Source organism: Miscanthus floridulus, chromosome 5, assembly GCF_019320115.1.
Source record: "Miscanthus floridulus cultivar M001 chromosome 5, ASM1932011v1, whole genome shotgun sequence".
Classification (NCBI taxonomy): domain Eukaryota; kingdom Viridiplantae; phylum Streptophyta; class Magnoliopsida; order Poales; family Poaceae; genus Miscanthus; species Miscanthus floridulus.
This window is the reverse complement of record NC_089584.1, coordinates 20,255,765-20,326,366: the sequence shown is the minus strand read 5'-3', so window position 1 is coordinate 20,326,366 and position 70,602 is coordinate 20,255,765. Positions and strand designations below refer to the sequence as shown.

At 50.7% G+C, this 70,602-nt stretch overlaps 3 protein-coding genes and 1 long non-coding RNA gene across 8 annotated transcripts in view; 1 reads left to right on the top strand and 3 right to left on the bottom strand.

Annotated features, from left to right (window-relative positions):
* Window positions 1–20,957: 20,957 nt before the first annotated feature.
* Window positions 20,958–26,679, bottom strand: LOC136449636 (uncharacterized). Of its 2 annotated transcripts, none has more exons than XM_066449746.1 (10): window positions 25,988–26,679; window positions 25,491–25,628; window positions 24,222–24,407; window positions 23,013–23,150; window positions 22,785–22,906; window positions 22,519–22,645; window positions 22,307–22,436; window positions 22,120–22,199; window positions 21,902–22,033; window positions 20,958–21,564 (listed from the first exon to the last, which is right to left on the bottom strand). In XM_066449746.1, the coding sequence occupies exons 1-10, from the start codon at window positions 26,426–26,428 to the stop codon at window positions 21,328–21,330; spliced, it is 1,731 nt and encodes a 576-aa protein (XP_066305843.1). In that variant the 5' UTR covers window positions 26,429–26,679; the 3' UTR covers window positions 20,958–21,327. The 2 variants fall into 2 exon arrangements, with proteins under 2 accessions (XP_066305843.1, XP_066305842.1); XM_066449745.1 differs by having other exon boundaries at window positions 22,513–22,645; window positions 25,988–26,678.
* Window positions 26,680–27,707: 1,028 nt separating this feature from the next.
* LOC136451710 (uncharacterized) lies at window positions 27,708–29,460 on the bottom strand. Its single transcript, XR_010758631.1, has 3 exons — window positions 28,679–29,460; window positions 28,245–28,359; window positions 27,708–27,901 (listed from the first exon to the last, which is right to left on the bottom strand). It is a non-coding gene; the product is annotated as an uncharacterized lncRNA (long non-coding RNA).
* A 14,257-nt stretch (window positions 29,461–43,717) lies between these two features.
* On the bottom strand, window positions 43,718–44,468 carry LOC136451709 (uncharacterized). The gene is made up of 2 exons (XM_066452394.1): window positions 44,278–44,468; window positions 43,718–44,188 (listed from the first exon to the last, which is right to left on the bottom strand). Exons 1-2 carry the CDS (start codon window positions 44,314–44,316, stop codon window positions 43,766–43,768), a joined length of 462 nt encoding a protein of 153 aa, XP_066308491.1. The 5' UTR covers window positions 44,317–44,468; the 3' UTR covers window positions 43,718–43,765.
* A 22,835-nt stretch (window positions 44,469–67,303) lies between these two features.
* LOC136449635 (uncharacterized) overlaps window positions 67,304–70,602 on the top strand; it is an 8,323-nt gene continuing 5,024 nt past the window's right edge. The window contains exons 1-6 of one of the 4 annotated variants that reach the window (XM_066449743.1): window positions 67,304–67,747; window positions 68,668–69,035; window positions 69,381–69,455; window positions 69,537–69,644; window positions 70,428–70,460; window positions 70,536–70,602. The exon at window positions 70,536–70,602 is cut by the window's right edge and continues 50 nt beyond it. In XM_066449743.1, coding sequence (XP_066305840.1) covers window positions 68,847–69,035; window positions 69,381–69,455; window positions 69,537–69,644; window positions 70,428–70,460; window positions 70,536–70,602 — 472 coding nt within the window. In that variant the 5' untranslated portion in view covers window positions 67,304–67,747; window positions 68,668–68,846. Of the gene's footprint in view, window positions 67,862–68,659; window positions 69,036–69,380; window positions 69,456–69,536; window positions 69,645–70,427; window positions 70,461–70,535 lie in introns of all 4 variants that reach the window. The other 3 variants (XM_066449741.1, XM_066449742.1, XM_066449744.1) reach the window with 3 other exon arrangements.

Below are 70,602 nucleotides of genomic sequence, written 5' to 3'. Positions count from 1 at the left end.
CATTAACAAATATGGGCATATTGTGACCATGCTACACCAAGGTGATCTTTCCACCGCTACACTGACACAAATCTTGGGAAAGATCAATGCTCATGAGATGTACATGCACATCACACCACAAGATGGCTCATCCTCTACCAAGAAGAAAGAGAAGGACTTAACATTCAAAGCTAGCCAAGACAAGGGCAAAGCAAGACTTGAGTATGAGAGCTCAAGTGATGAAGAAGATGAAGATGAAAACCTTGCTCTCATGGTGAAGAAAGCCACCAAGATGCTAAAGAAGCTAAACAAGAGTGGCATCAAGTTTGACGGCAAGAAGAAGTTCTTCACAAGCTCTAGAAGAAAGCCAATCTCTGAAATGGATTGCTTCAATTGTGGTGAACTTGGTCATCTAGCACATCAATGCCCCAAGCCCAAGAAAGATAAGTTCAAGAACAAGAACAAGGGCAAGAAAGATGACTCAAGTAATGAAGATGAAGATGAGAAGAAGAAGAACAAGCCATACAAGAAGAGAGATGGCAAAAAGAGGGACTTCCACAAGAAGAAGAAGAAGAGTGGAAAGGCCTACATCGTCGGTGATTGACTCACGGACATTGATTCATCTAGTGGATCATCCGATGATGATAGTGACAATGAGAAGGTGGCCGCCATTGCTATTGATCTTCCATCTTCACCGCCACCATCGCCATCATTCTCTACACACCTATGCCTTATGGCCAAGGGTGAACGCAAGGTAACTAATAATGATGATAGTAGTGATGATGAGCAAGCTAGCGATGATGATAGTGATAGCGATGATGATGATTCACCTTCATATGATGATCTTGTCAAAATACTAAGAAAATACACTAAGATCATTAGAAAGAGTAGAGCTAAAAATGAGAAGCTTGATGCTAAAAATGATTCACTCTTAGCAAAGTACGATACATTGGAAAAGGCTAATGTTGAGCTTAGAGAAACTAATGATGCTATATCATCCAAACTCAAGGAGCTCAAATCTTCTAAGAAAGAGCTTAAAGATAAATATGATAAACTTGAGTGGGTGCACAATGAGCTCATCATGAGCCACAACAAGCTAAAAGATGAGTATACAACTCGTAAGATCAATCATGATACTCTTGTTATTGCTCAAGAATTTTTACCAAATGAGCCACATGATGCTACTAACCATGTTGTTAAGATTGATATAGCTACATCATGTGATGATTTGATTGATGAGAGCATTGAGCAAGGATCTAGTGGCAAAGGCAAGCAAGTGGTTAAGTGCAATGACTATGATGAATATGTCAAGCTCAAGAACACAAATGAAAAGCTCATGAAAGATCTTGAAGAAATGAAAAGCCACAACACCATTGTGCTAGAAACTCTTGATCATGACAAAGAGTTGATCCTTGAGAATAAGAAGCTCAAAGAAGAAAATAAGAAGCTCAAGGAAGAGAAGAAAGATGATGCTCTAAAGGAAGAAAATAAGAAGCTCAAGTTGGAGAAAGAGCATATCAAGATTGGGTTGAGCAAGTTTGCTAGAGGCAAGCACCTCCAAAGTGAGCTACTCATGAACACCATCATGAAGATGGATAGAAGTGGCATTGGATATGTGGTAAGTGTAGAGAAGAAGAAGGCTCAAGTTCAATAACAACAATCAAAGTCAAAGCCAAAGCCAAAGAAATGTTTTGAGTGTGGACAAGAAGACCACTTTGCTCATGAGTGCCAAACTCCACCGCCACAACTCTTGCCCAAGCATGCTAGACCCTTTGCCTTCAATGCTCACTACATGCTTAGAAAGGACTCTAGTGGGAAGATGAAAGTCATGTTCTTAGGTCCCCCTAACAAGAATAGGCCTAAGAAGATTTGGGTGGCTAAGTCACTTGTTGAGAAGGCGAAGGGCCCTCAACAAGTTTGGATTCCTAAAGCTTGAATCTCTTGTGTGTAGGTGAAGTACAAGACTGGTGGAAGTCATTGGGTTATTGATAGTGGTTGCACTCAACATATGACTGGTGATCCTCATATGTTCACCTTACTAGATGAAGAGGTAGATGGAAAGAGAAAATAACATTTGGAGATAATTCAAAGGGCAAGGTTAAAGGATTGGGCAAAGTGGTAATATCAAATGATCATTCCATCTCCAATGTGCTATATGTTGCCTCATTGAGCTTCAACTTGTTATCCATTGGACAATTGTGTGATCTCAGCTTCCAATGCTTATTCACTGAGAAGGAGGTTGTTGTATCCAAGGTTGATGACAATCAAGTGATATTCAATGGATTTAGATACAACAACTTATATCTAGTAGACTTCACCTCTGAAGATGCAAATTTGAAGACTTGCCTATTCACCAAAACAACAATTGGGTGGCTATGGCATAGAAGACTTGCTCATGTTGGGATGAGCTCACTCAAGAAGCTTATGAAGAATGATTTGGTGAGAGGGTTGAAGGATGTGAAGTTTAAAAAGGACAAGCTTTGTAGTGCATGTCAAGCCGGCAAGCAAGTTGTAAATACTCATCCAACCAAAGCTTTCATGTCAACCACAAGAGTGCTAGAACTCCTTCACATGGATTTATTTGGACCAACAACATACAAGAGTTTGGGAGGAAATCTTTATTGTCTTGTGATTGTTAATGACTATTCAAGGTATATATGGGTATTCTTCCTTCATGATAAATCCGAAGTTGCATCTTGCTTCAAGAAGTTTGCCAAGAGAGCCCAAAATGAATTTGAAGTGAAGCTCAAGAAGATAAGAAGTGACAATGGAAAAGAATTTGACAACACAAACATTGAAGCTTATTGTGATGAAGTTGGGATCAAGCATGAAGTCTCCGCAACTTATACAACTCAACAAAATGGTGTAGTTAAGAGGAAGAACCAGACTTTGATCACTCTTGCAAGAACTATGCTTGATGAATACAACACACCTAAAGCTCTATGGGCGGAAGCAATCAACACCGCATGTTATGCATCCAACAGCCTATTCCTTCAAAAGTTCCTTGGCAAGACACCTTATGAGTTGCTCAATGGGAAGAAGCCAGACATCTCCTTCTTTAGGGTGTTTGGTTGCAAATGCTACATCTACAAGAAGCAGCAACACCTAGGGAAGTTCTAAAGATGTTGTGATATTGGTTTTCTTGTTGGTTACTCATCAAAGTCCAAAGCATATAGAGTATTTAATCATGTCACCGGCTTGGTTGAAGAAACATATGATGTGGAATTTGATGAATCTAACGGCTCCTAAGGAGCACATGAGAATCTTGATGATATAGGTGATGAACCATTGAGGGAGGCCATGAAGAACATTCCCGTGGGAGACATCAAGCCAAAAGATGATGAAGATGATGTACAAATCATTGATCAACCTTCTTCATCAAGTGTGCCACAAGATGGTGAAAAAGATGGGAGAGTAGAAAATGAAGATACTCATATCTCCCATGAGCAAATAGTGGTACAAGCACAAGATATTGATGCTCCACAACCTCCTCCTCAAGTGACTAATAGAAGAAATACACCTTTCCTATAAGATCATCCACAAGATCTCATCATAGGGAGTCCATCAAAGGGTGTAATGACTCGATCTCAAAAACTTACTTCATTTATTGCTCATCACTCTTTTGTCTCTTGCTATGAGCCTACCAAGGTAGAAGAAGCTCTTAAAGATCCGAATTGGATCAATGCCATGCATGAAGAGTTAAATAACTTCACTCGCAATGAAGTTTAGACTCTTAAAGAGCGACCAAAAGGTGCAAGAGTCAATGGAACAAAGTGGGTGTTCCGCAACAAGCAAGATGATCAAGGTGTTGTTGTGAGGAACAAGGCAAGACTAGTTGCAAAGGGGTTCTCCCAAGTTGAAGGTTTGGATTTTGGAGAGACCTTTGCACCGGTTGCAAGATTAGAAGCCATCCGTATCCTACTTGCATATGCATCACATCATGAAATGAAACTATATCAAATGGATATGAAAACTGCATTTTTAAATGGCTTTCTTAATGAACTAGTCTATGTTGATCAACCTCCCGGGTTTGAAGACCCTAGATATCCTAATCATGTTTATAGGTTGTCTAAGGCACTATATGGGCTTAAGCAAGCTCCAAGAGCTTGGTATGAGCGCCTTTGGGACTTCCTCATTAACAAGGGCTTCACCATTGGGAAGGTCGACACCACACTATTCACCAAGAAGCTTGATGGGCATATCTTCATTTGTCAAGTATATGTTGATGATATCATCTTTGGATCATCAAATGAAGACTCATGCAAAGAATTTGGTGAATTGATGTTGAAGGAGTTTGAGATATCCATGATTGATGAGCTTACATTCTTTCTTGGTTTTCAAGTCAAGCAAATGAAAGAAGGCATCTTCATCTCTCAAGAGAAATACACAAAAGATCTTCTCAAGAGATTCAAGATGGATGAATGTAAGCCAATCAAGACACCAATGTCTACCAGTGGACATCTTGACCTAGATAAGAGAGGTAACCCGATTGATCAAACTCTCTACCATTCTATGATTGATAGCTTGTTATATTTAACCGCATCTAGGCCCGACATCATGTTTAGTGTGTGTATGTGTGCTAGATTTCAAGCTAATCCTAAGGAAACACATTTAATTGCCGTAAAAAGAATCCTTAGGTACCTTAAGCACACATCAAGCATTGGCCTTTGGTATCCCAAAGGAGCTATATTTGAATTAGTCGGCTATTCCGATTCGGATTATGCCGGTTGCAAAGTTGATAGAAAGAGCACATCCAGAGGGTGCCATTTGCTTCATAGATCACTTGTGTCTTGGTCCTCCGAGAAACAAAATAGTGTGGCTTTGTCCACCACCGAAGCGGAATACATTGTTGCGGGTGCTTGTTGTGCACAAATTTTATACATGAAACAAACTTTGCTAGACTATGGTGTAGTTCTAAAAAAGGTACCTCTTTTGTGCGACAATGAAAGTGCGATAAAACTTGCAAATAATCCGGTTCAACACTCTCGCACCAAGCACATAAATATCCACCATCACTTTCTAAGAGATCATATTGCTAAAAATGATATATCACTAGAAGGTGTAAGAACCGAAGATCAATTAGCGGATATCTTCACTAAACCACTAAATGAGGCTACATTTTGTAGATTGAGGAATGAGCTCAATGTACTTGATTTTAGTAACTTCACTAAAAATTGAGCTTGTGTTGTCCCTTGCATTCATTGTAATATACAACATGTTTGATTTTTGGTAATGCATATAGAGCTTGTCTAACATGGTTAAGATAACCACCGAAAAGCATGTGAAGAAGCTTAACCTTGGATCAAACTTGACAAGCAACTAGATTTACTTACAAGTATTGCTTATGCATGGATGTTGTTTTTGTTGTTTTGTTCCATTTGCCCTCTTATTGCCTATTTTCTTAAAAAGAATTATAGCCTAAGGCAAAATATTTCGAAAAATATGAGGATTTGAGAGATGTCACTCACATCAGTCCCAATTGGTGTTTATTTGGATCTTATTCAAGTTGGGACTTGATTGGGAACAGGCAGCGCGAAGGAACTTTGAAGATTTGCTGGAAAAGGGTGATCGAACGCTGCACCAGACGTTGTTGTCTAGCATCCAGTCAGTTCATAGGAGGTGAACAGAAGCTGAAGGAGTGACCGGACGCTGCGTTTGTGTGTCTGGTCAGGAAGGGATCCAGCGTCCGGTCGATCTACATGGAGTTCAAGGCAACTGACCGGACCCTGCCTACGTTCGGTCATGGACCACCGGACGCGTCCGGTCATGATTCCAGAGGAATTGGACCTCTCTGGAATCGACCGGACGCTGGGTGGTAGCGTCCGGTCGCTACCACCAAAGCGTTCGGTCAGTAGATCTCGTGCGGCATCAGGACTCTTCTTCCATTTCCTATTCTATCGCGTTGGGGGACCAATATAACCGCTAGTGTCGTACCTTGCCCCGCATCCGCCGTGACTTAGCCCTAGCCAGCACCGCCACAGCTCCTCCACGCCAGTCGCCGGAGTGTAGCCCACGCCTGCTCCACGACCATGCGCCCCTATAGCCGTGCGCCACTATAGTCACTCGCCACCGTCCACCCTGCTCTTGCCCGCGCCAAGCACCTCGCCATGCCATCTTCTATCGCCCACGCGCGCCGCCGTCTGCTCCCAAGCACCGAGCGCCATCCAAGCCCGCACCTACCATGCCCTAGCCCTACCTCCTCCGGTAAGGCCATAGCATCCTCTTTGCTTGATCTTGATCCCTTCAATTTTCAATACATTGACCTAAATCATCTAGGGCCACCGATTCATCGAAGTGCTTCACAAACCCTAACCCTAGCCGGTTCCACGGTTTCCCGCGTCACGTCTCTTCTTTTCTCGGATCACCGGTTCGTCAGGTAGAAAGCCCGTCGCCTCAATTTTGTACATATATTGCTGCTTCCTAGGGTTTTTGCATCTATTAGATATATCGTATTTACTTGTATATCCATCTATTCCATCGTGCAGTGAGTCGGTGCCGTTGAGGTTCTTGTGGCAGTTGTCAGTCAACTCGGAGCCAAGCTCATGAGTACGGATCGAGGCCAAGCCTCGAGAGTGTCAGTTTGACAGTTGATCTTCATTAGTGGTAGTTCATCTTCTTGTCAGATCAGATGGCTCGCATGAAGAATGTTGGGGGTGGTCCAGGAGATGACGATCGGAGGCCCTCGCCTCGCTTGCCTGCAGGAACCAAAGGTAAGGCAATGAAGCAGGTTACATCTAAGAAGCGCAAGTACCCCGACACAAAGACAGCAAGAGCAGTAGCAGTCGTTGAGGCCGCAGAGCGTGCCAAGAGAGGCGGTGCTCGCAGTGGTGTTGTCATTGTAGATCCATAGCTTACACCAGCACAGAGGGCAGCAGTTGAGGAGGCTAAGCATCGTCATGGTGGTCCACCTGGGACTGTCATGATGGCAGGACGTTGACTGGCTATTGAGGAGCCTTGACCTCAGGGGGAGTCCTAGCAGGAGCCACAGCAGGAGCCCCCACCAGTAGAGCCTCAGCTAGCTCAAGAGACTCAGGAGGGCTAGCAGGTCAAGGAGACCGAGCAGGCACCCTAGCTACACCGCTCTGGTCGTACCAGTGCTATAGTTCCACCAAGGCCAGCTACACAGCATAGGGGTTCACGCCCACCGCCTAGACCACAGGGTCCACCTCTAGTGGTACATCTTGACTTGAGGGCTGCCATGGCCAGGTAGGTTCTGTAGCTAAGATTTGTTGAGTTTGAGGTGTGGTTCCCTCTGAGGAGGGATAAGAGAGCAGCTGAGGGTTTCTACATGCCACTACAGGAGGATTTCTACAATGCTTATCTCAACAGTGGGGCAGTGTTCAGATCTCAGTGGGTATGCAGTATAGAGTCTATTGTGGCAGCAGCCAAAGAGCATATCCGCCCCTACTTGTCATATTTGTCGGGGCTGACAGATCTGATTGGCCGGACTAGACTGTATGTACCATCTTGGGTTCGACGGTTTTATGCTTCGCTCTACGTTAACTTGCAGCATAACTTCATACACTTTGCATTCAACGACAGAGACTATAGGGTGATGAGTTTTAGGGCCAGGGAGATACTAAGACTATAGGAGTAGCCTGTTAGATTGCATGAGGTATGTTATGGACAGCAGGAGCCTCCTAGGCGTCCTCATGGAGGTTTAGTGCCCCCTACTGATCTTGTGCGACATTGCTTCAAGGAGCCCTTTGGTGAGGGGTCGAGGAGGAACCCTAATGACCTTACTCCTACAGCTTGAGTGCTAGAGGCTATCATTAGGAGGACACTACTTCCTAGGTTGGGATATAGAGAGGGTCTAACTCGCCTATAGCTCTGGCTCCTCAATGCCCTCATGCAGCAGACCGTGTTCGACATTTGGGACCTCATTCTATTAGAGATGGAGGATACTATAGCTGAGGGCTTCAAGGGTCACAGGCAGCTCCCATTTGCACATTGGATCACTTTTCTAATGCTTAAGGTTGTGCAGGTTAGGACCCCTGAGATGGTTGCAGAGTACAAGGGTGCCACCATTGAGTTTCTAGCTTATAACATGGCATAGAGGATCAGGCACAGCACACCATAGGCACCCACTCAGCCTAGCCATCGTCTAGATGTTCTAGAGTCAGTAGCTCAGCAGGACGAGATTATCATAAGCATAGCCGCTACTAAGGAGGAGCAGCTTGAGGCACAGCAGGAGGCGACAGAGTCTAGTGATAGTTCGGATGATGACTATCTATCGATTCCTCATATGCCTCCACGCAGACATGATGCAGAGGCCGGTAGTTCTAGCTTAGCTCCACCTACACCGTAGACAGACCCCACTTTGATTGCTATTCTTGAGCGGATGCAGTAGGATCAGGCACGATAGGCTCAGGAGACGGCTGCCAACTTCGCACAGTTTTAGGCTCATCAGGACGAGTTCTAGTGGCAGCAGCAGATCCTCCAGCAGCAGCAGCAGTAGATGCATCAGCAGCAGTTACTCATGCAGTAGCAGCTTATGGGATTTATGCAGCATGTAGTAACAGCACTTAGGGCCCGACAGCCACAGCCTTTGCCCTAGCTTGCTCAACCTGCCACACTACGACAACTCCAGCTGTACAGCCCAGTGGGCTTTAGAGTCAGGGACAACCTCCAGCTCCGTTTGCTTCTCCCACAGTTTAGGTGTCCCAGTGGTTGTCCTCACTAGTGGTAGCCCTATAGTTCACACCATATCATACGGGCTTCTCACCGGATCAGTCTTCCTCGCTATTTGTGCCTGACACGTCAGTCTCTAGGAGTCTTGGAGCATCCTTCAGCGAGTTGACAGGCATGCCTACACCACCACACATGCATACCGCCAGTCCTTCTACAGCAGCCCCTATCGCCGTGGCTACTCAGAGGCTCCCTTCGTCTATCACCTCTTCCGATCCTACGACAGACGTACCAGCAGCATCACAGGCCGCACCTGCCCCAGCTCAGACCCAAACTGCTTTAGAGACACTTCTAGCCACAGAGGGTCAGTTAGTACAGAGCTCAGGGTCAGATGATGATGGCGTCCAGTTTCATCTTGCTCCTCGTACCTCAGCGCCCGGCTCATCTGCTGCAACCCCGCCGACCGACCCTTAGGTTTTGGTGTTTGACGCCAAAGGGGGAGAGGGTTCGAGTATGTAGACTCAGGGGAGTGATGTTTAGGGGGAGCTAGTTATCTAGTATTAGCTTATTATATATATTTGGAGTTTTACTTGTGTGATACACTATTACTATTATGCATTCGTGTGTTACTTTCATGCATATTATTATATCTATGTGATAGTGTCATCTACATGATTGTGATACATGACATGTGTGCTCTCTACTTTGTATTCATTGGTATGTCATATTACTTGTGTTATGCTCATTTGCTTTGCTTCCGCGTTTATACTCCGATGCAAATGAGCTTTATCACTTGTACTCATGCTTAATTCATATCCCTTGAGTACATTGTGTTGGCTTGTATCATATAAGCTTGACTAACACTTTTGTTCTTATCGACAAAAGCTTATATGAACCAAGCCCATCAAAAACCTCACTCTTTCACATACTCGAGGTGGTATTGTCATCAATCACCAAAAAGGGGGAGATTGAAAGCATCTAGGCCCCTTATTGGGTTTTGGTGATTAATGACAATACAAGATTACTATGACTAACGTATGTTTTGTAGAGGCAAATAAGTTAGGTCATGGTAATGGAGATCAATTAGGCAATCAAGGTTGGCATGCCCCTACGATGGAAATCATTTTGGTTTTCAAAGGATGGACGACAAGGTTAAGGATGACTAGTTCTAAGTGTTGATTGGAGTTGGAGAGACACTTAGAGTAGTTTAGGACTTTGTTTTTCCTTTGGCCGTACTATTAAGAGGGGTATGGATGGGTAGCTTGACCTAGGTGAGTCTAGTGAGTTAGGTGTGGTGCACACTTGTTAAAACTAACACTAGGTAGCTCCTCAATATGCCTAAGATCCATTGGAGCAAACTTCATTCATATATGATCGAGAGTTGGAAGTGAATGGAGGGTCAAATGCTGACCGGACGCTGGCTCCGGTGTGACTGGACGCTGGCCGCAGGGTCCGGTTAGTTCATTTGATCAAGGAAATTGTGTTCGGTGCGACCGGATGCTGGAGAGGTCAAATGACTGAATGTTGATGTCCAGTGTCCGGTCGACTCCAGTAAGGTTCCAGAGAAGGGAATCTATGACCGGACACGTCCAGTCACTACTAACCGGACCCTAGGGGTTCAGCGTCCGGTCGAGTACAGTAAGGGTCCAGTGAGGGTTTAATGCGACCGGACGCGTCCGGTCAGTGGTGATCGGACCCTGCCAGCGTCTGGTCAACACTTTATCACTAGAATGCGGGTTGAACTGACCGGAGCGTCCTGTCAACATGACCGAAGCATCCGGTCACTCCGTAGAAGCTCATAACGATTTGTTTTTTAGGCTGCCTTATAAATAGAAGCTCCACTCATGTGTGGAGTCACTTTTGCTCATTCCAACAGCTGAGAAACACGTCTATGAGTGCCAAGAAGAGCAAGGTCCTAGTGAGATGATTAAGATTTGAGAATCCAAGAGAGTAGCCTCATTAGTGAATCAAGAGTAGCAAAGTGTGCATCCATCTTCTCATTAGGCTTCGCGTGGTCAAGTGAGAGTTCGTGCTTGTTACTTTTGGTGATCGCCATCACCTAGACGGCTTAGTGGTGATTGGGAGCTTGGTGATCACCCGGCGGAGCTTGTGGGTGACCTAACTCAAGTTGTGAGCAGCTTTGGGTGATTCGCCACGATGGAGTGTCGAAGAATCAACCCATAGAGAGCACTTGATCCTTGCGCAGATCAAGAGGGAGCTACACCCTTGTGCGGGTGCTCCAACGAGGACTAGTGGGGAGTGGCGACTCTCTGATACCTCGGCAAAACATCGCCGCGTTCCTCTCTCAATTTACTTTGAGCATTTACTTTGAGCAATTCAATACTTGTCTTTATATTCATAGAATTGCCATGCTAGAGTAAGTTTGGAACATAGGTTGCAAGTCCGTTGTGCGTTAGTTTAATAGAAACACTTTTCTAGGCATAAGGGGTTAATTGGGCTAACCGTAGGACTTAATTATTGCAAGAAAATTTAGAATTAGCCCAATTCACCCCCCCCCTCTTGGGCATCTTGATCCTTTCAGCTGTGTTCGACCAGCTCACACCTGATAGGGTTTGGTGGACCCCGTACACTGCATGCTACATAGCCTTTGTAGTGAGTTGTCACTTCATCATTATTTAGCCTTTTAAGTGAGTATGAACATCAACACTGCATGCTACACAGCCTTTTCAGTGAGTTGTAACATCGAGCTACATAGCCCACGTCTCTAGCATTTGCTATATATCGACGGGTCGAAGTTGTTTGTGTTCATCGAGCGCAAAAACTAAACATACAACCACTTAACCGAGACAGTCCATACCAATGTCGGGTGCGTAAGGGAAGGGAAAGGAAACTAATCTCGTTGTTTGGCCAGGATCTTATGGTCTAGATTGGTACCTAGATCCACTAGAAAACTTCCCATTGCAAGGTAAGAAGGATTTTCGTCCACCTAGTAGGTTGCGACCATATGATAACAGGAAAGAAGAGTGGCCAAAATGCTGCCATGGTGACAACTGCATAGTCCAAGTATACAGCGATGGTGGCCTTCATGGAGTGCGTCGGTTCTTCAGATGCCCTCGTGGATGGGTAAGTCTTACTATGCATTTTATCGTACTACTCATCTTCATTACATACTAACAAGACTACGTATTCTATAGAACTCCAAAGACGAGGACAACTATAGTTTCACTAGGTGGTTTGATCCACCTGCCATTTACCCGTACGAAGAATTCATCCACCACCTATAGAACCGCATATTTGACCTTGAAAGAGAGGTTCAAAGCATGTCTGCAACCAAAGAACAAAACACTCAAGAAGAAGGACAAGATGTTCCAATGCAGGACAAGCCAGTGTGCAATGATCCACATTGCAAGTGCCCCTGCCATGGAAACATGGGGCCTCCTCCGCCTCCTCTTGCATGTGGTGGAAATTGGTACTATGGACAAGGCTCTTCACAGTGGTACTCGTAGTAATCAGATGCAAGAGTGATTAGGACCTAAGTTGTGTTGGCTATAGTTTAATTACAACTGTGTCGCATGCTTTCAATCCGTAGTCTGTATTTTGTGTGTTTGTAATTCCTCCAGTGTACCTTGTTGTTTCAATCCGTAGTCGGTGCTTTTTAATTCCGGCAATGTACCTTGTTCTTTCAATCTGTAATCTGAGAAGACTATGTTGTATCACATCATACGTTCCCGCGCACTCTCCCTCTATCCCATTCTCTCTCTCTCTCGCATGTGCGTCTGCACGGTCCCCTCTTTATTCTGCAACTGACCAAAGCATGCAAGCCGACACGCTGTCCTCTTTTCCTGCACCCGACCAAAGCATGCAACCCGGCACGCTCTCCTCTTTTTCCTGCACCCGACAAAAGCATGCAAGCCGACACTTTCTCAACATGGACCAACATGGACTAAGTCCACTGAACCATACAAACCGGCACTATAAAAGGTCTCCTATGTGTTCACCACACCACATCTCCTCTACCTCCCCTCCCCATTCAACTTCGAAACAATGGCGTCCTGGAGGACTGACCCAACTCAGCTCCCGCAGTGGGTTGAGCGCCCAAAGTGCCGTTGCGGGTTTCGGATGATCTTGCGCGTGTGCATGGATCAAAACCATCACTACGGCCGTAGGTACTTCACGTGCCTAGATCTAGATGATGACTTCATGGTAAGATCATGAACTAAATCTTTTGTTTGTGGTTACCTTTTCTCAAATTTATCAATGACATCTACCACCATACATGTAGCATTACAAATGGATAGAATAGGTGGATCGGGAGCTACCTGCATGGCCAGGAACGGTCTCAAGGGAGGTCGAAACCAAAGGCCAATACCTTGTGAAGATGACTTAGGCTCGCGAGGCGGAACAACAAATGAGGGAGCAAATCCGTCTAAAGGCTAAGGAGGATGAGCTGTCTAAGAGGAGGGAGCAGTTAAATCTGTGTGAAGCAGCCATCAAGCGTAAGGAGCAAGAGCTTAAATTACGTGAGGAAGCTCTCAATAACAAGAATGATGTAGCGGATCCATCTTCAGGGCGCAACATAAAGAGAAACACAACCACGCTGCACCCAGTAGAACAATGTAATAGACCTAGCAAGTTAAATTCCCTAAGGCATGTTACGAGTAGTGGTGGACCTCTGAACATTACAAGTACAGAGTTCCACACATGCCATTGCAAGTTGTGCTTTGTTTCATTTCCCTAGACCTTTGCAAGACTACTTAGCATTGTAAATTTGGTCCATGTACCGCGCTGGGTTAATATTACAATGTGTTTGCTCCATCAAAAGTTTGAAATGTTCGTTAATTTATGAAATGTGATGAATGTTAGTGTTGGTCGAAAAGTGGTACAACTTTTATGCCTGGTGATGGTTGTGTTCGAAAAATACACCGGGCGGTTCAATAGCATGAAATAGTGCTGGGACAAGCCTGTCGACCTATGGATTACCGACAAAGCCTGTCGGCCAACCACTAGCCTACAGGGACTGTCGGCCCACCAAAGGCCGACAGGATGCCTATCGACGCTATCCTATCGGCCTTTCAGGAGCCGACAGGATCCTAAATTTACAATTAACCTATATCAGCTTCTAGTTTTTCAATTTTCATTTAAAAAAAATCCAGCGAGACCCCCCTGTTTCAATCTTCCCCCGTTCTTCGCCGCCGGCGCGGCGCTTCCGCCTCGACACGTCGCCGCCCAGGAATATCCGTTCCGCACGCCTTCGCTTGTATGATTTCCCACACGGAAAGAACGTCTGGATTCATGGTACCTGAGTCTAAACTTTTGTCCGTATGGGTGACTCTACTATTCCTATGATACGGTAGACCATGGACAAATCAGAAAGATCCAACAGCTAGCTGTTCACCTCGCCTCGTCATCACCGAGATACTCCCTCCGTCAACAGAAGTCGTTTTCTTCTCTCGAAAAGTCAGTATTTTTCAATTTTAACCACTTATGTATAAAAAAATATTAATATTTATAATACATAATTAATATCATTAGATAGATAATTAAATATACATTCATAATAAACTTATTTAAAGATATAAATGTTATATGTATTTTTTACAAAGCTAGTCAAAGATAAGAAAGTTTAACATACACGTATTCTATAATTACCTCTATTTTAGTACAGATGGAGTATGATACAAACAATCCCTAACATCTGGTCCAGTCACACATACACCATGTTCGCTTAATCGTTTCTGTGGTTTATAAATCGACTGATGCTGTTTTGTTATAAAAAAAACGTTGTACCATAACTGATAAACATGACTAATACAATTATGCGAACAAGGTGATAAACTGTAGATAATAATCGGACATAAAAGGTAAACCTTCTCATCTACACGACTACACCACCAAGAAACAGCAGATTACATACAGGCCCTTGAGACTCAGACCGATTCCTCAAATAAAAAACACCAGAAATTAACCAGCATCTCCTTCGACCAAAAACCATCTGAAAATGGAACATATTTCAAAAAGTCTTAACGCTCCAACATCAGACATCACACCAGCAAACACAGGCCCCTGAGATTCAGATCGATTCCTCAAATTAAAAAAAAAACAGAAATTAACCAGCATCTCCATCGACCAAAACCCATCTGAAAATGGAACATATTGCAAAGTGTCTTAACGCCCCCACTGTTAGTCATTGAATTCTCACTCTTGGTAGTAGTCTCACACAAGCTCACACAAATGCCATGCCAACCCAAGGGGTTGGGGTTACATATTTATAGGCTGCTAGCCAGCCAAGCATATGCCAAGATGCTAGTCTAAGATGCTAGTCTAAGATGCTAATATGCTGTCCTAGCTAAGATGCTGTCCTCTAGTCTAAGATGTTGTCCTCTAAGATGTTGTCCTCTAGTCTAAGATGATGTCCTAAAAACAGAAAAAACAGCCACAAGGACCATGACCATGTGAGCATCATAGCCCCACAAAGACCAGCCACACATGAGACTTATCCATCATTCTCCCCCTAAGTCTTGTGCGTCGTCTTGTGGGAGAGTTGAACCATCCCGGTCCTGGAGCAGAGCTCAAGGAACTTGATCCTCCCAAGGGGCTTGGTGAGCAGGTCCGCAAGCTGGTCCTTGGTGTTGATGTAGCTCGCCTTGATGCTCCCTTCCTCCAAACAACCTCGGATGAAGTGGTACCTCACCCGGATGTGCTTGCTGCATTCGTGGAACACGGGGTTCTTTGCTAGGGTCAGAGCGGACTTGTTGTCCACCCTGAGCTCCACCGCTCTAGTGTCTCTGCCGAGGAGATCACCAAGCAGTCGAGCGAGCCAGAGCGCCTGAGTCGAAGCGGTGGAGGCCGCTATGTACTCGGCCTCGCAGCTGGACAGGGCCACCACCTGCTGCTTGACCGACTGCCAGCTAACGAGGCACTTGCCGAGGAAGAAGAGGATCCCGCTCGTGCTCTTGCTGGTGTCGATGTCGCCGACGTGGTCGCTGTCGCTGTACCCGACGAAGTGTGCCGCCCCAGGGCACCTCGGGTAGTAGAGGCCATGGTCGAGAGTCCCCGTAACGTAGCGGATGATCCTCTTCACAGCCTGCTGGTGCTCCGTCGTCGGTCGCTGCATGAACCGACTAACATAGCCGACGGAGAATGCTAAGTCCGGCCGTGTGTGGGCGAGGTAGCGAAGGCTCCCCACAAGACGCCGGTACTGCATAGCGTATACCTTCTCTGTCGTGCTGTCGCGGCTCAGCTTCAGCCTCTCCTCTATCGGAGTGAGAGCTGGGTTGCAGTCGATGAGCCCAGCTAGCTCAACGACGCGCTTGGCGTAGGCGGTCTGTCGAAGCGTGATCCCAGAGTCATCCTGGTGTACCTCGATTCCTAGGTAGAAGGAGAGAGGCCCCAGGTCACTTATCTGAAAGGTGGCCTTCATCTCTTCCTTGAATGCCGCCACCTCCGCATCCTTGGTGCCGGTGATCACCAAGTCGTCGACGTAGACACCCACCAGCAGGGCATTACCTCCATTGCCTCGTCGGTAGATGGCTGCCTCGTGCGGGCTTTGCTCGAAGCCCATCCCCTTTAGCGTGGAATCCAGCTTGGCATTCCACGCCCTCGGTGCCTGCCGCAAGCCATAGAGGGCCTTGCGCAGGCGGAACACCTTGCCCTCCTTGCCGGGGATCGCAAATCCCGGCAGCTGGTGCACGTAGACCTCCTCCTTCAAGTCGCCGTTAAGGAACGCCGACTTGACGTCCATGTGATGAACACGCCAGCCCTCCTGGGCAGCTAGCGCAAGGAGGAGTCGCACGGACTCCATCCGTGCCACGGGAGCAAAGGCGTCGTCGAAGTCGACCCCCTCCTGCTGCACAAAACCTCGTGCCACCAAGCGAGCCTTGTGCTTGACGATGGCGCCGGCTTCATCCCTCTTCAACTTGTACACCCACTTAAGGGTGATCGCGCGATGACCACGAGGAAGGTCAGCAAGCTCCCAGGTGCGGTTCTTCTCAACCGCATCCATCTCCAACTGCATCGCGGCGCGCCATGCCACGTGTCTCTCGGCCTCTGCAAACGACCGAGGCTCGCCGTCGTCACACGCAAGGTGCAACTGCGCCTCCAGGTCGTGAGGCACCGGTCCCGACACCGGCTGGTCGCCGAGAAGGTTCTCCACCGTACGGTACCGCAACGGCTCGCCGTCGTGGTACGCGTCGACGCGCTCCTCGTCGTGAGAGAGTGGAGTAGCGAGCTCAACCGGGCCATGCTCGACACAAGCTGGTGGTGGAGTAGACGTGCCCGGAGTGGTGCCTATCGGTGCTGGAGTGCGTGGCGTTGCCGGCTGTGGTGGAGCCGGCGAAGAGCTCATCGCAGCCGAGGTCCTGGCTGGAGAGCGTGGTGCTGTCGGAGTAGCAGGTGCCGGGGTCGGTGGAGGCTTGGAGACAGGGGTAGACACGCTCGCCGAAGAAGAACTGCCTACTCCCCTAGCTCCCTCGAAGTGGACGTACTCGACAGTGAAGTCGTCGTACGTCGGAGCCAAGCCGTCGTCCACTGCCTTGTCCCACGCCCATCCTCGCCCTTCGTCGAACACAACGTCGCGCGCTGTGCGCACACGCTGTCTCTTCGGGTCGAGGATGCGGTAGGCCTTCGAGCCCTCCGCGTAGCCGATGAACACTCCTAGAGTGCTCCTGTCGTCGAGCTTGCTGATGTGGCCAAGCTCCTTGGCGAACACGAGGCAGCCAAAGACCCGCAAGTGGGAGACCGCCGGCTTGCGCCTATGCCAAGCCTCGTACAGCATCCTGCCGTCGAGCGCCTTGGTAGGCGAGCGGTTGAGGATGTAGACGGCCGTCACCACCACCTCTCCCCAGAAGACAGTCGGCATCCCCCTCTGCTTGAGGAGGGCCCGAGCCATCCCCACAACCGTCTGGTTGCGCCGCTCGATGACGCCGTTCTGCTGCGGGCTGTACGGCGCGGAGTAGTGGCGCTGAATGCCCTCGTCAGCGCAGTACGACGTGAATTCAGCCGCCGTGAATTTGCCGCCGTTGTCGGTGCGCAGCATGCGCAGCTTGCGGCCGCACTCTGCCTCCGCAGCAGCCTGCGCGCGTCTGATGGCGTCCGCAGCCTCTCCCTTGCTGCCGAGGATCATCACCCACATGTAGCGAGAGAGGTCGTCGACGAGCAGCAGGAAGTAGCGTCGTCCTCTCGGTGTGGCCGGTGTCACCGGGCCACACAAGTCCCCGTGCACGAGCTCGAGCCTCTCCTTGGCTCGAAAGCTCGCCCGCTGGGGAAAAGGGAGTCGCCTCTGCTTCGTCAACACACAGATGTCGCAGAGCTGCTCCACATGGTCGAGGCACGGCAGGCCTCGCACCATCTCCGTGGCACTGAGCCGCTTCAGGGCCTCAAAGTGAAGGTGCCCGAAACGCTCGTGCCACTGCCACGCCTCATCGTCCCGACGAGCAGCGAGACAGAGGGGTTGTGCCACCTGCACGTTAAGGATGTAGAGTCGATTTGCGCTTCTGGATACCTTGGCAAGAAGGCGACGACGACGATCCCAAATCCTCATGACTCCGTCCTCAACCACCACGCGCGAACCGTTCTCATCCAGCTGTCCCAAGCTGATGATGGAGTTCCTCAACGCGGGGATGTAGTAGACTCCGGTGAGCAGCCTATGCTCACCAGACACGGCGGTGAAGATGATGGAGCCGACGCCCTTGATCTCCACGCCGGAGGCATCCCCAAACTTGATGGAGCCTTGGACGCTAGAGTCAAGCTCGGTGAAGAACTCCCATCGACCGGTCATGTGATGGGTGGCGCCGGTGTCGAGGCACCACCCGTCAGTCTTGTCGTTGCCAGAGCTGTCGCCGAGGAGGGCGTGTGCTTTTGGCTCATCAAGGTGGAGGAGAGCCACTGCGGCCGGTGCCGCTGGAGGTAGCTTGATGCTGGCATGTGCCATGAACAGAGCCGGCTCCTCCTCCTCCGCCTGTGCGACGTGGGCCTAGCCGCGTCGTGGCTGTCGACAGTCCTTGGCCCAATGGCCAAGCTGGCTGCAGTTGCGGCAGGCGTCGTCTCGTACCGGCTCGTGCCTGCCGGCGGCGCCGCCCTGGGCGCCTCCGCGGGCATCACCCTCGGCACGTCCTCGCGCCCTGGCCTGGGCATCTCTGCGCGCCTTGCGTGGCTCGCCACGCTTGCGGCCGCCTGTCGCGGAAGAAGGCTCCCCCTTCCTCCGGTCACCTTGGCTGGCAAGCCACTGCTTCCTAGTGAGAAGGAGCTTCCCGCCAGTGGTGATGGGCCCCGAGAGGGACTATGGCTCATCGCTGTCGACGACCTTGAGGCGACCTATCGCCTCCTCGATCGACATCGTGGAGAGATCCAGCAGAGACTCGATCGAGCGAGCCATCTGCTTGTACTTCTCGGGGACGCAGCGGAAGAGCTTTTCGACAGCTCTCTCCTCGCCGTAAGTGTCGTCGCCGAACTGCACCATCTTCTGCAATAGAGTGTTGAGATGGAGAGCAAAGTCATCAACGTCCTCACCTGGCTTGAAGGCCAGGTTCTCCCACTCCTTGCGAAGTGCCTGCAGTGTGGACTTGCGGGCGCGGTCACTGCCGATGCGTGCCGCAGCGATGGCGTCCCAAGCCTCCTTAGCAGTCCGCTTGCTGGTAAGCGAGAACTGCATCTCGGGCGGGACTACAGCGATGAGAGCATCCAGCGCCCGTCGATCTAGGTCGTAGTCGACGTCGCCGTACCGGACTGCCTCCCACATGTGCCGCACCTAGAGCTTTACCCTCATCACCGCAGCCCACTCGACGTAGTTGGTCTTGGTGAGGGTAGGCCACCCACCGCCGGGACCGACGTCCCTGACAACAGCCTGGAGCCCGTGGTAACCACGGTACCGATCCGGGGAGAGAGAGCCACGCTGCCTGTGAAGGCCGCGCTCTCCATCGACCCGTCGGTACCGATCCGGGGAGAGAGAGCCACGCTGCCTGTGAAGGCCGCGTTCTCCATCGACCCGTCCGCCACCGTTGCCGTGCGCGCCTCCTCCAGGAGCGCCACCGGCGCGTCCGCGCCTGTCTGGGCTGCCGCCACGCTCATGGGCGTGCGCGGCTGCCCCAGGAGCGCCACCGCCGTGCGTGCCTCCTCCAGGAGCGCCGCCGGCACGTCCACGCCTGTCTGGGCTACCGCCACGCTCGTGGACGTGCGTGGCTGCCCACTGCGCCGCCCGCGCTCGCGCTGCCTCCCTCCCTCCCTAGCAGCTCGAGGTCCGCGTCGGCGGTGTCGTCAACGGAAATGGAGCTGCCGATGCTGCCGCGCAGAGCCTCGACCTCCGCTGCCGCCGCACGCGCTGCATTCGCCGCCGCCGCTGCCTCCGCCTCCGCCTCCGCTCTGGCTGCTGCCAGCTCCGCCGCTGCCAGCCTCGACGCCGCTGCCGCCGCCGCAGCGGTCTCTGCCGCCGCTCGCTCGCGTTCCTCTGCCACGGCAAGTTCGGCCTCCTGCCGACGCCGTGTGCTCGAGGCGACCGAGCGCTGAGACTGCCCTGCGGACATGACGCGCTACCGAGGGGCTGCTGCGTGGGGGAGAGGGCTGCTTCAGACGAGCTAGGAGAGGAGTGAATAGGAGCGGCCGGAGGAGCTGCTGCTGCCAACAGCTGGGGCTGTTGTAGGGCTAGGAGAGAAGATGAGCAAGAGATGCTTAGGCTACAGGATAATACGGCTCTGATACCAGTTGTTAGTCGCTGAATTCTCACTCTTGGTAGTAGAATTCCTACTCTCATCGAGAGAGGATGACACTAGGAGTTGGGACAATTTTCTTGTCTATTTGGTAGTAGGAGAATTCTTACTCTCATCGAGAGAGGATGACACTAGGAGTTGGGGCAATTTTCTTGTCTATTTCTCACACAAGCTCACACAAATGCCATGCCAACCCAAGGGGTTGAGGTTATATATTTATAGGCTGTTAGCCAGCCAAGCATATGCCAAATATGCTGTCCTAGCTAAGATGTTGTCCTCTAGTCTAAGATACTGTCCTCTAAGATGCTGTCATCTAGTCTAAGATGCTGTCCTAAAAACAGAAAAACAGCCACAAAGACCATGACCATGTGAGCATCATAGCCCCACAAAGACCAGCCACACATGAGACTTATCCATCACCAACATCAGACATCACACCAGCAAATACAGGCCCTTGAGATTCAGACCGATTCCTCAAACAAAAAAAAATACCAGAAATTAACCAGCATCCCCCTCGTCCAAAAACAATCTGAAAATGGAACTCAAAAAGTCTTCACGCTCCAACATCAGACATCACACCTGCAAAAAAAGAGAGATCTTGGACAAAAGCACACTGACATGGGCACAGCACCACACGCTAACCTGATATCAACGCAACAGATACATTTAGCCGACAAGCACACAACACGGAATACGATTCAAGATTCTAGATTTTTTAAACCAAAACTGTTTGCCATCATCATCTCAGTTGCAGAACGAGAAAAGCAACGGTGTTAATCCTCTGGTTGAGCCATTTGACTTAACCTTCTTCGCACCCATCAGTCTACCGATTAACCCAACTCTCTGCAAAGTCGACTGCATCTCCTCCCAGGCACTGCTGCTCCTGGAGGAGATGCGGGAAAAAGAAACGGCGACTCACGAAACTATACCCCTTTCGATTCTAGCACCTATCCCCCTCTTATTCTCACCCCCCTGAGCTCTCTTCACTTCTGAGTCAGCCATCCCCTTTGGATGGCTTGTATAACTTAGATCCACATCTGGAGATTCTGGACAGGTATGCTTAGAAGGACAGGTGGGATGAGACCATCGCCTGGACCTTCTCCCACTCGAACGGGAGGTCCATGTCAGGAGCTAGCACGAAACCAACAGCAACAGCGAGCCCGATGACCACCAGGCTGCTCTTCAGGCAGGTGGCACCACGAGTCAGCTTTCCAAGGATCACCTTGCAATGCTTGTCTGCTTCTTTGATAGATGCCTGCTTTCCAGCATCTGTTGCTGACTCCAGCGCTGCCTCATTCTGCCATAGCAACAAATGTACAAATTAATAAAAGTTTAAAACACATGAATGTCTAGGGATATGATGTGTTTAATAATATTGCCTTCCTTGGTCAAACTAGTATGCTTTGGCTGTGCATTCACAGTAGGAAATACCTAAAGTAATATAAATGTGTTGCTCATTTTGACATCATACCCTCTAAGGCACTTCACAATGTGAGTTAACATTTTAAAAATCTATTCCTTTAAGTCTATTCAGAGAAGCAAAAAATTGAACACAAAATAAAATATGGATGACATGAACATCTGAAATGATTGAAGTCAAACAAAGCAGTTTATGAAACAATCACTTGGCTTACCTTAGCCTTGAAGTTCTTCACTGTTGCCTTGAGAGCTTCAGAACTGAGCTTAGGAGACACATCCTTCCAATCAATCACAATTTTTCTCAGGACAGCAACACTGGCTTCGATATTCTCAGGATAAATTCTTTCCTGAAAATTGAAAAAACAAGCCACTTCAGGCACAACTTCTTGCTCACAGCTACAGTACAAGGTCAAATGGACAAAAGACTACTCACCCACTGCTTGTAGGACTCTGCATTTTGAGTCAAGCACCAAATGAATACATCAGTAGCCTCCCTGGTGAGCTCTGCATTGTCTGAATATGATATACCAGAACAAGATGATTAGATGTGTATCAAAACAAAGGCAAGAAGGAAATATATGTTGTACATTAAGCTACTAAAACATTGTATGTCAACTCACTTTCTTGCATTGCTTTTGCACACAAAGGTAAAAGCTGTTGTGATGCTTGTTTCACAGTTTTAGAGCCAGGAGGACCAGCAAGAGCCAACTCCTTGATTGTTGGGTAGGCTGCTTCAAACCTTTCTGTAGCCTACAGAATTGTGTTAGGTCATCAGAGCATGACTCATGAATGTTTACTAACAGGAGCTTAGGAATGAAAAATGAACCTTCACCCGAGCATTAGAAACAGGAAATGTGGCTCTCATGAACAAGTCAAATGAAACAGGAGGAACTAGGCGTTCCCCCCTTCTAACAGCACCATTCAATAAGATAGAACGAGCTTTGGTAACAGACAAAATTCTACACACAAACAACAAGAGGTGTCAGAACTACAAATATTTTCAAAGTGTGTCTAAATAAAATCAGAATGGTGCTCTATAATAGAGAACACAGCAACACCATGATGTTTTACTAATTAGAGCTTTATACTAAGTAATACCTTTCAAGCAACTGCAAAACCAAATCTCTTGCCAGGGGATTCCCACTTGACTTCGCACATAATGTGGGAAATAGAGAATGAGCCCAGCAAAACATGCCAGTCACTAGGTCACCTTGAGATGCCTGCAGTGCATCAGAAAAGAATTGGTACAACAAAATTATAATTATAAAATGGTAAAGAATTGGAAAGCATAAGTAATTAGCACAAAGGTGCCAGGTAAAAGAGTACCTGAGCAATAACCCAGACGATGATGGGAAGCTTTTCCTGTCCAAGATATTTATTGTTTCCCATTATCTTTGGCATAACATTTACCAGAACATCAGGCTTTCTTCTTAAAGCCATGGCAAGAACAACAAAGATTGCAACCTGTCATCATCAACAATCAGTCAAAAAATACCAGCCAAAAAGAAAGATGGAGCCATTCATCATTACAAATGGAAGGCCAACAATTCAGTGTGAGTATTGGTCAAGATCAACAACTTAAGATTTACCATATAGATAGAATTATATGATCCATAGTCTGGGAGGATCTTAATGCAAATATTTGATTCTACTCACAAACACCTTACATAAAGGGAAAAAGGGCACATACTGCAGACTGGAGAATCACAATTCACATTAACAATTCAGTATCAGAAGAGTCGTGAATGCAAAACATTCAGGATCAGATGATGAACAAAAAAACACATTTAGAATAAAAGAAAAATAATCAGTCCTCTAATTATATAATTACGGTAACATCCAAATGGTTGTCATATGAAAGGAGATCTAGAGAAGAACTACAGCAGGCTATTTGAATTTTACACAATCTGGAACTTGATGTACATGGCACCACAAAGCACATACTCCTACCTATAAATGTGGGATGTCAGCATATATTGCTCAAATAATATAACATTTGCACGACCTACCTATTTGTTCTTCACAAGATGGTCTATAAAGAAGGGCGGGCCTGGTGCAAGTGGTAGAGTCTTACCGCCTGTGACCGGAAGGTCCCGGGTTCGAGTCGCGGTCTCCTCGCATTGCACAGGCGAGGGTAAGGCTTGCCACTAACACCCTTCCCCAGACCCCGCACAGAGCGGGAGCTCTCTGCACTGGGTACGCCCTTTAAGATGGTCTATAAACATACTAACACAGCACAATACACTACTCACAGACACCAGTAACAGGGATCCAGCTCAACACATATGATTAAACATATGGCATGGCATTGGCATGTCCAGTTTATCCGCTATCTCAGCTCAAGTTGCAGATGAATAAAGTTAATTAAACCAAATGTACATTTTCATCCGTTCACCTAGATGTTCAGAATATATAGTCATTTCATATCCAACAAAAGGAATAAGATTCCAACTAGAATGTTATTTGTGTTTAGAAACACGTGTACATTATACATCCTAGGATGATAGTTAAAAGCCAGCATGACATGGATGTTACCTGGGCCCTTGGAGACAGTTGGGCAACCTTCTTTGAACCCTTAGGTCCTGCTGATGGGCCTGACAATTCAGACATGATGCTGTCTATACACCACAAAACAAAGTCTCCCAGGGCATCAGAAGATCTTTGACTGATCCAATCACTCGCAGTCTTGATGACAGCCTCAGGAATATGGCACAATGGGATCTGCTCAACACAGTAACTAGTTAGACACATAACAAAAATGACCAAGAAAGAGAAATCAGAGGCATTACCATCGTTAAATCTCATAGTGTAATGTAAAATACAATCACACTCACGAAGCCAGATTGCCAGAACAACAGTGCCAACTACCATCAGTATACGGAAACATTAATTACAGGCATAGATAAGATTTTAGCATTGTAGAATTACATAATAACAAATCAATGTGACCCATGAAGGACTATAACTTCATCCTGATATGGAGAATGTTGCTGAACAATATATAGTAATTAAATGGCTTGATCCAGCTGTATACTGCAACCAATTGACTACGTTGGTGTAATCAAGCCGATATTCTTGGCATGCACGTTACAATCATCACATTGATGGCCAATCAGGACTCAAGCAATCGGAGTGCCTACCTGCCACCATGCAGGGAACATGCTTGTTACTGTAATAATAGGGTGGCCTCAATCACTTTCCTCGGTTGGTTATCTCAGTTCGTTAAGATACGACAAAAGTGTCATAACGGTTCCCAAACCAGAGACATTAATGCATGGATTTTCCAAATTTTGGTGCGAAACATATTCCAAATACATCACTACGTGCGGCTACAGCACAGTAACGTAACATTAAAACATAAACCTCCTACAGACAGCAATTGCATCTAAGCACAATCTGGAAAAAAAATGATCACATGCATAAAAGACCAGAGACGTTAATGCATGGATTTTCCAAATTTTGGCGCGAAACATAAATGCCAAATACATCACTACGTGCGGCTACAGCGCAGTAGCGTAACATTAAAACATAAACCTCCTACAGACAGCAATTGCATCTAAGCACAATCTGGAAAAAATTATGATGACATGCATAAAAGACCAGAGACGTTAATGCATAGAGTTTCCAAATTTTGGCGCGAAACATAAATGCCAAATACATCACTACGTGCGGCTACAGCGCAGTAATGTAACAGTAAAACATAAACCTCCTACAGACAGGAATTGCATCTAAGCATAATCTGAAAAAAAAAGATCACATGCATAAATAGATTCCAGAATAATATCTAAGGAAACGATAACTCACATCAACCATCTTGGACACTGTTGATTCCTTGAACATCTTTGCCCATGGAAATTGGGATGCGCTTACAGCTACAAATGCCCGGCCAAAGTAATCAGCAAACCTCATGAGTTGAATGTCCTGTTGATTCTCGTACGATGCCTGCACACAGAACAAATAATCAGAATATGCATATACACAACAGAAAGTGTACCAACCTTTTGAAGTATCTACTCCTAGTACCAAAACCCAAGGCTCCCCGAGATCCATCTTTACATCCTAATATCCGACTGAGGTAAGACAACCGTACTATATGAGATAAAATTTTGATTCAACTTGATCCGAAACCCTGTAGGACCTAGCATTTCGTCGGAATTTCATCAAGTCCAGCAAGATCCATCGATAAACCCTACCCAGATCCGCTCCCTAAGAAACGGACAAAACCTTGATCCAGACCATCCACCCAAGATCTGATTTTTAGACAGGAATACGACGGCAAGGGAGGTTCGACGCGGTGTTACCGAGATCTCGACGAGGTGCGCTGCGAGGTTCTCGGCGTCGATCAGGGCGGCGGCCTCGGCGACCGTCACCTTAGGCTTCTTCACCTTGGGCTTCTTAGGCTTCTTCACCTCCCCCTCCTGGCGCGGGGCGGCGGCCTCGTCGGAGTCCTCGTCGTCGGAGTAGGCGCCGCCCGTGGCCGCGGCGATCCGCGCGTCGTCGAGGTCGGCCGCCCTGGAGGCGAGCTGCTGCTGCAGCGCGAGGTGGCGCTCCTGGGAGCGCTTCTCGACGGCGTCGAAGACGCCGGCGGCCTTGCCGTTGGCCTGCAGCGCCAGATCGGGCGCCGTGGCGCGGGGCGCCTGCTTGCGGTTGCGCTTGGGGTAGGAAACCGTCTGCCAGCCGTGCGAGGGGTCGGAGGCGGCCGCCGCCATCGAGGAGGAGCCCGCGACGTCGTCCATCGCCATAGCTGGCACGCTGAAGGCGAGGGCGCAGGGGGGAGGTGTGCTCGCCTGATCTCCGAGAGGCGACGAGACGAGCAGGAAGGAAGGCTCCCGTGACAGAGACGAGCGAGGACGAGGACGCGCAGGCGTGGCTGGATTTTATTGTGCCCGACGAGCCGAGGGTGCCGCGTGCGTCGCGTGCACTGCACCACCCGCCCCCGGCCCCCGTCTCTCCCCCGCTCCTCGCCGCTCAGGACTCTCTCTGGTCACCACTCTCACCTCCGTTTTTCCGTTTCCTCGCTTTCTCAGCGTAATCTAGTGAAACTTCTTGCGTATTTTTTCTTTCTACCTCTTTCTTTTCTGGTGCAGCTTTTCAGTTCTGTTTGTTTGGAAACCACTTTGGTAACGCTGACAAGAGCTGGCCCTGGATATACTCCTAGACTGTGGTAATTGTGTGATTGTGTCAAAAAGCTGCCTACTCAGTGTCATATGAAGCTCATGAGTGAATCATGACGCTGGTGTCCTTGACAAACCATATTTTTGGGATAAAAACGTGACGATATGTAGGTAGGAGTGCTAGCTCCACAGTGCATTGTAAATAGTAGGTGTTTCAGTGTTTGCAGCTTTCAAATCGGACAACGAAGACGCCCATTGATTCTCCGAGGAGAAGCGAAGGTGGTTGGTGGTGAGATAAGATAATGCTGTGATCTGTGGCTGCGGGTGGGGCCACGCCACGCTCACTTAGAGTGGCATTCTTTCAATCTCTAGCAGTCCTCTGCCTCTCTATAAAACTAGCAGGAACCCCGCGCGCTGCCGCGGCAACAGAGGAAGCTCAAAGCACATGCAAGTTGTATGGTAGAATTGTAAATTAGATCGCTTATCAAACGGGCGACAACAATTTGATTGAAATATGGTAGTGTCCAATCAACAGATATATAGAAGCAAGATTGATCAGTGGGACCCGAGACCAATACGTTGGAAACATAAAAGTTGTTTGTGTAACACAACACTTCTAGAGACGGAGATCTTGTTCGCTGGTTGGTTTCTGGGCTGATAAGCTCGACTGGTGCTGATTTATTATGAGAGAAAAACACTGTATCATGGCTGATAAGCCCTGGCTGAAACCATCAAGCGAGCAGGCTCTGAGTAACTTGAAACCACTCATATATATGTGTACAGCAGGCTATGAAACTGAGCATAGCAACCTAAGTTTTTTATTTATACACAACGATGAAATAACTTGGTTTGGGAAAAAAAACATTAAACTATCAGGTTGATTAAGGAATGCCATGGTATTAACCCCCAAGGTTTCTGCACTGTCATCCAGTCGATATTCAGCAAGGTACCTAAGATCATGCAGGATTTGCATCTGTATAAGAAAAAGACGGTAAGACCTTTGTGCTGTAGCATGTAGCCAATTCCCATACATAACAGAGGTCAGATGAGGAACTTTCTTGTTGCATTGGTAGTTACATATATGATCGACATGTAGCGAGCCTGTTTAAGTATAAAGCTAAAAATACTAGTCACCCTGTTCGCTTGTTGGTTTCAGTCAGCCAACAGTGTTTTCCTCTCACAACAAACCAGCACCAGCCAGCCCAAACCAGCTCAGAAACCAACCAGCGAACAGGCCCACCATTTATCATATCAAACATGCAAGAGCAATTCGAAAACGCACACATCCTACTGTATGGAGTTAAAAGTAGAGTTAACTTGAGATCGCATTACTTTAGCCCTATGCTAATTCTTATTTTCATTCCACAGAAGGCATCAAGGTTCATTCAACTTGGATTTGCAATTAGGAGTGATGAAGTAATTGATACTGCACAGTTAAGCTGACCAGCACGTGAACAGGGCAGTAGCCTTGAGTTCATCCCACTGGCCCAAGGGGCAGTAAATGTTGCATCGAACAGCACTAATCTTGTGGCAGTCAGTTTTTGCAGCGAATCCAAGTGCTGAAACAATTTAAACATAGAATTAGACAATTTCATTCCCTTCCAAAGTTGGACCAAAGAAAGCATAGTCGATTGTAATGTAAGTGAGCGCTATTCATCACTCTCTTTCTTATTTCGAAATAGCACGCATCACTGGTTAATGTGGAAATGATGTTTAGCGATATAGGTCTGGCCACAGGAGGAAAAGAACATCATGTACATGTTGTAAAATAATAGACATTAGGAGTAGGCACAGGAGGAAAAGAACATCATGTACATGTTGTAAAATAATAGACATTAGGTAAACAAAATTAAGCCAATGGTTTCGCAGATGTAGTACCTAAAGCTGCATTGTATCAGGGAATGCATGTCCCTTAAGCCCCTTCGGATGCTATCACTTGGAGTAGGTAAGTGATATGAGTTCAAAAAGAACGGATCAATTGGACAGCCGAAGAAAATTGTACGTCTTTAGAAAATAACCCAAGAGCCAAGAGGTGAACCCTGTTGAAGCTGTTAGTTGGGATTCAATAAAATGTTCTTTATTTCTGAACCATTCAGCAATAAACGGAACACCAAGATATCCTTAGCAGCTTGTCATGAATACACGTGACCATAGTATTCAGCATATCAAGGCCACATGCTGCAAAATAAGAAAAATGAAACCACAGAAGAACTCTGAGTCAATATTTAGTTGTACTCAGAATGTCATCATAAAAACAAAATGAAGTGCTACGGGATGTCGTTTCTTTGCCGGAATCATATAAGGGCACACAGATAGGGGCGAACAAAGGATTTAGAGGTACAAAGCAGGGCTGAAAGCAGAAAATACATAAGGCCGCACGAGTTGTTGCATGGACACACAGCTTAGCAAGTGATTAAAGGGATATGATTAATATTTTGGGGAGGTTAAGGAATGGCTATCATGAACACATACCTGCATTAGAGAGTCCAGTAACCTGAGCTTCAACATATATTGGATAAATTCCTCTTTGTTTCGTTGGACATAAAGGTGCAACCTATCTTTTAGTGTCCTCTGCGAGTTTGTCCTCCCTTTCTTTCTGTACAACTTGCATCATAGTTAAATCCTTAAATCAACACTACACCAGAAAGTAGAAATAGCATTGAACATGTCGGTGCAGAAAGTGACTAACTAGTGAATATTTGTAGTTTTGTCGTACGTTGTGATCGGAGGTGGCCTAGCACTCAATGACACAGGATTTATACTGGTTCGGAAAACGTGCCCTACGTCCAGTTTGGGTCGGTTAGTGACTTTATTCCTGAGCCCAGGTGCTCGAAGTTTGCTGTGGGGTTACAAACGAGAAGGAGTAAGAAGGGGTGTACAGGAGGTCCGGTCGGCTCCGGTCGGAAGGGCTGGGAGCGACGGGAGTTGCGCTATGAGTAAGTGTTTAAGTGTATGCTTAGAGTCCGAACCCAGCGGTTCTGTGATCGTGAGCTAGTGAACTTGATCGGTGCTTGTTATCTTCAAGAAGGGCTCTCTCTTTGTTGGAGGGGGTGCGTCCCCTTTTATAGATAAAGAGGATGGCTTTACAAGTGAGAGGGTGAGGGTACGTATGCTACCGAGCCTTGTTGCCCACGTCTACCGAGCCTTGTTGCCCACGCCGGCGGGTACAAGATAATGGTAGGCGCCTACAACACTGTTGATGTCACTGTAGAATGTCAGATGCATGTGGAAGGTCGTGCTGTCTTTTTCAGGGATGGTAGACGTCGGTACCTGCAAATACTGTTCGATGCCTAGAGACATGTGAGGAGTCTCGCTATGTTCATCCGGTATGGTAAATCCTGGACGCACATACCGCTATCGATGCTCAGAGGCACGTGGGGGCCTTACCGTATGGGAGTTTTAGCGGCCCATACAATACTGTAGAGGGAGATATCGGCGCCTACAATACTATTTGTGTCAGGGTGGCTACAGAGTACTGTTCCGTGCAAGGTATGGTCCCTGGTACAGTGGTTTTGACTTGTGAGCCTTGCCATGCTTTTCTCCGTACGTCTTCTGGTTCCCATCGAGCGAGGCGTCCCTAGTCGGATGGACTCCAGTCAGCTCTGAGTGTGCCGATCGGAGAAAAGCGGTGAGCAGGGTTCCTGCGAACTCGGGTCGAAGACACGGGGTCAGAGTCGGAAGTAGTGTTTTGGCCAGGCCTTCTGATCAGAGAGGCCGTCCGGAGGCGGCTGGAGTCGAAGCGAACGCTCCGGTTAGAGGGGTGGGCCGAAGTAGCCGACGAGCGGGCGTTGTTCCTCTTTGGCCAGACCTTCCGGTCGGTGACTGGGCTGCCCTTCCGGCCTATCGTTTTAGACTCTTGGGCCAAGCCTTGGCGTGGAAGCCGGTCCTCGAGGGACCCTGGATTTTATGAACCCAACAGGAGCCCTCGAGCCCCCGGGTGATTCGGGTAGAATTGTCTGAAGGATTTTTATCTTGCCGGCGGGTGCGCGCGAGCGCACCCACAGGTGTAGCCCCTGAGCCCCTGGGCGGTTCGGGCAGAACCATATAGGGTTTTCCTGTGTTGTCAGTGGGGGAGTTTTTTTCATTTGAGATGGAGTTTTGTCGACCAAGGCGTCGTTGTACAGCCGAGGCGGTTTTTAGTCATTTTGAGAGATTGGGTGAGAGGGAGCTCATGGATCCTAGCGTCGGTGCGCGCCGTGGATCGAGCGAGGGAGTCAGTCAAGGGTTTTGGACGAGACAGAGCTTCACTAATCCTAGCATCGATGCGTGCCGTGGGATCAGGTGAGGCAGTTAGTTTTGGACGAGACAGAGCTCACTGATCCTGGCGTTGATGCGCGCCAGTGGGATCGGGTGAGGCAGTTAGATTTGGACAAGACAGAGCTCATTGATCCTGGTGTCGATGCGCACCGTGGGATCGGGTGAGGCAGTTAGATTTGGATGAGATAGAGCTTACTGATCCTGGTGTCGATGCACGCCGTGGGATCGGGTGAGGCAGTTAGTTTTGGACTAGACAGAGCTCACTTGATCCTGGTGATCGATGCGCGCCGTGGGATCGGGTGAGGCAGTTAGTTTTGGACGAGATAGAGCTCACTGATCCTGGTGTCGATGCACGTCGTGGGATCGGGTGAGGTAGTTAGTTTTAGGACGAGACAAAGCTCACTAATCCTGGCATTGATGCGCGCCGTGGGATCGGGTGAGGCAGTTAGTTTTGGACTGAGACAGGGCTCACTGATCCTGGTGTCGATGTGCACCGTGGGATCGAGCGAGGGAGTCAGTCAAGGGATTTGGACGAGATAGAGCTCACTGATCCTGGCATCGATGCGCGCCGTGGGATCGAGCGAGGGAGTTAGTCTTGGACAAGACAGAGCTCACTGATCCAAGCGTAATGTGCGCTGTGGGATCGAGCGAGGGAGTCAGTCTTGGACGAGACAGAGCTCACTGATCCTGGTGTCTGAAAGGATCAAGATGCCCAAGAGGGGGGGTGAATTAGGCTAATTCTAAATTTTCTTATAATAATTAAAATCTACGGTTAGCCCAATTAACCCCTTGTGCCTAGAAAAGTGTTTTTATTAATCTAACGCACAACGGACTTACAACCTATGTTCCAAACTTACTCTAGCATGGAAATTCTATGAATGTAAAGACAAGTATTGAATTACTCAAAGTAAATAGAGAGAGAGGAACACGGCGATGTTTTGTCGAGGTATCGGAGAGTCGCCACTCCCCACTAGTCCTCGTTGGAGCACCCACGCAAGGGTGTAGCTCCCTCTTGATCCACGCAAGGATTAAGTGCTCTCTACGGGTTGATTCTTCGACACTCTGTCGCGGCGAATCACCCAAAACCACTCACAACTTGAGTTGGGTCACCCACAAGCTCTGCCAGGTGATCACCAAGCTCCCAATTAAAACCAAGCCGTCTAGGTGATGGCGATCACCAAGAGTAACAAGCACGAACTCTCAATTGACCACGCGAAGCCTAATGAGAATGGTGGATGCACACTTTACTACTCTTGATTCACTAATGAGGCTACTCTCTTGGATTCACGAATCTCAATCACCTCACTAGGACCTTGCTCTTCTTGGCACTCACAAACGTGTTTCTCAGCTGTTGGAATGAGCAAAAGTAACTCCACACATGAGTGGAGCTTCTATTTATAAGACAACCTAAAAATGAACCATTATGAGCTTCAGCGGGGTGACCAGACGCTCTGGTCAGTTCAACCCGCACACCAGTGAATAAGTGTTGACCGGACGCTGGTAGGGTCCAGTCACCACTGACCGGACATGTTCGGTCGCATTAAACCCTTATTGAATGCTTACTGTACTCGACTGGACGCTGGATCCTCAGGGTCCGGTCAGTATTGACCAGACGCGTCCGGTCGAAGATTTCCTTCTCTGGAACCTTACTGGAGTCAACCAGACGCTATCTCTCAGCGTCTGGTCACTTGACCACTCCTAGCATCCGGTCACACCGAACACAGTCCTTGATCAAATGAATTGACCGGACCCTGCGGCCAGCGTCCGGTCGCACCGGAGCCAGCGTCCGGTCAGTATTTGACCCTTCATTCACTTCCAACTCTCAAACATATGTGAATGAAGTTTGCTCCATAGGATCATAGGGCTGTTGAGGAGCTACCTAGTGCTAGTTTTAACAAGTGTGCACCACACCTAACTCACTAGACTAACCTAGGTCAAGCTACCCTGCCCATACCCCCTTAATAGTACGGCCAAAGGAAAAACAAAGTCCTTAACTACTCTAAGTGTCACTTCAACTCCAATCGACACTTAGAACTAGTCATCCTTAACCTTGTCGTCCATCCTTTGAAAACCAAAATGATTTTCATCATAGGGGCATGACAACCTTGATTGCCCAATTGATCTCCATTACCATGACCTAACTTAATTGCCTTTGCAAAACACACGTTAGTCATAGTAATCTTGTATTGTTATTAATCACCGAAACCCAACAAGGGGCCTAGATGCTTTCAATCTCCCTCTTTTTAGTGATTGATGACAATACCACCTCGAGTATGTGAAAGAGTGAGGTTTTTGACGGGCTTGGTTCATATAAGCTTTTGTCGATAAGAACAAAAGTGTTAGGCAAGCTTATATGACCCAAGCCAATACGATGTACTCAAAAGATATGAAATAAGCATGAGTACAAGTAGTAAAGCTCATTTGCATCGGAGTATAAACAGGGAAGCAAAGGCAAATGAGCATTACACAAGTGATATGACAAAGGAATTCAAAGTAGAGAGCACATATGTCATAAATCACAATCACGTAGATATCACATCACATAGATATAATAGTAAACATGGATGCATAATGTATCACACACATAGAACTCCAAATGTATATAATATGCTAATAATAGATAACTAGCTCCCCCTAAAAGTCGCTCCCCCTAAGTCTACATACTCGAACCCTCTCCCCCTTTGGTGTCAAACACCAAAACCTAAGGGTCGGTCGGTGGGGCTACAGCGGACGAGCCAGATGCTGAGGTACGAGGAGCAAGATGAAACTAGGTGCCATCATCATCTGACCCTAAGCTCTATACTGACTGACCCTCTGTGGCTAGAAGTGTCGCTGAAGCGGTCTGGGTCTGAGCTAGGGTAGGTGTGGCCTGTGATGCTGCTAGTACATCTGTCGTAGGATCTGAAGAGGCGATAGACGAAGGGAGCCTATGAGTAGTCACTACGATAGGGGCTAGCTGTAGAAGGACCGGCGGTATGCATATGTGGCGGTGTAGGCATGCCTATCAACTCACTAAAAGATGCTCCAAGACTCCTAGAGACTGACATGTCAGGCACAAATAGCAAGGATGACTGATTCGGTGAGAAGCCCATATGATATGGTGTGAACTGCGAGGCTACTACTGGTGAGGACAACCACTGGGACACCTATACTGTGGGAGAGGCAAATGGAGCTAGAGGCTGTCCCTGACTCTGAAGCTCACTAGGCTATACTGCTGGAGTCGTCGAAGTGGTGGCAGGCTGAGCAAGCTAGGGTGAAGGCTGTGGCAGTGGAGCCCCAAGTGTTGTTACTACATGCTGCATAAATCCCATAAGCTGCTGCTACATAAGTAACTGTTGCTAAAGCATCTGCTGCTGCTACTGCTAGAGGATCTGCTGCTGTCGCTGGAACTCGTCCTGATGAGCCTGAAACTATGCAAAGTTGCCAGCTGTCTCCTAAGCCTGTCATGCCTAATCCTGCTGCATCCGCTCAAGAATAGCAATCAAGGTGTCGGATACCGTGAGAAGGGGTACCCTAAGCAAGATCCAAACAACGACTGCTTAGACTTCGTAAAGATCGAAACCAGCTAAACGCTGCTGGCCTCGGCCGATCCTCCGACTCGCCCGAGGCTCCAAGGGCCTCGGCCGATTCTCCGACTCGCCCGAGGCCCATCGCCGCAAGCCTCGGCCGATTCTCCGATTCACCCGAGGCCCCCTCGCTACCGACCCCGAGCGATTCCCCGCCAAAGGCCACGGCCGGGCCACCGACCCTCCGTCTCGCGCAAGGCAGGCTCGGCAGCACTCCGCCGCCTCTTCCTTCTCCCGTCCCTCTGACAAAACGTCGTGTCACATCAACTCAGCCGACTGTTGCCCCTGACGACAACCGCACGCCCGGCACAGTACAGCAGAATGGCCGATGGGACAGGAGGCAGGACTGGGCAGGGGTTACCCGCCACTGTACTAACCACCGTGACGCCCATGCCTCACTATGCTGCCAACTCCTGCACCAAGGACGGACACGACGTGGGGAGTCAGAACCGGGTTCCTGTGGCCTCGGGGCCAGCGAACCGACCGCTCCGCCCCGCTCGAGACCCCCGATGAGCCTCGGATTCCGCCTCGCCCGAGACTCCCGGTAGGGCCTCGGGCGAACTGGCCATGCTCCGCCTCGCCCGAGGCTGGGCTCGTCCCGCAATCTCGTCACCTCCGCCTCGAAAGTCACTCTGGCAGGCTATCGCATCCAATTAATGCACCCAGCTGCCCTCACTACGAAAGCCACGATCGGCAGTGTACCACGACAGGACAACGGTCAAATCGCCTTTTTACCATCCCTTACTGACAATACAGGGCACCGTATCCTGTAGACGCATGTTCGGCACTATTCCGCCCAAATCAACTATCGGCGATGGCCGCCCAGACCTCACGTTGCCACCCGCTAAAGGCCTCGGCACAGCAGGCCTCAGCACAGTGGGTCTCGGCCTCAGCGCGATAGGTCTCGACACAGCCTACTACAGCAGCCCCAGGCCTCGGCATTTCACCAAGTCAACAAAAGTACAAGAGCGCAGCATGTCGTCAGCCTTGAAGACCATACCGACTAGACATCGACTAGAACTCCCACGACGCCATACTGCTTCAGGGAGCGGAATACGTCAGCAAACAGTAGCCTTCTCATGTACCTCTCGCTTCCTCCTTGTGACTATAAAAGGAGGTAGCCAGGGCCATTTCTAGGGGACAGAAGGAGAAACACACCGATAGAATCACGCATTTCCCCGCTGCTTGGGAGCAACGTCCCAAGCAGTTCGCACCACCCTCACCGAGACCTGGGGCTAGCTCCCTCTCTCACTCAGCTTGTAACCCCCTACCACGAGCACTCCGGTGCAAGGAATACAAGATCAATCTCTCAGACTGGACGTAGGGCCTCGATTGCCCGAACCAGTATAAACCTTGTGTCTCTTTGCATCACCATCCGGGATTAGGGACACGCAGTACAAATTCACTCGTTGGTTGAGGGACCCCCGGTTCCAAAACGCCGACAGTTGGCGCGCCAGGTCGGGGCCTCTGCGTGTCAGCTTCGTCATCCTAGCAAGTTCCGGATGGCAGACCACATACGACCATTGCGCCTCGGCACCATAGTTTGGTTCGGGAGCCTAGAGTTCATGTCTCTAGGGCACGAGTACGACATGGTGCTCCTCGCTCCTCGAACCCCACCGTCCGACGACGAAGTCGCGCCCCGGCAGCCCTAGCGTAGGCGGCGTCCGGGCGGCCGCTCTCGCCACGCTCGCCGGGCACGGCGCGAGCAAGGCCACCCCGACGCTACGCGAGCCCGGGGCAGCACGACACTCCCCGCCGATATCCTGCGACCAGCTGTTGGTACGGGGTCCCTGACTGGGGACCTGTCTGACCTGAGCCTGGACAAAGGAAAATCGCCGGGGGCTTACGACGATGCCCAGTCATCTAACCCCGCTCCGCCACTCCCTGAAGAACCGACCCCGGCGGGGCAGAATCTGGAGACAGCCCCGCTCCCATACCCCTTTGGGTTGAGAAATGCCGCCACCTCCTACGCCTACGCTTACGCTGCCGCTCACGAGCACCCCTCGGAACGCCGCCAGCGCTTCGCTCTCGACCTGAGCACCCACTCCGACCCCTCGGACGAGGACGAGGCGTGGCCCGGGGTGGATTTCTCCGAACTCCACAACCCTGGGGCCTTACGCCAATTCTTGGCCGCAAGCGACTACTGCCTCGGCTATTCCGACTCCGACGACGAAGGGACTTACGATCCATCCCGTGAGTGCTTCCACGTCGGGCTCGGGATGCCAACGGTAGGCGAAGAGGAAGAAGGGACAGGCACTCGTTCACCGCCCCGGGCGGGGGTGGGTGGTGCCACGCCTCCGCGTCTCGTAGCCCCGGCAACACGGAACGAGGATCTCGTCCACGGAGGGCATCGTCGCCCAGACCTGGAGCAGCTCCGCGAGCTTCAGGCCAAGGTCGAACAGGACCGACTCCTTCTGCAACAGCTCCGGGACACTCTCGAGCAGGAGCAGCGAGGGCGCGGTGAGGGCGGAGGAGCCCGAGGGCGGGCCCGCGACGTTCATCACCGCATCAACGACAACGAGGGCGGAGAGCCACCCCCAATCTTTAACCGCGCTAGCCAGAATGTCGCAGCTGCTGCGATGCTGATCCGAGCGATGCCCGAGCCCTCCACCACTGAAGGGCGACGGGTCCGCGGAGAGCTCCGCGACCTCCTCGAGACCGCAGCAGTGCAGCAGGCCGAAAGTTCCGCCTCCCGCCGGCGCGGAGGCACTTCGGAGCAACCCATGGCACGACCTCGCCAAGGCCAGGATGCCTCGATCCGTCCCGAGCCCGCTCGCGCGCCGACGGTCAACAGGGCCCCCTCGGTGCGCGACCGACCTGGACACCAACGCGAGGTACAAGGCGACCACGAGGTAGTTGGCAGGCGACGGCGCCACGACGACGGAGCCGCCCGAGGCTACCACCCGCACCGAGGCGGTCGCTACGACAGTGGTGAGGACCGCAGCCCCTCCCCTGAGCCGCCAGGACCTTGGGTCTTCAGCAGGGCCATCCGCGTTGCTCCTTTCCCCGCCCGTTTCCGACAGCCGGCCAACCTCACCAAGTATAGCGGCGAGACGAACCCTGAGCTATGGCTAGCCGATTATCACCTGGCTTGTCAGCTGGGTGGCGCGGACGATGATCTGCTCATCATCCGCAATCTCCCTTTACTCTTGACGGACTCGGCGCGAGCCTGGCTTGAGCATCTCCCCCCCTCGCAAATCCACGACTGGCGCGACTTGGTTAGGATCTTCGTCGGGAACTTCCAGGGCACTTACGTGCGCCCTGGGAATTCCTGGGATCTCAAGAACTGCCGCCAGAAGCCGGACGAGTCTCTCCGAGACTTCATCCGGCGCTTCTCCAAACAGTGCACCGAGCTACCCAGCGTCGGTGACTCGGAGATCGTCCAGGCTTTCCTCTCCGGCACCACTTGTCGGGACTTGGTCCGAGAGTTAGGGCGCAACGTCCCGCGCTCTGCCGCCGCGCTCCTCGACATCGCCACCAACTTCGCCTCGGGCGAAGAGGCGGTGGGGGCCATCTTCCCCAACAACGACGCCAAGGGGAAGCAGAAGGACGAGGCCCCCGAGGCCTCGCCCACCCGCGTCCCTAAGAGAAAGAAGAAGGGCCGCCCGGGAAAGCAGGAGGTCCTCGAGGCCGTTCACGTCGCCACAACAGATCGCAGGAATCCCCGAGGCCCCCGCGGCCCCGGGCTATTTGACGACATGCTAAAGAAGCCCTGTCCTTACCATCAAGGCCCGGTGAAGCATGCCCTCGAGGAATGCACCATGCTCCGGCGTTACTACGCCAGGCTCGGGCTCCCCGACGACGATGAGGCCAGGAAAAGGGGCGCCGGCGAAAGGGACGGTGATAAAGATGATGGGTTTCCCGAGGTACGCAACGCTTTCATGATCTTTGGCGGACCCTCGGCATGCCTCACGGCGCGCCAGCGAAAGAGGGAACGCCGGGAGGTCTTCTCGGTCAGGGTAGCCACCCCCCGGTACCTCGATTGGTCTCGGGAAGCAATCACCTTTGACCGGGATGACCACCCTGATTACGTTCCAAACCCCGGGCAGTACCCACTGGTCGTCGACCCGATCATCGGCAACACCCGGCTCACCAAAGTACTCATGGACGGAGGCAGCGGCCTCAACATCCTCTACGTCAACACTCTGGAGCTCCTGGAGCTCGACCGATCACGGCTCCGAGGCGGTTCCACGCCCTTCCACGGCGTCGTGCCAGGAAAGCGCATGTGACCCCTTGGGCGCATCGACTTACCCGTCTGTTTCAGCACTCCCTCCAACTACCGCAAGGAGGTCCTCACCTTCGAGGTGGTGGAATTCAAGGGGGCTTACCACGCCATCTTGGGGCGCCCGTGCTACGCCAAGTTCATGGCGATCCCCAACTACACCTACCTCAAGCTCAAGATGCCAGGCCCCAACGGCATCATCACCGTCGAGTCCACATACGAGCACGCATACGACTGCGACGTCGAGTGCATCGAGTACGCCGAGGCCATCGTGGAGGCTGAGACCCTCATCGCCGATCTCGTCCAGCTTGGTGGCGAGGTTCCCGACGCCAAGCGGTGCGCCGGGGCCTTCGAGCCCGCGGAGGCCGTCAAGTTCGTCCCAGTCGATCCCACCGTCCCCGACGGTCGGGGACTGAAGATCAGCGCCACCCTCGACAGCAAATAGGAGGCCGTGCTCGTCGACTTTCTCCGTGCGAACGTCGATATGTTCGCATGGAGTCCCTCGGACATGCCGGGCATACCAAGGGAGGTCGCCGAGCACGCCTTAGATATCCGGCCAGGCTCCAGGCCGGCAAAGCAGCGCCTGCGCCAGTTTGACGAGGAGAAGCGCAGGGCCATCGGCGAAGAAGTACAGAAGCTCGTGGCAGCCGGGTTCATCAAGGAAGTATCCCATCCAGAGTGGTTGGCTAACCCTGTACTAGTCAGGAAGAAAAGTGGCAAGTGGAGGATGTGCGTGGACTACACTGGTCTAAATAAAGCATGCCCGAAAGTCCCATTCCCACTACCACGAATTGACCAAATCGTCGACTCCACTGCAGGATGCGAAACCCTCTCCTTCCTTGATGCGTATTCCGGTTACCACCAAATCAAGATGAAAGAGTCCGACCAGCTCGCGACTTCTTTCATCACTCCATTCGGCATGTACTGCTACGTAACCATGCCGTTTGGCCTCAGAAACGCAGGGGCCACTTACCAACGGTGCATGATCCAAGTCTTTGGCGAACATATCGGACGAACCGTTGAGGCCTATGTGGATGACATCGTAGTCAAGTCCAGGAAAGCCGGCGATCTCGTCGGCAACCTGGAGGTTGCCTTCACATGTCTCAGAAAGAAGGACATCAAGCTCAACCCCAAGAAGTGTGTCTTCGGGGTCCCCCGAGGCATGCTCTTAGGATTCATAGTCTCGGAACGTGGGATCGAAGCCAACCCGGAGAAGGTCTCGGCCATGACCAACATGGGCCCGATCCGAGACCTCAAAGGCGTGCAGAGGGTCATGGGATGCCTTGCGGCCCTGAGCCGCTTCATCTCCCGCCTCGGCGAAAAAGGCCTGCCCCTGTACCGCCTTTTGAGAAAGGCCGAGCGCTTTTCTTGGACCACCGAGGCCGAGGAAGCCCTCGCCAGGCTCAAAGCACTGCTCACCAACCCCCCCGTCCTGGTTCCGCCCACCGAGGGCGAACACCTCTTACTCTACGTCGCCGCGACGACCCAAGTGGTCAGCGCGGCCGTAGTCGTCGAGAGGCAGGAGAAGGGACACGCTCTGCTCATCCAGCGACCTGTCTACTTCGTCAGCGAAGTGCTCTCCGAGACTAAGACACGTTACCCGCACATCCAGAAGTTAGTTTACGCCATAGTCTTGGCTCGACGCAAGCTGCGTCACTACTTCGAGTCCCACCCGGTGACTGTGGTGTCGTCTTTTCCTCTGGGAGAGATAATCCAAAACCGGGAGGCCTCGGGTAGAATAGCCAAATGGGCTGTCGAACTCATGGGGGAGACCTTGTCTTTCGCGCCTCGGAAAGCGATCAAATCATAGGTCCTGGCCGACTTTGTAGCCGAGTGGACCGACACACAGCTGCCACCCGTTCAAATCCAATCAGAATGCTGGACCATGTACTTCGACGGGTCTCTGATGAAGACTGGGGCCGGCGCGGGCCTGCTCCTGGTCTCGCCCCTCGGAATACACATGCGCTACATGATCCGGCTTCACTTCGCCGCCTCCAACAATGTCGCCGAATACGAGGCCCTCGTCAACGGCCTGCAAATCGCCATCGAACTTGGAGTACGACGTCTCGACGTACGGGGTGATTCGCAGCTCGTCGTCGATCAGGTGATGAAAGAGTCAAGCTGCCACGACCCCAAAATGAAGGCGTACTGCGCGATGGTACGTCGTCTGGAGAACAAGTTCGACGGTCTCGAACTCAACCACGTTGCACGAAAGTTCAACGAGGCCGTAGACGAACTGGCAAAGATGGCGTCGGCACGGACCCCGGCCCCTCCGAACGTCTTCGCCAGAGACCTCCACAAGCCGTCCGTCGGCTACGCCTCGGCGACGGAAGAGGACCCATCGGCCGAGTCCACCGCAGGGCTCGAGGCCCCCTCTGCCGCCGAGACCCCGCCAGCCGAGCCCGAGGCGATGGCGATTGACGAAGAGCCTCCCAAGACCGACCAAGGAACAGACTGGCGAGTCCCTCTCCTTGATCGCCTCGTCCGAGGAGAGCTTCCTGCTGACAGAACCGAAGCCCGACGGCTTGCGCGACGCGCCAAGACTTACGTCCTCTACGACGGCGAGTTATATAGGCGCAGCCCATCTGGTATTCTCCAACGATGCATCACCACCGAGGCTGGCCAATCCTTACTTCAGGACTTACACGCGGGAGTCTGCGGGCACCACGCGGCGCCTCGGACGCTCGTAGGTAACGCCTTCCGCCAAGGTTTCTATTGGCCAACAGCGGTGGCCGACGCCACAAAGCTAGTACGCACCTGCGAGGGATGCCAGTACTATGCTCGACAGACGCACCTCCCGGCCCAAGCCCTCCAAACCATCCCCATCACATGGCCATTCGCTGTGTGGGGACTGGACATGGTTGGGCCTCTGCAGAAGGCACCCGGGGGCTATACCCATCTGCTGGTAGCTATCGACAAATTCTCTAAATGGATCGAGGCTTGTCCGATCACTCAGATCAAGTCCGAGCAAGCGGTGCTGTTCTTTACGAATATCATCCACAGGTTCGGGGTTCCTAACACCATCATCACTGACAATGGGACACAATTCACCGGGCGCAAGTTCCTAACGTTTTGCGACGACCACCACATCCGGGTGGCCTGGGCGGCCGTAGGGCACCCAAGGACGAATGGCCAAGTAGAGCGTGCCAACGGCATGATCCTACAAGGCCTTAAGCCAAGAATATTCAACCAGTTGAAGAAGTTTGGCAAGAAATGGCTTGCCGAACTCCCGTCAGTCATCTGGAGCCTAAGAAATACCCCGAGCCGAGCCACGGGATTCACACCGTTCTTCCTGGTCTATGGAGCCGAGGCCATCCTCCCCACTGACTTAGAATACGGCTCCCCGAGGCTACAAGCGTACAACGAGCAAAGCAACCGCACTGCCCGCGAAGACGCCCTCGACCAACTGGAGGAAGCCCGCGACGTCGCGCTACTACACTCAGCCAGGTATCAGCAAGCCCTACGACGCTACCAAGCCCGGCGCGTCCAAAGCCGGGACCTGAAGGTGGGCGACCTAGTGCTGAGACTGAGGCAGAGCAACAAGGGCCGCCACAAGCTGACCCCACCCTGGGAGGGGCCGTATATCGTCGCTCAAGTGCTGAAGCCCGGGACCTACAAGTTAGCCAACGAGAAGGGCGAAATCTTCACCAACGCTTGGAACATAGAACAGCTACGTCGTTTCTACCCTTAAATTTCCAAACGTTGTTTACATTGTTTCTCGAAATAAATAAAGAAGCGTTCTTTAATTGTTATAATCTTTCGAGGAACCCCCTTATAGACAAATCGGCTGTATAGGACCCAAGGACCGAAAGATCGTCTCAAGGGCGAAAAGGCCGGCCGAGTCGTGAGAACGGCCTATGCCTCTGGGCTACGGCAGCTCCCTCACCACCGTTTCGCCCAAAGGACAGCTTAGGTTCCGAGGAAGTTCTTTGCAGAGAGGTTGTCTATCGATAGGGGCTCGACGTCACTATAACGCAATAAGGGAGACTCGGCTCTGCCTCTGCAAAGTCGAGCCTCCCTCGGGGGCTAAAAAGGGGGAACCCCCCTAAGTCCCGGACACCATTTCTCAATCGTTTTTCCGAAAATTTCCACGCCAAACTCTCTCGCGCTCCGACGGGACCTTCGCAAGAAACCCAAAGACCAAAAGCCTGTCTGGAGGCCAAAGGGCCGGCCGGGTCGTGAGAACGTCCTACGCCTCTGGGCTACGGCAGCTCCCTCACCGCCCTTCGCCGAAGGACGGCTTAGGTTCCGAGGGATTTCTTCACGATCGAGACAGAGGGCACGAACTTAGAAATAAAATGGAAAACGGTTAAGAAGCACACATACGCAAATACTTTAAGGGCCTCGACGGCCACAAAAAACGTCACGATTCGGCAACTAATTCGATCCGATTACATGGCCCCTTTTGGCCCAGGTCAAAGCTCAAGGATCGGCGGCTGGTGCGGGAGGGACCACCTCTTCTTCGAACAGCTTGGCCAACGCGGTGCCAGGTGCCTCGGCCGCCTCCAACAGCCTCACGACCTCTGCATCAGCCTCCTCGTCATCTTCTGGCAACACGTAGCCGTCGCTGACAGCCTCGAGGTTGATGGCGTAGTGCGAGGAGACGACGGCCAGGGCGCGCTTGACACCCATGTGCAACGCCCCCCGGAGTCTCTCGCGGACGTGGCCGCTCAACGCGATGAGGCGGCTCCCAAGGGAGCTAGCTGATTGGACCTCCTCGACGTCCAGAGCCTCGCAGGCAGACCGGGCAGCGCTGCGCAGCGCCTCGTGCTCCCGGACCTCGACATCCAGCGCTGCTTGCGCCGCAACGGAGGCCTCAGCCGCCTGGGAGGCCTCTTTCTCCAGATCTACGTCGCAGCAAGGGGCCAGGAGTCAAGCGCGAACCAGGACAAAAAGAGCAAATGGAACGAGGAACATGGTTCAGCGGAACTTACCCTCGGCCTTGCCCTTCCAGGCTGAGACCTCGACCCGAGAGGCCTCGGCCGCCTTGGTAGCCTCTGCCAGGGCGACTTTTGTCGCCTGATGCTCGCTCTGCTCCGCACCCAGCTGCCCGGCTGTAGCCTTCGCAGAGGCCGTCGCTTCTTGGGCCCGAAGCCTGAAGGAGTCTCGCTCCTCCTCCAGTTCCTTGATCTTGGCCACCAGAGGGGCGGACTGCTCCTTAGCCATGGCCAACTCCGCCTGAATGTCGGCACAACGAAGGCGGAGGTCCTCCACTTCCGCACTCCGCGCCGACAATAGTCCCTGGGCATCGGCAAGCAAGCCCTTCTGGCGCCGGAGCTGGTCCCAGATATCCCTCTCATTTCGCAGGAACACCGATTTCCCAAGGGATCGGGTCTCGAGCTCCTAAGGAGGCAAAACAAAAAACACACGTCAAAACACTGCGAGCGGGCTCGGAGAGAAAACAACGCGGCACGAGAGGGGAAAGTACTCACCCGAGTGACACCAGGCAAGTCCCTTTCCATGACAGTCATCGCTGTCTGCAACGACCGCACGGCCAATCGGCGATACTCCTCGAGGGTATCCCAACGCCCCCCCTCGGCGACGTCCTCAAGGGCGAACACAGGCTCCCCCTCGGGATCAGCCTGGTCCCGCCAGAAAACACGCGGGAAGTTCCACCCACGGGGCTCGGGCCATAGCGGGACAAGGGCCGAACTCCCCTCGGCAGGATCTGGGACTTGTTGCTCCGCGGTACTGGCCGCCTCGACGTCCGCTGCCTCCTTCCCTCGGGAGGAATCATCAGACGAGATTGTCTGAACCAGGGGCGGCGCCAAAATTTGCCCCGTCTCCACCTCCATCGCCTCGGTCTTGACGGACCCGAGGGCTCTGGCCTCCGCCATCTCTACCTTGATGGCCTCGGCGTCCACCGCCCTGACGTCGGAGGTCTTGGGGGCTCCGGCCTCGCCCTCAGTGGCCTCGGCAATAGCAGACGCCCCAGCCTCCTTCGCGGCCGCCTCGGCCCCCTGTTCCTGGGCAGCCTCCTCCTCCACTCGCTCCGCGGCCGCCTCGGCCCCCTGTTCCTGGGCAGCCGCCTCCTCCGAAACGGCCTCACCCGACGCCGCGCCACGTCGCGCGTCAGCCTGCGCCTCCGCTGCCTGATGGGCGGAGGAGCTAACGTTCACCTTGAGCGCCTTACGGGGCGCCAAGGGAGGGTCTCCCACCTGAAGCGTCTGGCTGCAAGAAAAGACACTCCCAAGGTCAGCATGCAACCAAGGGGCAAACAAGAAGCGGACTCCGCCAGGAAAGACGCTTACCGCGAACGGGGATGCAACCGCTTCGACACCGTCCGCCTCCTCTGCAACGGCGGCGGTGGTGGCAGCAGCGCGGCCTCGGTGTCCACCAGCGCCAGCCGGTCCCCGTCAGGCCCCGGCACCTCCTCGACCCTTCGCGGAGATAATGGGGTCGCCCCCACCGTCACCCGCTCAACCTCCACCGTCGAACCCATCGGGCCGACGGCACGCTCCTCCGACACCCGCGCCTCGGGTGTGCCGGCCTCGGCGCCGGGACGGGCCACCACTGGCCCCGGGACACCTCCTCCTCCTCCTAGGGGCGTCAGGCTCCTTGCCGGCGCCCCGGGAACCATCTCCCTGATGTCAGGGAGGTGTTCCAGGCAGGCCGTCCCCACCTCGCGCCCACCGCCGTCGCTCGAAGAATCCAACACCGACGACGAGGGAGACGGCTCCAAAGGGAGACCGTCGAGCCTCTGGCGCCGGCGACGGGCGTCCAGCTGTTCGCGCGCGAGGATCTTCTTCGTGCGCTTCGCCTCCTGGGCATCTTTCTTCTTCTTCTCCTCCTCGGCACGCGCCCTGTTCACGGATCGCCGCCAGGCGTCCTCAGGAACGGGCGGCGGGGAGCCTCGCACGTCTCTTATCCCCTGCGAGAACGACGAAGTAAGACAACAGACCAAAAGGGCAAAAAACAAGAAGGACGCGAAAGCCTCGACAACATCCAACTTACCAGCGAGACATACCCCCGCGACGGGCGCATCGGGAACGGCATCAAGTCATCGAGCCTCGACTTCCCGTCCACCGCCTCCCTCACCCGACACAGGGTCTCGTCATCGGTAAGGGCGAAGGCGGACATCTTGGTACCGGCGACCGGGTCGCTCGGCGTCATCTCGAACAGCCGCCGCCGCCGGGCCATTAGCGGCAACACCCTCCGGCGGTGAAAGGCCGCCACGACCACGGCCGCCGAAAGGCCACAGTCACGCAGCTTCCCCAAGGCCCTCAAGAGCAGTTCCAGCCTAGGCTGGTCGACCTTGATGACGCCATACCCCCATTTCTCCAGTTGACTCTCTACAACCCGCCCGGTATAAGGGGGAAGTCCTCCGCCGTCGTTGCGGAGGTAGAACCAGCCGTCATACCAACGACGGTTGGACGTTGACAGCTGGGCCGGGATGTAGAGGGACTGCCGGTCTTGGCGCACGTGGAGGGTGCAGCCGCCGGCCCTCTGCGCCTTCCGAGCCCCCCTCGTTCCCCCCGGCTTGGAGGTGAACGTCGCTCGGAACAAATGGAGCCACAACTCCCAGTGGGGAGCGATCCCCAGATACCCCTCGCAGACGGCGACGAAGATGGCCGCCTGCGCGATGGAGTTGGGGCTGAAATTGTGCAGCTCCACGCCATAGTAGTGCGGGAGTGCCCTCATGAAGCTATCCGCCGGCGACCCGAAGCCTCGCTCGTGGAAGACGACGAAGCTCACCACGTAACCGTCGCGCGGCCTCGGCTCCGACTCGTCCCCCGGAGCAATCCACTCCGGCTCGTCGGGGTCGGTGATCGGGCGAAGAAGACCGGCCTCCACGAGCGACTGCAGCTTCTCCTCGGTGACGTCGGACCGCTCCTAGGGATCCGCCGGGAGGATGACGGGACCACCAGCCATTGCGCGGCGGAGGACGCTGCTACAGCGGTAATCTCTCTCCCTCTCTCTTTCGATCTCTCGCCCTCGCACTTCTCTTCCCCAGCGCTCTATGCTCTCAGCGACGGCACGGAGGCAGCAAAGGCGAACGCGGAAAAGGTAAGGAGGGAGAGGGCGAGGCTGTTTGCGTATTTATGCAGGGACGAATCGAAACCACCGGGCGACGAAATCGGGGAAGTTTCCCCCAGGAAATCCGGCGCGGTTATCCAGATCCGGTCTTACCGCCCACTCCCTCCTCATTAATTGCGCGTGCAGTTACGTCCCGTCGACTGACGCCACGTCACGCCCAACCGCAGCAGCAGCAGGCGCCGTTCCACCCCCCCGAAAAAGCTGCCTCAAAAGGCGCGCCTGCCGTTGCTAACCGCAGGGAGAGAGGTAACCCCCACCCGATTCCTTTCAGGCAAAGGAACCAGGCACCGAGCCCGTTACGGTCCAGGGGTTCGAAGGCTGGGCCCTCAGGGGTTTCGACAGCTGCCCCAGGACAACAGAGTCAGGGGCGACTACGGGCGAGCCTATGCGAGGCCGAGGCCCAAGCAAGCGATACGCTTGGGATGCCCTGTGTCGTGTCCGAGACCGGCAGGGAAGTCTCCGAATGGGATCCCACCGTAGGGAGGCACCGAGCCACCGAGGCCCAGCGAACGGCCTCGGCACCCACTAGAGAAACCCTCCAGTACTCTTGGAGCGCGTCTCCGGACCGCTAGCCGACCCCCAGCGAACGGGGTACGGGCCTCCACTCGGACTTACCCGATAACAGCTCACCGGAAATGCCGTCGCTCGCGCCCACCGAGGGTAGCGTGGCATCTTCCACCCCTCCTTCCGAGCGAAAAGGAAGCGCGAGGGTCGAACAAAAAGTCAGGAGAATCCCTGATGGCCCTCTCGCTCCGCGCAGAGGCTAAGGGACTCTTCCTGCAAAACGTTGCCGAGTCCCAGCGACCTGGGCTCGCACACGAGGGGACTCGGCAATACAAACCCTCCTTCCGAGCGAAAAGGAAGCGCGAGGGTCGAACAAAAAGTCAGGAGAATCCCTGACGGCCCTCTTGCTCCGTGCAGAGGCTAAGGGACTCTTCCTGCGACACATTGCCGAATCCCAGCGACTTGGGCTCGCACACGAGGGGGCTCGGCAATACAAACCCTCCTTCCAAGCGAAAAGGAAGCGCGAGGGCCGTTCAAAAAGCCGGAAGAACTCCTGACGGCCCTCTTGCTCCATGCAGAGGCTAGGGAGCTCCTTCTGCAAAAAGACGCCGAGACCCCGCGACCTAGGCTCGCACCCGAGGGGGGCTCGGCAGTCAGACCCTCATACGCGAGGGGCGAACCAAAAGCCAGGGGACCTCTGATCGCTCTCTCGCTCCGCGCGAGAGACTCGGGGGCCCTCCTGCAACTTTGCCGAGACCCAGCAGCTCAGGCTCGCACACGAGTGGGCTCGGCAAACAGCCCCCCCCGTCCGAGCGAAAAGGACGGGCGGGGGACGGGCAAAAAAGACGGGAGGACCCCTGACCGCCCTCTCGCTCCGTGCGGAGGCTCGGGGGCTCTTCCTGCACCCGAGATAAAGACAAGCGACCCAAGCCCGTTACGGTCCAGGGGTTCGAAGGCTGGGCCCTCAGGGGTTTCGACAGCCGCCCCAGGACAACAGAGTCAGGGGCGACTACGGGCGAGCCTATGCGAGGCCGAGGCCCAAGCAAGCGATACGCTTGGGATGCCCTGTGTCGTGTCCGAGACCGGCAGGGAAGTCTCCGAATGGGATCCCACCGTAGGGAGGCACCGAGCCACCGAGGCCTAGCGAACGGCCTCGGCACCCACTAGAGAAACCCTCCGGTACTCTTGGAGCGCGTCTCCGGACCGCTAGCCGACCCCCAGCGAACGGGGTACGGGCCTCCACTCGGACTTACCCGATAAAAGCTCACCGGAAATGCCGTCGCTCGCGCCCACCGAGGGTAGCATGGCATCTTCCACCCCTCCTTCCGAGCGAAAAGGAAGCGCGAGGGTCGAACAAAAGGTCAGGAGAATCCCTGACGGCCCTCTTGCTCCGCACAGAGGCTAAGGGACTCTTCCTGCGACACTTTGCCGAGACCCAGAGGCTCAGACTCGCACACGAGGGGTCTCGGCAAAACAAACCCTCCTTCCGAGCGAAAAGGAAGCGCGAGGGTCGAATAAAAAGTTAGGAGAATCCCTGACGGCCCTCTTGCTCCGCACAGAGGCTAAGGGACTCTTCCTGCGACACTTTGCCGGGACCCAGCGACTTGGGCTCGCACACGAGGGGGCTCGGCAATACAAACCCTCCTTCCGAGCGAAAAGGAAGCGCGAGGGTCGTACAAAAAGCCGGGTGAACCCCTGACAGCCCTCTCGCTCCAGGCGGAGGCTAAGGGGCTCTTCCCGCAGCATCGTCGAGGCCCTGCGATCCGAACTCGCACCCACGGGCCCGGCAAACACAATGTAACTCCCCACTCGAAAGAGAAAAAAGCCCCCGGAAAAGTGAAATCACTCCTCCAGGGCCTCGGGGGCTACACCCGGCGGGTGCGCTCGCGCGCACCCACCGAAACCTCGAAGACAAAACACCATCCCAACAGGAACTATCAAGAGCCAATTCTCGTCAGAACCTCAGGGGGAGTGCCTCCACTCCCCCCAAGGCTCGGGGGCTACTGTCGGATACCGTGAGAAGGGGTACCCTAAGCAAGATCCAAACAACGACTGCTTAGACTTCGTAAAGATCGAAACCAGCTAAACGCTGCTGGCCTCGGCCGATCCTCCGACTCGCCCGAGGCTCCAAGGGCCTCGGCCGATTCTCTGACTCGCCCGAGGCCCATCGCCGCAAGCCTCGGCCGATTCTCCGATTCGCCCGAGGCCCCCTCGCTACCGACCCCGAGCGATTCCCCGCCAAAGGCCACGGCCAGGCCACCGACCCTCCGTCTCGCGCAAGGCAGGCTCGGCAGCACTCCGCCGCCTCTTCCTTCTCCCGTCCCTCTGACAAAACGTCGTGTCACATCAACTCAGCCGACTGTTGCCCCTGACGACAACCGCACGCCCGGCACAGTACAGCAGAATGGCCGATGGGACAGGAGGCAGGACTGGGCAGGGGTTACCCGCCACTGTACTAACCACCGTGACGCCCATGCCTCACTATGCTGCCAACTCCTGCACCAAGGACGGACACGACGTGGGGAGTCAGAACCGGGTTCCTGTGGCCTCGGGGCCAGCGAACCGACCGCTCCGCCCCGCTCGAGACCCCCGATGAGCCTCGGATTCCGCCTCGCCCGAGACTCCCGGTAGGGCCTCGGGCGAACTGGCCATGCTCCGCCTCGCCCGAGGCTGGGCTCGTCCCGCAATCTCGTCACCTCCGCCTCGAAAGTCACTCTGGCAGGCTATCGCATCCAATTAATGCACCCAGCTGCCCTCACTACGAAAGCCACGATCGGCAGTGTACCACGACAGGACAACGGTCAAATCGCCTTTTTACCATCCCTTACTGACAATACAGGGCACCGTATCCTGTAGACGCATGTTCGGCACTATTCCGCCCAAATCAACTATCGGCGATGGCCGCCCAGACCTCACGTTGCCACCCGCTAAAGGCCTCGGCACAGCAGGCCTCAGCACAGTGGGTCTCGGCCTCAGCGCGATAGGTCTCGACACAGCCTACTACAGCAGCCCCAGGCCTCGGCATTTCACCAAGTCAACAAAAGTACAAGAGCGCAGCATGTCGTCAGCCTTGAAGACCATACCGACTAGACATCGACTGGAACTCCCACGACGCCATACTGCTTCAGGGAGCGGAATACGTCAGCAAACAGTAGCCTTCTCATGTACCTCTCGCTTCCTCCTTGTGACTATAAAAGGAGGTAGCCAGGGCCATTTCTAGGGGACAGAAGGAGAAACACACCGATAGAATCACGCATTTCCCCGCTGCTTGGGAGCAACGTCCCAAGCAGTTCGCACCACCCTCGCCGAGACCTGGGGCTAGCTCCCTCTCTCACTCAGCTTGTAACCCCCTACCACGAGCACTCCGGTGCAAGGAATACAAGATCAATCTCTCAGACTGGACGTAGGGCCTCGATTGCCCGAACCAGTATAAACCTTGTGTCTCTTTGCATCACCATCCGGGATTAGGGACACGCAGTACAAATTCACTCGTTGGTTGAGGGACCCCCGGTTCCAAAACGCCGACACAAGGCTAGGTCCGTCTATGGTGTAGGTGGAGCTGAGCTAGAACTACTAGCCTCTACATCATGTCTGCATGGAGGCATATGAGGAATCGACAGATAGTCGTCATCCGAACTATCACTAGACTCTGTCACCTCCTGTTGTGCCTCAAGCTGCTCCTCCTCAGTAACGGCTATGCCTCTGATAATCTCATCCTATTGAGCTGCTAACTTTGGAACATCTGGACGATGGCTAGGCTGAGTGGGTGCCTGTGGTGTGCTGTGCCTGATCCTCTATGCCATGTTATAAGCTGGAAACTCAGTGGTGGCACCTTTGTACTCTGCAACCATCTCAGGGGTCCTAACCTGCATAGACTTAAGCATCAGGAAAGTGATCCAATGTGCATATGGAAGCTGTCTATGACCCTTGAAGCCCTCAGCTATAGTATCCTCCATCTCTGATAGAAGGAGGTCCCAAATGTCGAACACGGTCTGCTACATCTAGGTATTGAGGAGCCAGAGCTGTAGGCGAGTCAGACCCTCTCTGTATCCCAACCTAGGAAGTAGTGTCCTCTTGATGATAGCCTCTAGCACTCGAGCTATAGGAGTAAGGTCACTAGGGTTCCTCCTCGACCCATCACCAAAGGGCTCCTTGAAGCAATGGCGCACAAGATTAGTAGGGGGCACCAACCCTCCATGAGGACGCCTAGGAGGCTCCTGCTATCCATAACATACCTCATGTAATCTGATAGGCTGCTCCTGTAGCCTTAGTATCTCCCTGGCCCTGAAACTCATCACCCTATAGTCTCTGCCTCTGAATGCAAAGTGTATGAAGTTATGCTGCGGGTCAACGTAGAGCAAAGCACAAAACTGCCGAACCCAAGATGGCACATATAGTCCAGTCCGGCCAATCATATCTGTCAGCCTCGGCAAATATGATAAGTAAGGGCGGATATCCTCTCCGGCTGCTGCCATAATAGCCTCAATACTATAGACTCTCTAAGATCTAAACACTGCCCCACTGTTGAAATAAGCATTGTAGAAATCCTCCTGCAGTGGCGTGTAGAAACCCTCTGCTACTCTCTCATCCCTCCTCGGAGGAAACCACACCTCAAACTTTACAAACCTCAACTGCCGAACCTATCTGGCCATGGCGGCCCTCAAGTCAAGATGTACCACTGGAGGCAGACCCTATGGTCTAGGCGGTGGACGCGATCCCCTCCGCTGTGTCAGCGGCCTTGGTGAGACTAGAACACGGGTACGACTAGAGCAGCGTAGCTAGGGTGCCTGCTCGGTCTCCTCTGCCTCCTTGGCTTGCTAGCCCTCCTGAGTCTCCTGAGCTGGCTAAAGCTCTGCTAGTGGGGGCTGTTGCTATGGCTCCTGCTGGGACTCCCCCTGAGGCTGAGGCTCCTTAATAGCCAGACGATGTCCTGCCATCATGACAGTCCCAGGTGGACCACCATGACGACGCTTAGCCTCCTCAACTACTGCCCTCTGTGCTGGTGTAAGCTGTTGATCTATAATAACAACACCACTATGAGCACCACCTCTCTTGGCTCGCTCTACGGCCTCAGCGACTGCTGCTGCTCTCGTTGTCTCTGCGTTGGGGTACTTCCACTTCTTAGATGTGACCTGCCTTGCCTTTGGTTCTTGTGGGCAAGCAAGGCGAGGGCCTCCGATCGTCATCTTCTGGACCACCACCAATGTTCTTGGTGCGAGCCATCTGATCTGACAAGAGAAAAACTATAGCTGACAAGACCAACTATCCACTGACACTCTTGAGGCTTGGCCTCGATCCATACTCATGAGCTGGGCTCCGAGTTAACTAACAACTGCACCTATCACCTCAACGGCACCGACTCGCTACATGATGGAATAGATGGATATACAGATAAATATGATATATCTAGTAGATGCGAAACCCTTGGAAGCAAGCAATGTAGGTACGAAATTGAAGCGATGGGCATGCTACCTGACGATCGGCGATCCAAGAAAAGAAGAGACGTCACGTGAGGAACCTCGAAACCGGCTAGGGTTAGGGTTCGCGATGAATCAATGGCCCTAGATGCAATTTGAAATCAATGCTTGATAGCAGTGCAGGATTAGGGTATGACGGCGTTAGGTCAGGGCCTTACCGAAGCGGTGGAGACAACACAAGCTGCGCTGGCGTGGAGGTAGGGCACTGGGGCAGTGGTGCGGCGTGGTCAGCACAAGTAGGCACATGGGCTCTCTATGGTGGCACGCGGGAACAAAGGCATAGGTGGCGGCGGCGGTTCAGCGCGGGACAGCGGCAGCGTGGAGACGACGGCTACAACGGTGCGGAGCTCAGGCATAGGAGAGCTATGGCGGCTAGGGCACGGCGTATGGGAGGCTCGGTGAAGGTGGCGTACGGGGTTAGGTCAAGAACACTCACGATGGCTGCGGTTAAATGAGGACCCCACGCGTAACAGAGAAGGAAACGGGGAAAGAGATCTAATTCCGCACATTTTCTACTGACCGGATGCTCCGGTGGTAGCGACCGGACGCTACCACCCAGTATCCGGTCGATTCCAGAGAGGTCCAAATCCTCTGGAACCATGACCGGACGTGTCCGGTGGTTCATGACCAGACGCAGACAGGGTCCGATCAACTCTTCTTCGTCTTCTTCACATGACCGGACGCTGAACATCTTCTAATCAGATGCTAAAATGCAGAGTCCGGTCACTCCTTTGCAGCAAGTTCACCTCCTGTGAACTGACCAGACGCTAGACATCAAGGTTCGGTGCAGCGTCTGGTCACCCTTTTCCAGCAAATCTTCAATGATCCTTCGCGCTGCCTGTTCCCAATCAAGTCCCAACATAAATAAGATCCAAATAAACACCAATTGGGACTGATGAGAGTGACCTCTCTCAAACCCTCATATTTTTTAAAATATTTTGCCTTAGGCTATAATTCTTTTTAAGAAAATAGGCAATAAGAGGGCAAATGGAACGAAACGACAAAATAACATCCATGCATATGCAATACTTTGTAGATAAATCTAGTTGCTTATCAAGTTTGATCCAAGGTTAAGCTTCTTCATATGCTTTTCGGCGGTTATCTTAACCATGTTAGACAAGCCCTATATGCATTACCAAAAAACAAACATATTGTATATTACAATGAATGCAAGGAACAACACAAGCTCATCTTGTAGTGAAGTTACTAAAATCAAGTACATTGAGCTCATTCCGCAATCTACAGAATGTAGCCTCATCTAGCGGTTTAGTGAAGATATCCGCTAATTGATCTTTGGTTCTTACATCTTCTAGTGATATATCATTTTTAGCAACATGATCTCTTAGAAAGTGATGGCGGATATCTATGTGCTTGGTGCAGGAGTGTTGAACCGGATTATTTGCAAGTTTTACCGCACTTTCATTATCGCACAAAAGGGGTACCTTTTCTAGAACTACACCATAGTCTAGCAAAGTTTGTTTCATGTATAAAATTTGTGCACAACAAGCACCCACGGCAATGTATTCCGCTTCGGCAGTGGACAAAGCCATACTATTTTGTTTCTTGGAGGACCAATACACAAGTGATCTACCAAGCAAATGGCATCCTTCGGATGTGCTCTTTCTATCAACTTTGAAACCGGCATAATCTGAATCGGAATAGCCAACTAATTCAAATATAGCTCCTTTAGGATACCAAAGGCCAATGCTTGGTGTGTGCTTAAGATATCTAAGAATTCTTTTTACGGCAATTAAATGTGTTTCCTTAGGATTAGCTTGAAATCTAGCACACATACACACACTAAACATGATGTCGGGCCTAGATGCAGTTAAATATAACAAGCTACCAATCATGGAACGGTAGAGAGTTTGATCAATTAGGTTACCTCCCTCATCTAGGTTGAGATGTCTATTGGTAGGCATTGGTGTCTTGATTAACTTACATTCATCCATCTTGAATCTCTTGAGAAGATCTTTTGTGTATTTCTCTTGAGAGATGAAGATGCCTTCTTTTATTTGCTTGACTTGAAAATCAAGAAAGAATGTAAGCTCACTAATCATGGACATCTCAAACTCCTTCGACATCAATTCACCAAATTCTTTGCATGAGTCTTCATTTGATGATCCAAAGATGATATCATCAACATATACTTGACAAATAAAGATATGTCCATCAAGCTTCTTGGTGAATAGTGTGGTGTCGACCTTCCCAATCGTGAAGTCCTTCTCAATGAGGAAGTCCTAAAGACGCTCATACCAAGCTCTTGGGGCTTGCTTAAGCCCATATAATGCCTTGGATAACCTATAAACATGATTAGGATATCTAGGGTCTTCAAACCCGGGAGGTTGATCAACATAGACTAGTTCATTAATAAAGCCATTTAAAAATACACTTTTCACATCCATTTAATATAGTTTCATTTCATGATGTGATGCATATGCAAGTAGGATATGGATGGCTTCTAATCTTGCAACCGGTGCAAAGGTCTCTCCAAAATCCAAACCTTCAACTTAGGAGAACCTCTTTGCAACTTGTCTTGCCTTATTCCTCACAACAACACCTTGATCATCTTGCTTGTTGCAGAACACCCACTTTATTCCAATGACTCTTGCACCTTTTGGTCGCTCTTCAAGAGTCTAAACTTCATTGCGAGTAAAGTTATTCAACTCTTCATGCATGGCATTGATCCAATCTGGATCTTTAAGAGTTTCTTCTACCTTGGTAGGCTCATAACAAGAGACAAAAGAGTAATAAGTAATAAATAAAGCAAGTTTTTGAGATCAAGTCATTACACCCTTTTGATGGACTCCCTATGATGAGATCTTGTGGATGATCTTGTAGGAGAGGTGTATTTCTTCTATTGACCACTTGAGGAGAAGGTTGTGGTGCATCAACATCTTGTGCTTGTACCATCATTTGCTCATGGGAGATATGAGTGTCTTCATTTTCTACTCTCCCATCTTTTTTGCCATCTTGTGGTACATTTGATGAAGATGGTGGATTTATCAATTGTACATCATCTTCATCATCTTTAGGCTTGATGTCTCGAACCAGAATGTTCTTCATAGCCTCCCTCAATGGTTCATCACCTACATCATCAAGATTCTCATGTGCTCCTTGGGAGCCATTAGATTTATCAAATTCCACATCATATGTTTCTTTAACTAAGCCGGTGGCATGATTAAATACTCTATATGCTTTGGACTTTGATGAGTAACCAATAAAAAAACCAATATCACAACGTCTTTGAAACTTCCCTAGGTGTTGCCGCTTCTTGTAGATGTAGCATTTGCAACCAAACACCCTAAAGAAGGAGACGTCCGGCTTCTTCCCATTGAGCAACTCATAAGGTGTCTTACCAAGGAACTTTTGAAGAAATAGGCAGTTTGATGCATAGCATGCAGTGTTGATTGCTTTCCACCCATAGAGCTTCGGGGGTGTTGTACTCATCTAGCATTGTCCTTGCAAGAGTGATCAAGGTCCGGTTCTTCCTCTCAACTACACCATTTTGTTGAGGAGTATAAGTTGTGGAGACTTCATGCTTGATCCCAACTTCATCACAATAAGCTTCAATGTTTGTGTTGTTAAATTCTTTTCCATTGTCACTTCTTATCTTCTTGAGCTTCACTTCAAATTCATTTTGAGCTCTCTTGGCAAACTTCTTGAAGCAAGATGTAACTTCGGATTTGTCATGAAAGAAGAATACCCATGTATACCTTGAATAGTCATCAACAATCATAAGACAATAGAGATTCTCTCCCAAACTCTTGTATGTTATTGGTCCAAATAAATCCATGTGTAGGAGTTCTAGCACTCTTGTGGTTGACATGAAAGCTTTGGTTGAATGAGTATTTGCAACTTACTTGCCGGCTTGACATGCACTACAAAGCTTGTCCTTTTCAAACTTCACATCTTTCAACCCTCTCACCAAATCATTCTTCATAAGCTTCTTGAGTGAACTCATACCAACATGAGCAAGTCTTTTATGCCATAGCCACCCAAGTGTTGTTTTGGTGAATAGGCAAGTCTTCAAATTTGTATCTTCAGAGGTGAAATCCACTAGATATAAGTTGTTGTATCTAAATCCATTGAATATCACTTGATTATTATCTACCTTGGATACAACAACCTCCTTCTCAGTGAACAAGCATTGGAAGCCAAGATCACACAATTATCCAATGGATAGCAAGTTGAAGCTCAATGAAGCAACATAGAGCACATTGGAGATGGAATGATCATTTGATATTGCTACTTTGCCCAATCCTTTAACCTTGCCCTTTGAGTTATCTCCAAATGTTATTTTCTCTTGTCCATCTACCTCTTCATCTAGTGAGGTGAACATATGAGGATCACCGATCATATGTTGAGTGCAACCACTATCAATAACCCAATGACTTCCACCGGTCTTGTAGTTCACCTACACACAAGAGATTCAAGCTTTAGGAACCCAAACTTATTGGGGCCCCTTTATCTTCTCAACAAGTGACTTAGTCACCCAAATCTTCTTAGGCCTATTCTTGTTAGGGGGTCCTAAAAACATGACTTTCATCTTTTCACTAGAATCCTTTCTAAGCATGTAGTGAGCATTGAAAGCAAAGGGTCTAGCATGCTTGGGCAAGGGTTGTGGCGGTGGAGTTTGGCACTCATGAGCAAAGTGTCCTTCTTGTCCACACTCAAAACATCTCTTTGGCTTTGGCTTCGGCTTTGATTGATGTTGTTAAACTTGAGCCTTCTTCTTCTCTACACTTGCCACATATTCAATGCCACTTCTATCCATCTTTATGACGGTATTCATGAGTAGCTCACTTTGAAGATGCTTGCCTCTTGCAAACTTGCTCAATCCCACCTTGAGATGCTCTTTCTCCATCTTGAGTTTCTTGTTCTCTTCCTTGAGAACATCATTGTTCTTCTCTTCCTTGAGCTTTTTGTTCTCTTCTTTGAGCTTCTCATTCTCAAGGATCAACTCTTTATCATGATCAAGAGTTTCTAGCATAATGGTATTGTGGCTTTTTATCTCTTCAAGATCTTTCATGAGCTTTTCATTTGTGTTCTTGAGCTTGACATATTCATCATAGTCATTGCACTCAACCACTTGCTTGCCTTTACCACTAGATCCTTGCTCAATGCTCTCATCAATTAAATCATCACATGATGTAGCTATATCAATCTTAACAACATGGTTAGTAGCATCATATGGCTCATTTGGTAAAAATTCTTAAGCAATAACAAGAGTATCATGATTGATCTTAAGAGTTGTATACTCATCTTTTAGCTTGTTGTGGCTAGTGATGAGCTCATTGTGCACCCACTCAAGTTTATCATAGTTTATCTTTAAGCTCTTTCTTAGAAGATTTGAGCTCCTTGAGTTTGGATGATATAGCATCATTAGTTTCTCTAAGCTCATCATTAGCCTTTTCCAACGTATCGCACTTTGCTAAGAGTGAATCATTTTTAGCATCAAGCTTTTCATTTGTAGCTCTACTCTTTCTAATGATCTTAGTGTATTTTCTTAGTATTTTGATAAGATCATTATATGAAGGTGAATCATCATCATCGCTATCACTATCATCATCACTAGCTTGCTCATCATCACTACTATCATCATTCTTAGTTACCTTGCGTTCACCCTTGGCCATAAGGCATAGGTGTGTAGAGGATGATGGCGATGGTGGCGGTGAAGATGGAAGATCAATAGCAATGGCAGCCACCTTCTCATTGTCACTATCATCATCGGATGATCCACTAGATGAATCAATGTCCATGAGCCAATCACCGACGATGTAGGCCTTTTCACTCTTCTTCTTCTTATGGAAGTCCCTCTTTTTGCCATCTCTCTTCTTGTATGGCTTGTTCTTCTTCTTCTCATCTTCATCTTCATTACTTGAGTCATCTTTCTTGCCCTTGTTCTTGTTCTTGAACTTGTCTTTCTTGGGCTTGGGGCATTGATGTGCTAGATGACCAAGTTCACCACAATTGAAGCAATCCATTTTGGAGATTGGCTTTCTTCTAGAGCTTGTGAAGAACTTCTTCTTCTTGCCTGTCGAACTTGATGCCACTCTTGTTTAGCTTCTTTAGCATCTTGGCGGACTTTCTTCACCATGAGAGCAAGATTTTCATCTTCATCTTCTTCATCACTTGAGCTCTCATACTCAAGTCTTGCTTTGCCCTTGTCTTGGCTAGCTTTGAATGATAAGTCCTTCTCTTTCTTCTTGGTAGAGGATGAGCCATCTTGTGGTGTGATGTGCATGTACATCTCACAAGCATTGATCTTTCCCAAGATTTGTGTTAGTGTAGCGATGGAAAGATCATCTTGGTGTAACACGGTCACAATATGCCCATATTTGTCAATGGGGAGGACACTCAAGATCTTTCTCACAATGTCGGATGGTGACATTTGAGTATGTCCAAGCCCATTGACTTCCTCTACAAGAACATTCAAACGTGAATACATCTCATTAGCACATTCTTTGGGAAGCATCTCAAATGAATTTAGCTTTTTAATCACAAGATGATAGCGTTCCTCGCGCTCACTCTTGGTTCCCTCATGGAGCGCACAAACATCCGACCATAGTGCATGGGCGTCTTGGTGGTTCCTTACATGGTTGAACACATCTTTGCAAATGCCTCTAAAGATGGTGTTTCGAGCCTTTGCATTCCATTTTTCATAATTAATCTCATCGCCTTGTAAGTTAGTAGCATCCCGAGGTTTTGGGAAGCCTTGTGAGGCGGCTCTAAGAATACCAACGTCTAGAGCTTCTAAGTACACCTCCATACGGATTTTCCAATATGGAAAGTCATCTCCCTCAAAGATAGGAGGAGGTCCATCCCCGTGAGACATCTTGCTCTAAGCGGTTAAGCTTAAAAACATGAGCACGAGGCTCCGATACTAATTGAAAGGATCAAGATGTCCAAGAGGGGGGATGAATTGGGCTAATTCTAAATTTTCTTGTAATAATTAAAACCTACGGTTAGCCCAATTAACCCCTTGTGCCTAGAAAAGTGTTTCTATTAATCTAACACACAATGGACTTGCAACCTATGTTCCAAACTTACTCTAGCATGGCAATTCTATGAATATAAAGACAAGTATTGAATTGCTCAAAGTAAATGCTCAAAGTAAATAGAGAGAGAGGAACACGGCAATGTTTTGCCGAGGTATCGGAGAGTTGTCACTCCCCACTAGTCCTTGTTGGAGCACCCGCACAAGGGTGTAGCTCCCCCTTGATCCGCGCAAGGATCAAGTGCTCTCTACGGGTTGATTCTTTGACACTCCATCATGGTGAATCACCCAGAACCGCTCACAACTTGAGTTGGGTCACCCATAAGCTCCGCCGGGTGATCACCAAGCTCCTAATCACCACCAAGCCATCTAGGTGATGGCGATCACCAAGAGTAACAAGCACAAACTCTCACTTGACCACATGAAGCCTAATGAGAACGGTAGATGCACACTTTGCTACTCTTAATTCACTAATAAGGCTACTCTCTTGGATTCACAAATCTCAATCACCTCACTAGGACCTTGCTCTTTTTGGCACTCACAAACGTGTTTCTCAGCTGTTGGAATGAGCAAAAGTAACTCCACACATGAGTGAAGCTTCTATTTATAAGGCTGCCTGAAAAACGAACCGTTATGAGCTTCAGCGGGGTGACCGGACGCTCCGGTCATGTTGACCAGACGCTGCGGTCACTTCAACCCGCACACCAGTGAATAAGTGTTGACCGGACGCTGGCAGGGTCCGGTCACCACTGACTGGACACGTCCGGTCGTATTAACCCCTCACTGGATGCTTACTGTACTCGACCGGATGCTGGATCCTCAAGGTCCGGTCAGTATTGATCGGATGCATCCGGTCGAAGATTTCCTTCTCTAGAACCTTACTAGAGTTGACCGGACGTTGTCTCTCAGCGTTCAGTCACTTGACCACTCTAGCATCCGGTTGCATCGAATGCAGTCCTTGATCAAATGAACTGACCGGACCCTGCGGCCAGCGTCCGGTCGCACTGGAGCCAGCGTCTGGTCAGTATTTGACCCTCCATTCACTTCCAACTCTCGAACATATGTGAATAAAGTTTGCTCCATAGGGTCATAGGGCTATTGAGGAGCTACATAGTGCTAGTTTTAACAAGTGTGCACCACACCTAACTCACTAGACTAACCTAGGTCAAGCTACCCATCCATACCCCCCTTAATAGTACGGCCAAAGGAAAAACAAAGTCCTTAACTACTCTAAGTGTCACTTCAACTCCAATCGACACTTAGAACTAGTCATCCTTAACCTTGTCGTCCATCCTTTGAAAACCGAAATGATTTCTATCATAGGGGCATGACAACCTTGATTGCCCAATTGATCTCCATTACCATGACCTAACTTAATTGCCTCTGCAAAACACACATTAGTCATAGTAATCTTATATTGTCATTAATCACCGAAACCCAACAAGGGGCCTATATGCTTTTAGCGTCGATGCGCGTCGTGGGATCGGGTGAGTCGGAGTCATGGGGCGAGATTAGGGTCATAGACCTAAGTTTTTGGAGCGTAGTCGGAAGTGTAGCTGGATGGGGCGAGATCGGGGTTGCAAACCTAGGTTTTTGGAGTGCAGTCGGAAGCGTAGATGGATGGGGCAAGATCGGGGTCGCAAACCTAGCTTTTTTGGAGCGTAGTCGGAAGCGTAGCCGGATGGGGCGAGATAGGGGTTGCAAACCTAGGTTTTTTGGAGCGCAGTCGAAAGGGGCGAGTTCGGGGTCACAGTCCTAGGCTTTTTGTCTTGAGCCCTCGAGCCCTGTTGGGCCTTAGTAGGGGTCATGTGAGTTGTGTGCGTTACCCTATCCTCGGTTCCTCACAACCAGAGGGGCTAAGTTTTATCGCTTGTCCCAATCGCTCGGGCTCGAGTGACGCGCTCGGTGAGTTCACTAACGGGTGTGATCGAGTGGAATTTGGGTCCGTCGTTCGTGACGGGGTCAACATAACCCTCTTGTGACATTCCACTACTCCTTTACCTGCAACCCGGCAGATGCCTAGGTCATTTCGGAGATTGACCCGGGTGGCCTAACGGCCTCCCCTCGATGGAGATTCTGTGGGTTTGGTGAGAGGTTCAAGATCGAGCGAGAAGGTTGAGATGACCCGGTCTGCCAGACCAGGCGAGGGCCACACGGGGCTCATCTATGTTTTTCTCCCCTAGCTCTATTGGTTGCTCATGTCGAATGAGGCAACCATCTCTTCATGACGCAACACGGAACATTGCGATGCATTTCGCTGCACGTGCGATGCTTAGTTCCCGAGCCCCTGGGCGGTTCAAGGCCCAAATCATCCGGAAGGTTCGGACATATGGAATGAATGCGCATATGGATGTATGAAATGATTGTAAGGAAATAGAGGGGGTTGGTAGTGCTCACCTTGATGGCTTGAGTGATGAGATTCAGTGAGCTTCAGTCAGAAATGTCCGATAGGGACCCGCGCTCATCGTTCGTGGGTGAGCCCCTATGTGAACAGTTTTTGTATTAATGAACACATGCTCACCTTGATGGCTCGAGTGACGGGGTTCAGAGAGCTTCAGTTGGAAATGTCCGACCGGGACCCGCGCTCGTCATTCGTGGGTGAGCCCTTGTGTGAACAGTTTTTGTATTAATGAACACATCAGTCCTGTTCTTTGTGACAATCACTACCCGTTCCTTGTTTTTATCCTGGCATAGCTATTGTTTTTGTCCTTTCTTTTTCGCACTTGCCCATTAGTTCCGTAGGCTACAGCTTTTTTAAGAGCCTGGGCATGGCCCGCGGGGCTCGGCTGCTCATAGCCGTAGGTCATGGCGGGGTGCGTTCGATTAGGAGTGAGAACAAAGTTACGTAGGACAGTTAAAGGAAAGGAAATGTGCTTCCATTCGGGGATAAATTTGTTTACCACATGACAATAAAAACAGAGGTAATATTCGGTATTATGAGATAATATTTGGTATTATGCCCTTATGTAGCCCCCAAGCGACCTGGGCTAAAACTGTTCGGGCCGGGGTGCTTTTCAGGAGTAAGTGTTGACTAAAAAAGCAGTAATACCAAATTTTAGGGGAAAAATGACGTAGCTGTTCGATGTTCCAAGTGTTGGTGAGAGCGTTGCTATTGTCGTCCCCTAGTCGGTAGGTGCCCGGTCAGATTACTTCAGTCACCGTATAGGGTCCTTCCCATAGCAGAGAAAGTTTGTGTTTTTCCTTTATCGATTGGGTCCTCTGGAGTACGAGGTCACCGACTTCGAGGATTCTCCCCCTGATCTTTCTTTTATGGTACCTATGGAGAGTTTGCTGATAGCAAGCGGAGCGGATGACGGTCTTCTCATGGGCTTCCTTAAGTAGGTTGACTGCGTCTTGCTGAGCCTCCACGGCTCGGTCATGGTCAAAAGCCTTCACTCTTGGGGTGCCGTGGTCAAGGTCGGAGGACAGCACTGCCTCAGCTCCGTAAGCCAGGAAGAAGGGCATGAACCCTGTGGATCGGTTCGGGGTCATTTTTAGGCTCTAGAGGATTGCTAGGACCTCTACCACCCATCGTCTAGTGTATTTGTTGAGTCTGTCGAAGATGCATGACTTGAGTCCTTGGAGGACCATGCCATTGACGTGCTCGACCTAACCGTTGGTTCGTGGATGTCCGACTGAGGCCCAGTCGATCCTGACGCCGTATCCATCACTAAATTCTAGGAACTTCTTTTCGGTGAAGTTAGTTTCGTGGTCAGTGATGATACAGTTAGGAACACCAAACCGGTAGATAATGTCGAGGAAGAATTTGACCATCTCTTCTGAGTGGATGTTTGTGATGGGCTTGGCCTCTATCCACTTGGTGAATTTGTCGACTGCTATGAGTAGGTGAGTAAAACCACCTGGGCCCTTTTTGAGGGGTCCCACCATGTCAAGGCCCCAGACCGTGAATGGTCAGGTGATGGGGATGGTTTAGAGTTCATGTGTCGACAGATGTGTTTGCCGAGCGTAGAACTGGCATCCTCCACATCTGCAAACAACCTCCTCTGCATCTCATAGCACGGTGGGCCAGTAAAAACCTTGATGAAAGGCTTTTTTGACCAGCGACCTTGGGGCCGCGTGATGTCCACAAATTCTAGCGTGGACCTCGAGGAGGAGCTGCTTCCCCTGGTTTGGTGGGGATACACTTCATGAGTACCTCTAACGGACTCTATTTGTAGAGTTCATCACCGAGCGCGACGAAGGTCTTGGTGCGTTGAGCGATCCATTGAGCTTTAGTCCTTTTGGGTGGGAGAACCTCCTCGAGGAGGTAGGCGAGTAGCGGTACTCGCCAGTCGATTTGATCGAGTGCCAATATGGCGACGTTCGTGGGTGACGTCGTCATAGAGGTACTAGGACCGGAGCCCCCGAGCGCTGGCTTGGCGTCAGGGTCGGAGCTAGAGCCCTCGAGCGCCGGCTGGGCATCGAGGTGTGTCTAGACTAGACTTTCCAGGATACGGGCGGACGGCTCGTGGGAGTCATTGATGAAGACCCCACTTGGGGATGGATCCTGCCTGGCGGCCAATTTTGCAAGGTAATCGATGGTATCGTTGTCCCTTTGAGGGACGTGATGCAGTTTGATCCCCTGGAATTTATCCTCGAGCTTGCGCACCTCTTGGTAGTACGCTGCCATGAGGGGGCTTTTGCAGGAAGACTCCTTCATGACCTGATCGGAGGGACAATGTGCAGCCGAGTGGGCGACTGCCGCTGAGCAAGGGCTCGAGGCGGCGAAGGCCCATCAGGCGGAGACCGAGGTGGGGTTGCGGACATCCCTAGCGAACACCAAGGTTGCGTTGCGAGAGTCCTTGGTGGCCCTTGAGCCAGAGCGGGCTGCTTTAGTGTCGGCGCAGAACGCCCTAGAGTCAGCATGGAAGGCCCTAGAGGTGGAGCGGAAGGCCCGGTCGGAGGTGAACCAAGAGGTGCTCGCGCTTAGAGGTCGGGTGATGGGAATGAAGGACGCAAGTGCTCGGCTGCATGAGCAGGCGGCTCGGTAGGCAGAGGATCTCTCCATCCTTGAGAACTTCCATGTCGGTACATGCCTTTTTCTGTTCTTCGTTGTCGGTTTTTTCCTTCAACCTATTTCTGAGCTTGTCGCTCTTCTCTTAGAGCTGGGTGGAAAGGTGAAGACGCTGGAGCGGAACCTGGAGACGATCAAGACGACCCTCAGCTGAAATGTGAAGGAACAGGCCAAGTCCCATGAAGAGCGATGTGCTCTTGAGGGGGATCTTGACTAGATCCTGCAACATTGCCCAGCTTGTCATCTCATACGTCTTCGGGTCGGCTTCCAGCACTAGCGCGCCCGTGGTCTAGCTGGCGGATGTCCCGGATGCGGTTCGGGACCTTATCAGGAGCAGGCTGTTCTACGGAGCGTCAGGGGGTGCTGACTTCGGTGGCGACGCACCATCCAAACCTAGACTTCATTGCCATCTGCAGTGGGTATGCCGAAGGCTTGAGCATGGAGGACATCTAATCGATCGGGGAGAGCTTGCTGCCGCACGCAAGATCGGTGGCGGAGCAACTTTCTAGGCTAGGCTCGCATGGACCTCAAAGCACTCGGGAGCTAGGATCCTAAGAAATGAAGTGGACTTCATTTTTCAAACCTTGGCTCACTCAAGGGAGCGATGTAGTAACCTCCGTAGCTCTCACCTTTTGCTTTTTCCCTTTTTTCTCATCTTCTTGCACTGGTTGTCCTTGAGCTTGTTAGAAGAGCTGGGAGCTATAGGTGGGGATGAACACGAGTGTCGGAGCTAGGGTGCATGCTGCAACGCCGCCAGTTGTCAGTGCTTGCCACGAAGAGTCGAGGTGAACGAGGGACCACTGTCCGTCTCCGTGCTGCCGCCTCTACTGATGCGACACAGGTCAGCCGATGAGGTAGCAAGCTAGTGTCCAAGCTCTTGCTGCTAGCTGGTCATCAACAGTAAGTAGAGCGTGTGAACATACGAACCTTGGTTGGGATCGAAGGAGGGAGGTGCCGTGACGAAGTCATCAAAGTCAGCGTCCATAGCTTACACGTGTGGCTAGAAGTCCTCGGCGTAGACGACGAGGCCCCACTTGCTGCGCCGAGACGCTCTAAGCCAGGGCGCGCTTGGGGATCTATCACCACCTCCTCGCCCGCTGTGCCAAGCCCGTGTGCACGCCCTGCCGCCATGCTCGCCGCGCCGAGCCAGGTTGCGCTCCTTCGGTAGCCAGCTGCCGTGACCGCGGTTGGTGCTGCCTGCTCGTATGTCACCGGTGGAGACCACGTTCATGGCGGTTGCACGATGAAAGAGATTGAGATCGAGGGCCGGAGGCAGTGCTATAGCCTTGTGAACTTGCTCATGTCAACTTAGCATTTGAATGAAATGCAGTGAAGAGAGCAGGGGAAGATGTGGAGGCAAGACTACCAAATTCTAATTTAAGGCAGTCCTTTTCAATTGTATAGACAAACACACACAAATCTCTTTTTTAGATTGACTTGGGCCCATTTGGCACTGCTTCGCTTCACAAGTGAAGCAAGTGTTTTGCTTCATCTCCATGAATAACTCCATTGGTGGAGCTAGATCTGCTTTGTTAAATCGTTTGGTAAATCAACTCCACACGTAGAGCTCCTTAAAACATGCCCTCACAAAATCGCATATAGGACAAGGTGAAGCTGGATGAAGCTACTATTTTTTTTGCTTCATCCCATATCAAACACCTATGAGAGCATGATTTAAGGGGGTTTTCTGCGTTTAGTCGTTTTGTTTTACCCCGTTTGGTACAAAAGGACTCTAAACGATTTTTGAAGCCGGTGGAGAAGTTGTGCCAAATAAGCCTCTATTCTAAAATGCAATAAAACAAACACATGAGGTTATGCATAAGAGGGTGAGCTGGGCCAACCAGCTATGCTCAGACAAACAAACATGCCCAAAGCACCTGTTGACGTCGAGTTGGGTCGCCACACTAGCAAGGAGTTAGATCGATGTAAGGCCTAGCCGAAGTTGGCCGACGTCTAAGGTTTATCCGCACTTAGACCTTATGCCAATAGTGATGAGCGCGATACGTAGGACATATCAGGAGCGCGATACACAAGATATGCCGCCGAGGTCTCTTGAGAGCCGAAACCCCACAAGTCATGCAACACCGACGAAGAACAAGAGGAAGAAATAAATGAGAAATGATAAAAGAGTAAAGAGAGGTAGTTAATGTGTTTTTTTTGACGATTATGAGTTTGGATTCTCAAAATCAGTCATGTACCTCTTATTTTATACGGAGTAGGAGTGGTCTTATGATCTTATCTTGTTGAAAAACGAATGTTATACTAGTTACTATATCATTTTATAGAATCCGGTCAAAACTGGTATAGGTCTCTTAAATTTCATTTTTTTAACCTCTTAGAATTGGCCTGGGCTAATTTAAGTGTCAACAGCGTCTAACCAAACACATCGACATCAAGCAAACGTTTGCGACTGCGAACACGCGGCGGCGGCAGGTGATGAGTTCCAAGTTTGACGCCTTCCAACAATGGTGTTGCCCGGAGCCCACCCGACTCCTCCCTCCCAGTTCCAATCCTCAATCCCCTCATAAAAAAAAGTTCCAATCCTCCTCGATCCCACCAGTAGAACCCTCCGCTTGTTTCTTGCTCCTGATTCTTGGATCGCGGAACCGCTCCAAACCTTTTATTGGAATTGCGGAACCGCTCTAAAGCTGCAAAAGTTTGATCTTTGCCAACCGCTTCGGGTTCTAGGTGCTGCCGAGTGGTATTTAGGCTCGAAAGAAGGCTCCGCCTGCAGTTGCCGTTCTTGTGATTGGTTCCGGGACTTGGGGTTTTAGCGCCCAAACGAGTCCCCAGGCGCGTCTGCGGCGATCTGGTTGCGAAAGGAGTTGGGCGCTGTTACAGGAATCTACAGCACCGGCCTCCCACAATTGGTTCATTCTCTTCCCGGAAGCCGCCTGCTTCTTATTGGTTTGCTTATTACATGGAGCTCCGATATGCCTTTGATCGTTGACCAGCAATCTTTGCCTGCAACTTAAGCGTTTCGGGCAAGTCCTTTTTTGGGCAGTCAATTCGATTGTTCTTGTTGGTTCCGTTTGTTATGTTAGATTTCCTTCTTTATGTGATCTATCTACTAGTAGCAGAGGACATATATTGTGAACTTTGCTAGCCCCAGCGTGCGCAGTCCAGCGCAGCTCGGCCTGCACACCCGCCCGCACGCGACACCTTCTTCCTCCCCCGCGTCTTCTCCGTCACCGGCGCCGCCCCCCGCCGCCCCCTGCCACCTCCTCGCCCCAGCCGGCTCCCGATCCGGCTCGCCGCCCTCGCCCCCGCCTCCACCACCTCCGACCGCCCCAGCGCCCACCGTGCTCCGCGGCCTTGGGGTCACCGGAGTTGGGGTCGCCGGATGAGAGAGAGAGAGAGAGAGAGAGAGAGAGAGAGAGAGAGAGAGAGAGAGAGGTGGAAGAGAGCAGGGGCGTGCGGGCGAACGGAGGTGGAAGACGCGGTTGGGGGCGGAGGGAGTTGGAGTCGTAGCGAAATCAACGGTGGATACCAGTGCGCACGCTGAGACGTTTGTGCGTGCGTGCTCGGAATCCAGTATTTGGGATTCTTTTGTGTGATACAATTAGCCTGCTGACTAGGCTGAAAGTATTGTCAAGGTCAATCTCTCGTTCATGCCTGCCATTAGAAAAGTCAACACGATGGGATTGGAAATTCCTGGTCCTCTCTCTAGAAGCTGGGATGTGAAAGATCTCAATTAGTGTGGGGGCAATATGTCACACTCATCTCATGCGTTTTCTTAGGTGTCGCTCTTCTCGTGGGTATTAATTCGGCCTAACTTGTAGGTGTACAGGTACCCATTACTACAGCGCAAAGCGGGAGATGGAGTGGCCTACCGGTGAAAGGTGTTGAGGATCAAGTGGGAACAAAGGCATAAAGCTGGAGAGTTATCTCCACCAAGGTTAAGGTGTCTCCTATAAGAGAGGTCAGAAAGGAGATTTTTGCTGAAGCTAAAGATACAAGGGAGGAGCCATGGTGAAGAAGAAGCTGAAGAAACTGTATGGCAGGGATGCTCGGGAGTTCTTTAACCAGGTCATGGTGGAGCAACCCTTGCTGCCCTTCCTGATCCCGCTCGGCCTCTTTGCGTGGTTCGTCGAACGGTGGGTTGTGCCATTCTCAAACTGGGTTCCCCTCGCTGCTGCTGTCTGGGCAACCATTCAGGTATGTGTTTCTGCCGTGTTATTTCATCTAAATTTGTTCAGGGATTGTGATGGATTTTGCTCAGTCTCTTTGATACCATGCTGAATTGGTAGAACAGTAGAAGCACAGTACATGAAAGGGGCTCTTGAGATGATGATTTGTAACTTAGCACGACAATTGCCCTTTTCTTGATAATGATGTCCTGATCTGGTCTTTGGGTTGTGAAAAATGCTCAAGGTTCCAGGGAAAGATTAATGTCAAACAGCACTATGCTTTTACACCTGCCTCATTGTTTTACTAGGAATTGTTTCTGCCCCTGTCATTAGAGTTTTTTGTCTTCTTACCTTGCTTTATGATTAATCGCAGTATGGGAGGTTTAAGAGGAGGACAACTGTAGAAGATTTGAACAAAAGATGGAAGCATCTTATACTGAATACAACAGTATTCTCTTTTGCTCCTATTTTTATCGGTACATATTTTATAGATAGATTCTGAGTCGTACTACTTTTATATCTTCTGTAGCCCACCACACCAATCGAGCCTTGCGAATGGTTGAACAAACTTTTGTTAGAAGTTTGGCCTAATTACATGGAACCAAAACTATCGAAGAGGTTTCAGTCTACTGTCGAGGTTTGCTTTTGTAATCTTGCTTAATATTTGTTCCTTATAGCTCTTCTCTGAGGAAGTTATTTCCTGTAGCTCTTGAGCACAAGGCACTAGGTTGCTAGGATCAATTCACCACTATTCTTGATTCATGAAAGATATCAGTTATACTTAGGGTCTGCTTGACTGTGGATACTAATACTAGTAATCTTGTTGGTAGAATTGCTTTTAGAAAGTTAGTCTGGTTAACTGCTTTCCTTTTTTTAATTTAAGTTGTAAAAAGTTATGATGCATTTTGAATGACCAATAATTGTGGGAGAAACAAGGGTTGAGTAGCAGGCTTTTGTCTAAACTAGGTCTAATTTTCCAAATGAACTGGAGTTTTTTAACAACAGTTTCTCATCGACAGCTTCAAAAAAAATCACAGTGACATTAACCACAAACTGACCTTTAGTAATTTTGCACTTGGGGGATATAATCTAGCAATTGTACTTTAGATGTCCTTGAAACTTTTTATTCCATTTCAGTATAAGCTAATTGCCTACCCCAACTTGCTTGGAACTGAAAGGCTATGTTGTTGTTGTTGTTGTTGTTGTTGTCAGTATAAGCTAATTGATGTTATCATTAGAGGACAGACAAGCTTCTGAGTAGGTTGAGAGTTGGTGCATTTGATTCTTGGAAGTGGGTCCCAGATAAAAATACTCACTAGCATATTCTTTGATTTGATGTATTATAAATATGTATTGGAACATATGTAGATGCTATCATGCATTGTCCATACACAGCTGACATAGCTCTATGATTTTGCAGAGACGTTTAAAGAATCGAAAACCAAAATTAATAGTAAGTTTTTCTATTTTTTTTCTTTTATGTGTTTATCATCTAATTTCAGTACTAAGGTTTTGTTTTCTTATCCAGGATAAAATAGAATTACAGGATTTCTCACTTGGCTCTTGTCCACCTACCTTGGGAGATCAGGGCATGC

Coding starts and splice junctions, on each gene's coding strand:
- LOC136449636 (XM_066449745.1), bottom strand. CDS start 26,428: ATGGCGATGGACGACGTCGCGGGCTCCTCCTCGATGGCGGCGGCCGCC. Junction 24,408..25,490: donor CAGTGTCCAAGATGGTTGAT/GTGAGTTATCGT, acceptor TGTGTTGAGCAG/ATCCCATTGTGCCATATTCC. Junction 22,437..22,512: donor TTTCTAATGCTCGGGTGAAG/GTTCATTTTTCA, acceptor ACAATTCTGTAG/GCTACAGAAAGGTTTGAAGC.
- LOC136451709 (XM_066452394.1), bottom strand. CDS start 44,316: ATGACTGTCATGGAAAGGGACTTGCCTGGTGTCACTCGG. Junction 44,189..44,277: donor ACTTGCCTGGTGTCACTCGG/GTGAGTACTTTC, acceptor TTGCCTCCTTAG/GAGCTCGAGACCCGATCCCT.